The sequence below is a fragment of the Bombyx mori genome, chromosome 1, assembly GCF_030269925.1.
Source record: "Bombyx mori chromosome 1, ASM3026992v2".
Classification (NCBI taxonomy): Eukaryota; Metazoa; Arthropoda; class Insecta; order Lepidoptera; family Bombycidae; genus Bombyx; species Bombyx mori.
Window position 1 is genome coordinate 19,736,611 of NC_085107.1, and position 59,325 is coordinate 19,795,935.

The 59,325-nt window shown below is 36.9% G+C and overlaps 1 protein-coding gene and 2 long non-coding RNA genes across 4 annotated transcripts; 1 reads left to right on the top strand and 2 right to left on the bottom strand.

Moving 5' to 3' along the window:
* Window positions 1–2,940: 2,940 nt before the first annotated feature.
* LOC105841453 (proton-coupled amino acid transporter 1) lies at window positions 2,941–53,837 on the bottom strand. The gene is made up of 9 exons (XM_012689374.4): window positions 53,633–53,837; window positions 27,005–27,077; window positions 14,162–14,284; window positions 11,590–11,740; window positions 10,591–10,800; window positions 10,147–10,419; window positions 9,666–9,844; window positions 8,331–8,500; window positions 2,941–7,596 (listed from the first exon to the last, which is right to left on the bottom strand). The coding sequence occupies exons 2-9, from the start codon at window positions 27,073–27,075 to the stop codon at window positions 7,352–7,354; spliced, it is 1,422 nt and encodes a 473-aa protein (XP_012544828.1). The 5' UTR covers window positions 27,076–27,077; window positions 53,633–53,837; the 3' UTR covers window positions 2,941–7,351.
* Window positions 13,590–22,063, top strand: LOC134199625 (uncharacterized). Of its 2 annotated transcripts, XR_009974182.1 has the most exons (4): window positions 13,590–13,867; window positions 14,996–15,125; window positions 15,211–15,382; window positions 21,550–22,063. It is a non-coding gene; the product is annotated as an uncharacterized LOC134199625 (long non-coding RNA). The 2 variants fall into 2 exon arrangements; XR_009974181.1 differs by lacking the exon at window positions 21,550–22,063 and having other exon boundaries at window positions 15,211–15,785.
* Window positions 20,134–21,582, bottom strand: LOC119628449 (uncharacterized). Its single transcript, XR_009974183.1, has 2 exons — window positions 21,003–21,582; window positions 20,134–20,749 (listed from the first exon to the last, which is right to left on the bottom strand). It is a non-coding gene; the product is annotated as an uncharacterized LOC119628449 (long non-coding RNA).
* Window positions 53,838–59,325: the final 5,488 nt, after the last annotated feature.

Here is a 59,325-nt window from a genome sequence, read left to right on the forward strand (position 1 = left end):
ACCAATTATTGTCGTTGTTCATTGTTGCAGATAACACAGCGACATAACCAGAATCTGTGTTCTCATTAGACTTCTGTTCCTTTTTCTTATTTCGGCAATTTTTACTTATGTGCCCATATTTATTACACACATAGCACCTTGGACCTTTACCAGTTTTAGTTTTATCTTGAGTTTGTTTGACAAATTGATTCCCCTTGCTTCTGACATACAATGCACTGGACTCTGAGTTTCTCACATCTTGTAGAAGCTTAGTCTTCACTGAATCAGCCGTTATTGTCAGACCTGAACTTTCTAGTGCCATGATCATTGGTTGATATATATCTGGTAATCCAGCAAGTAATAAAGTCCCGAGCCATTCATCATCGACTTTAAAACCAATGTTCCTTAACTTATGGGCAGCGGTCATAATCTTGTTAACATAATCTTCTATGTTCAGACAATTTTCAAGCGTGGTATTGATAAGATCTCTCAACAGACCCACTCGGCGTGTCAAACCCGTGTCATCGAAAGCTTTGGCTAAATTATTCCAAACTTCCTTGGCTGTTTTGGCTTCTTGTATATGTACATAATTGATTGGATGTACTAATAAGATAATTTTTGACTTAGCTTTTGTATCAAGTTTGGGATCAATTGTTTCATTGTCTTTCGCGGTGACACAACTCCATAATTCTTCGTGTTCGAGATATGTTTGCACTGCAAATCTCCACGTAGGATAGTTTTCCCTTCCAGTCAGCTTTTCAATCAGTGCCATCGTATTATTTGACGACATTTTTGCTGATTAAGAAAACACGTGCAGAGTTTTGAGGTTATACTGAACTAGTGTTTTGTACTGATATTTGAAATTTTACACTTTTCACTATTACTACTTTACTTTTAATAAAAATAGGTGGCCTGGGCCCATAACCTGTTGAATTAAATGAAAGTAAAGCAGTTTTATAACACGTAGTTCTAATTGAGAGCGTTCTAACAATTACCCGGAAACGGAATCACAGATATAACATAGACTATCTTAATGTATAAACTAGAGATATACTCATCACACCAATAGACTATAAAGTAGGGTTCAACTTTCTAATTTCAACACCGGTCAGTAACTAACGTCCTGTCTGTTTCTGCTCCGAAGCAGTAATGCGTTCCGATTTGAAAGGCTCTGAGCAGCCTTTCTACTATACAATTGACGTCTAAGCTATTTGCTCTAGTAACCAGTTAAACAATGCCGTGAGATCCTTCACCAGGCTCTCCGATTAAAAAGAAATACAAAACGTTGACTTTTCGATCCTAGGACTCTGGAATTTATGAACTTATAAAACGAGATGCGTCTGTAAAAGACCCTTGTCCAATGTTCAAATGTATTTCACTAGATTTCGAACGTGAAGAAGTTTACAAGATTAATTTAGCACTCAATACATTACGCATTGCCTTACATTCCCGACTAAACAACTGATTGTAGTCGAAATAGAACCTTCGGAGAAGTTTAATTTTGTTGATAACAGAATTTTCTTGCCTACAAACCCGCAACCAAAAATGTTTTCATATGCAGAACAGCGGTCAAGACTATAACCCTTGATTTTCTGATTTTCTTTTATCTCAAAACCATATAACAATTACATAAATTACAGAATGCAGAAGATCCACTTTGTTAATATGTGTACATGGATTAAATGTAATCTGTCGACTTCACTCTTTGTTTAAGTACGAATTCATTTTATAATATTCATTCTGGAAAATAAATCTCAACTAAACTGTGCATTCTTTTGTTGCAGATAACTTTGATTTGTATATTGATGTACCATAACATAATGTATAATGTTACTCTAAACAAGAACAGACAGTTTAAATAAACCACTTTTATTGGTATCATACTATGGCTTGTACAATCAGAATTACGCGTGAGAATGCCCTAAACCAAATCTATAGGGCTAAACAATAGATACAAACCAATGTCCGGCGTAATAAATAAAAGCAATTGCTTGACTTCATTATGAGTGAATAAAGAATATAAAATAATGAAATGGACAGAGAATAGATACGAACTAAGACAACTTGGGAGGGAGAAAACAGACGGCGAAGAAGCACTAAGAAAAATTCAAATGATCATCGATCTATTGCTAAATGCTCATAATCGAAATGAGATTAACAATACACGTACCACAACCTACTAGTAATCAATTTACGAACTTGCAGTTATCGGAGGACGTGGAGATGTAACTACATTTTATCGGTAGGAACCTCTTTTATTCTAGATGATTTTCGTCTTGTCCAACAGCCAACTCAAAACACTATTTTCTTTATAGTTGAAATCGAATATCTTCTTCGCGCCTTAACTAGGCGTGGCTGAAGGCTGCCTGATACCGGAAATTTTGAAAATCTGGCCCAGGTCAGGAAAATAGACGATTTGGCCATTAAATAGTCACATCCTTGAAATCGGAAAATTTTAATAAGGTAACAATACAGTTTCAAATTCTTATTGTTAAGACGACTTTCTTAAAACTAAACTGCTTAAATATGAAATTTATCAATCTCAGGTATCTAGTGTACATTGGAAACCTGCCTCAATTGTTTCAACACCTGTTAAGGCGATGTTGACGCTTGCGAGATCTGCCGATCCGACCAAACTGCCGCCGGCGCAGTTCATCCAATAATTACCCGGTGTCACCATCATATGAAGTAAAATAATCAACTACCATCAACAAGATAATGTTTATTTAAAATAAACGATCATGAAAGTCGACGCATTTGACGTGCGACACAATTTAAGAATGTAACTATTGTACTTCGACGCATATTGTCTTGAAGAACAATTACGTTCTTTTCACATTTTTTCCAGACTACCATTACTACCTATTTCATATTTTTTTTAGTTTATTGAATATTCCAGAATAATTTGATTGATTGGCACATCAAATCACTGTAACTATAGGACGTTAATATTTACGCCCCGGGGTGTAAGTGGCTAAACTACCAACAATCTAGCCAAAGCCAACCTCACCTGCCCGCGGTGCACCCTGCCGACCAACGAACGAGGCTCTGGCAACCTTCCCCTCCCCCTTTCCCCTTTTCCTTCTGTTCTCTTTTATCCAAATTCAACTATTTCTTACACATTGTATTCTTGACGTCTCTAAAGTGACAGTATGCGCCGAATGATACTCAATAATATTGTCGTCTCAGCCACATCCTACATTGCTGCCACGTATAGTTGGTTACGATTAACAAAATGTACTAAGATCGTATCGTAGTCGTACTATCATCAAAACAATACAGTGCAAATGAGATTTTAGACGCGATCGAAACATGAAGCGACGTCCGGTGAGAAGAGTCATTTGCGCTAAGTACTGAATTAACTAAAGAATTCTGCGAACTAATGAAATTGTTAAGAATGTATACGATACACAGTTTATACTTTTGTTATGTTTTTCAATCTTTCCTTTCTTGTTTTCTCCCCTCGCCTTCTTCCTACCAGCTATCCCTGTCTCTACCAGCAGAGTCAAACTTGAAGTCCTACTCCTACCTAAACTTTTCAAAAACAAGGCAGCGATATGAGATTCGTCGCACATTTGTTTCTGAAAAAGCGAGGAGAACGGAACGTGTGTATTTACCACCTAAAACGCACTTGTTTAGATGTTACGAATGTAACTGGGAGAGTGAAGAACTCTGGTAATGTTATCTGGAATGTCACGAGTCTAAGCTATTGTTTGTCTGCGTAGACTGCGATTCACGTTTTAGATAACATTGATTGGCTTGTTTTGATCGACAACGGCGACACATCTCGTTTCCTGGTTGTTGTAGTTGTAAGGTGTTCTGTGAACGTGCTGTAAATTAGGTTTAAGAATAACCAAGTAACTGGACGTGCCGTAGTACGAACTCGTTTCGAAGATGTTATCACAATCATTCTAAACTTGTCCGCACGTCGTTGGTTTGTATCTCTAGAAGCCACTTTCGTCCTCGCGACGATTATTGTTATTATAAATTGTGATCGGTATACGTGCGTTCTTCTACTAAACACATATACCGATCATCCTATTTCGGCAATTTCAAAATTTGCTGATATGGCACACATAAAATGTATTTCTCTATAGCGTAATGCATCAAATGTAAGTAAAGCTTTTCCCCAGTTTGATGATTGATGCGATCAATCATTTTGCTCCGCGTGAGCTGCGCTAAATAAATAAATAAAAATTCAACTTGTTGTCTTTATTTAAAATACAATTTTTTTTAACCCGCCTTTTCGCTGGTTCGCTTTCACCTAAGGGGCTATTCTAGCTACGCCCGGATGAGTAGGTGAGCCCACGTGTTCAACCTGAGAGAATTTGATAACACCAGCCCTAGTAAGATCAGTGCTCCGCGGAATCTACCACCGGATCAGAATCATGACCCACTCAGGAGACCTGGTCAGGAACTCAGCGGGCTGTCTATGGGGCAATTACAACCTTTATGCAGTCGACAAGTTACGGCCAGCGATATCACAATAGGCGAATGAAAACTACATAAAATTACTATTATAAAATCTTTATTACAGCATAACAATCTGTATCACAGTTAATTGTTGTCCTTCGTATCGTTAAATTACAGAAAATAACCTATATTTCTTACAATATCAGTTTGATACCAAATAAAAAACTAACCTAAATTTGCGCTGGTTGCCGTATGGGTGGAAAATCTTGCATAGAACAGAACCTATTATGAACGACCCCTACTCCTCGATACGGGTGTTCGTGAATCAAGTCCGTCGAGGATGTCGAAGCAGTATTAGTAATACAATAAACTAAATTTTGCACAAAAACGGTGGGTCCTCATCATGCTAATCAAAGCAAACCCGAAATTCAAAGTTACTAATATACTAACAGGGTCTTAGGTCCCGATTAATGTGCATTTTTATCTAAAATTGGCATGTGTATAATAATTTTAGGAACACGTTTCCATTTAAACTTACCACCTTTATTCATGTACTATCATCGGCTCAAAAGCCGTGATACCACTAAAAACCATCGGTGATGAAAGAAATTACTCATCACTACACAATTAGTCGGAACAAGCCGACTTAAATGATACAAATTAAATTGGTCATGCCAATGACGAATTTTTTAATCACATCAGTTATAAATAGTTGCATAAAATTATAGAAATACCCATGTTAATCAATAAAATGCAATCAATGCATTGTTTACAATCACAAAGTTCTTTATTTTAAATTTACGTACATAAGTATAATCACAGAATTTTCTAGACTGTTTCTAGAAACATTAATATTCTTAAAATAAAAACACATAAATAGGTAACTTGCAACTTACGTAATCACCTATGTTAAAAATATATGATATGGATTATATTAAGACGCTATCTAATTACAATATGAAATGAGTTTTGCACATGCTTCTTATTCATGAAGGTATTTATTAATATAGAGGTTTATGCTCATACACCGAAATCGATTTAAAAGTTACTGACGCAAATATCTTTGGAGTACATAATAATATAATCTGGAAAAATGTGACAGTAGTTTTAAAAAAGGTTTTTTTAAGAAAGAGTTCATGAAACATTTAAATTCTATTCAGTTAATATTAGTTATTATTCATTTTTTTCACTTACAGTTAGTTACGCAATCTCCTCACATATACTACCTTTTCTTAATGAATTTCTTAATCATATCTCTACTATTACACACAGATAAACGAAAATAAAATAATAATTTGATGTTTGAAAATCTAAATTTCAGTTTAAATGTTTATTATAATAAAATTCAAATCATATAATAAAATATGGATCAAGTAGGTAAAAGAAGCACATACAGAAGACACAGAAGTCCCTCACTGTACCACGTGGCAATAGATATATGCAGACATAACCCGAGGTTTGACGTTAACCAGGCAGCCGGTCGTAAAACACATGTCAAATCCATATGCAACATCACAAAAGAGCATTCATCACTGATCCCACATAATGTAGGAAAAGGACAAGAAGATGACTACGTTTTGTTAAATTGTAATCAGACAGCACCTTAAAATAATTCGCTTAAAGTAATAAAAGCTTAAAATACACAGACTGGTTCAAAGTGTTGGCAGAAAAACATGGAAAGCTCACGCCTATCGGTGTTATGCGTCTTCCGGAGCCCATGGACACTATAATGTGAATATCTCCAGCCCCATCACTATACTATAATACATTTGAAATGATTGATGGTGATAGGATTTTTTTTACTCCAGATATAACCTCCGTCGAGTACTTAAGAGTACTTAACAGCGGCTTGACTCTGTCCCTAGCATTACTGAAGTCCATGGGCGACGGTAACCACTCCCCATCAGGTGGGCCTTATCTTCGTCTGCCTCTCCCGGACTTAAGGGGGCGCGTGATATATGTGGGATTCGTCGGTCGATGATGGTACGAGCCGAGCTGTAGACGCTAAAGACCAGCGTCAAAGATGGTAGATGCCCACACACTTAACGACAACCCTGTCCGGCCTCGCTCCCTCAGGTCCCCTCGTAATACCTTCATCGGGGGGAGGCCGCCGCCTGCAGGGGTCGGAGCCGGGCGATGGATGGTGATACCTACCCCATTCGACTGACAAAAAACTACTGGTGTTTTCTTAAATATATATAACCTACAAAATTAACAAATAATGCATCATCGAAAAAAATATAGCTTGAGAGCTATATTTTTATAACTATAAGAGGCGTTGTGTGATTATATAATACATAAAATATTTTTACGGATAAACCATATAAGCAAGTACAGAGTTTACTAAAATTCGTAATAATTATGTTGCCAGTCACTGAAGCTTAAATGTTCAGGACAAAACGCGATGACCGCGCTTATATACAGGGTGTATTGGAAACTTTCTCGAAAACATTTAGTCGAGCTGGTATTTCGTAAAGCGATTATACTTAAAGATCATTGATGAAATCATATTTAATTTTATAATATTTTACTAATGTTACAAACTCTGCACGCGATGCACTTAAGAATTAAAGATCAACAACAAAAATAAAGCGCAGTGCTTTTTTTCCTCATGTTACAGTTTGACAGAGCATAAACAACAATTATTTATGCTTAGCTCACTAACTGAATAGTGTTTTCCATCCAATTTGGCTTAGTGATTTATTAATTTCATTTCAAAACTTTCTCTTCACTTACACCTATAATATTATTTAGCTTATGTATAATAATTAATTATGTTAACTAGTAAATTGCTAAAAGTAATTGATCCAATACATTTCTGTGATTTCCAAAATATTAGATACTCATTATATATAATACATAGTTTGAAATTCGGTGCACTGAAAGTTACTTATAAATAAATCGATGAAATTTTAAATTATGAACAATCACTTCGTAGACTGCAATACGAGATTAATAATTAAATTCTAAATGCTCTTACAATACTTGCGATACTCTGAAATGTACCAGTGACGAACACGAATAATCCAAATAATATGATGATAGTGTCCTTTACGATAATGAAGACAGAAAGTCCTTCTTTCTTCTGAGAGGCCACGACCAACTCGACCAGCGGTGGGAACACGAGTGCCAGAGCTGTACTGCTTACAGCACCAACCAAGGAGATGAATAGGCCCAGTTCGGGTATGGATTCCGCCAGGATGACTGAAATACAAAAAACATAAAATATAAAAATAACTTTATATTGTGTTAAGGCTTTTCGCTATATTATATGAACAGGTCGTAGAATTTTCGCCCACAGATTAGGAAGAAACATAGCCTGATACTTTCGTATCGTTTTTTTTTTTTTTTTTTTTTTTTTTCTTAGATGAGTGGACGAGCTCACAGCCCACCTGGTGTTAAGTGGTTACTGGAGCCCATAGACATCTACAACGTAAATGCGCCATTATTTCGTATTTTCGTGGCGTATTTACTAAGGTTTCGTCTATTATTTGAAAAAAATCCGAAGGATACTTTCACTGAGCTGATTCATTTAATTTATGTGTTTGGAATTGAATTAAGATCCACTTAAACTATTTTTAATACGCTTTTATTAGCTTCAGACGTATGTATGTTTGTAACGGAATCTTTGTACATGATTTTGACCCTCTAAAAAACATCGGATTAACTCGAAATTTTGTATACTTATTAAGGACCGATGACAATTCGATATAAAACAAAAATTGAAATAAATGAAATTCAACTAAAAAATTAAAAAAAAAAACAATCCTGTTTAACCAATCCTCAATATCCTGCCTTCTTGTTATTCTTCTGTTACCATAAGAATATTAACCACTGAGTATGGGAATGCAAATATGAAAGAGAACCTCAAATATCTTCTGGACCACCTACGTCGGCCCTTCAAGCACTACCTACTTTTATTGAAATTAGATACTCACAAGTCAAAAGCACCAATAGAGCCCTATAGCCCAACTCCTTGGCAATGAGACATTTTTCACCGCATCTCTTCTTCAGCGCCGGCCAGGTGATGCCCACGGGCACGTAGAACTGAAGCGGATACGTGAACAGAACAGCACAGCCTATCAAGACTTGCACTACGTTGCTCAAACTAAATGAACAATTTACCTTTTATTAAGTACATAAAAATCACATTGTTTGAGATTCCGTCATCTCGTTTTTACCATCGCACTACCCGCCACCGGAGTAGAGTTCATCCATACTACCTGGAGCCACTGCGTTCCACAGTGCGTTTCCTGATATCTTTTTGCCACGTACCATTCGGCTTTTGAATGAGCTCCCCCTCCACGGTGTTTCCTGAGCGCTATGACATGTCCTTCTTCAAACGAGGCTTGTGGAGAGTACTTAACGGTAGGCAGCGGCTTGGCTGCACCAGGCATTGCTAAAGTCCATTGGCGACGGTAACCATTCACCATCAGGTGGGTCGTACGCTCGTATGCATGCATTTTCGACCACGTATATCAAGATAAGCGCCGGCAAACACCAAACACCAAGTGTACTGAAAGCAACGGAGTGAACTAATTATCTTTTTTATTTTTATTATTGCTTAGATGGGTGGACGAGCTCACAGCCCACCTGGTGTTAAGTGGTGGCCCATAGACATCCACAACGTAAATGCGCCACCCACCTTGAGATATAGGTTCTAAGGTCTCAGTATAGTTACAACGGCTGCCCCACCCTTCAAAACCAAAACGCATAACTGCTTCACGGCAGAAATAGGCAGGGCGGTGGTACCCACCCGCGCGGACTCACAAGAGGTCCTACCACCAGTAAAAAGAAAGAATTTAACAGAGGAGTATAATAAACTAATATATAAACAAGTAAACATCCACATTAAAGGTTCCTAGTTAGTAAGAATTGATACTTTCGAAATCAAGATCAAGCACACCCAGACCCCCATGCCGCATTGAGGGGATGGGAAGAGATATGCACTGAGTTAAACGATTTTCACCTCGATGTTTCAACATAGTTTGGTCTGCGACGCGGCTCGGGCGCGAGTAGTTCAATCAAAGGTGAATTAATTGGATCAATCCCACGATACTTCGCTTGTCACAGCCAAAGCTGAAGCGAAAATCTATTTAACAAGATATAATTTAACTTAAATCTAATTAAAAAATTTATGTCCCTCACCACTAGACGGATGAGGTAATTAACACTTACAGTTCTTCAAACAAATCAATATTCTATTTACCCTTGTACAAATCTAATTATTTACTAAACGAAAAGTGTTCAAATAAACATTTCAGTTGGCTTACACGTGACCGGGCTCCAAGTTCAAGGTAAGACTTCCCGCCACTCCTTCACCCCACTTCAGGTAACCAAGGAATCCAACGGTAATGAAGATGGAGCCCACTATGATCATTCCGATGTTGAGCACTCCGAACGGCTTTTGAAACTCTTCGGGATTCTTCATCTCGTTCTTCAAGGGGAGCACCTGTAAAGAAAAACACTGTCAACAGTCGCAAAAGAAATTTTAGTCACGTCATATTCTTTTTTTTCGAGAGCGCTGTAATCCGAACATAGCTTTGCTTAGGTATAAAGATCACTAAGTACTTTTAAACTTAAACGTAACATATTTTCCTAAACAGGCTGCCAAACGCGACTATAATCGCATTACCTCCTCACAGAACCGAATAAAATAACTAAAATATACAATTTCAACAAAATGACCGTCGCATGAGCGTAAAAACTACTTTGGACCGCATTCGCTAGCTTTTCACTATACTAATTACTAACCAAACCAATTCCTTCGAAAGCGTAGACAGCAGTTCCGAAGTACAAAGGCAGTTGTTGCCACGATGCTATGTAATTCCTCGTATGAACCGATGGTAAATCCAAGGTCGCCTGGTAAATAACGACGCTAACTCCGACTGCCATCATGATGTTCGCGATTGTAGAGAACGGAGTAAGGTACTTAAGGTTTCGCACCATGCAGGCCAGGAGGACAGGAATCACGACTATAATCATGTGAATCGACAGGTCGATGTGCACTTCATAATGGTCGCAGATCTGTGAAAAGAAACTTTGATGTAATTCAAGACTTGTGTTTAATTATATGTACAATAAAACTGATTTTAGTGGAGTTACGATATGAGCTTTGAATCCGTTGTGAATGAACAGATTGTCTGTTTGTTTTGCATTGAGTTATCTCTCTGTACACAACTAGGTGCAAAGTCTTACCAGTTTAATATTGTTAGCGATGAATACAATATAAACGCAGCAGAATCCGAGCTGTGTGATACACAGGAAGAAGTTGACGACGATTTTCATGGTGGTGGCAAGGGGCCGGAGCCTGAGGGGACCTTTCGCGAACGCCAAGTACACCGTTTCGGCAAACCCTGGTGGCCGATCCTGTTTAGTTTGTCTGTGCATTTCTTCTGAACCATTTAACTAAAATTAATACAATTTCAATTTATTTTATTATTTACTAAAGGCAATGTACAGAGTCTGTGAGTAGATAAAGATATTCTTAAGATTTAAACTAAGTTTAAATGAAGTAGCCTAGAATAGCTTTAACAACCACCGCAAACTTATGGTGCAACAATATAACTATTATTACCCGATCCTGTAGACCGAATGGTAAACAGTCGACGTCGCCCTAAACACGTCATTACGGATCCTCCCGATCCATTAACGGTGCTTTTAGGTACCACAAGCACCGGTTACCGTCCTCATCGAACCCGTCGCTCGTGACGAAGGGCTCGACGAGCGAATTAGCCCACAGACGCAGCCCACTGAGTTTCTCACCGGATCTTCTCAGTGGGCGCGTTTCTGATCTGGTGGTAGATTCTGCGAAGCACTGCTCTTACTAGGGCCAGTGTTAGCGACACTCCCGGCTAGAGCCCCGTGATCTCACCTACACGTCAAGGAGAAGCTGAAATAGCCTCAAGACTATCAGTATAGGTAGGGAAAAAACATGGTTGATAACTGGTTGCAGGACCTCTTGTGAGTCCGCGCGAGTAGGTACCACCACTCTGCCTATGTCTGCCGTGAAGCAGTGATGCATTTCGGTTTGAAGGGTGGGGCAGCCCTTCTAACTATACTGAGACCTTAGAACTTATATCTCAAGGTCGGTTGCGCATTTACGTTGTAGATGTCTATGGGCTCCAGTAACCACTTAACACCAGGTGGGCTGTGAGCCCGTCCACCCATCTCAGCAATAAAAATAAAAAAAATTACCAATAAATGTTGTGCGTGTACGCAGATGACTCCTAAAATAGCTGTCATTATAGGAGCGAATACAATGCCTCCGTTCTTGAAAGCGTCTCCCATCGCCAACAAACCACTACTAATGTTCCCTTTAAAGATGTGGAGTAGTGTGTCCCAATATCTGAAAATAATCAAACTAAATATCACACAAGAATAAAATGCTAGTAAGAAAAACAGCCATTACTTAATGTGGGTCATCCGGACGTTTGTGATCTATTTATATCATCATCATCATCAGCCTTTATCTGCCCACTGTTGGACATAAGCCTTCCCCAATGCCTTCCACAGAATGCGGTCCTCTGCCTTCCGCATCCAACGACTTCCCGCCGTGCGCACTATGTCGTCGGTCTACCATCATAATTCTATTATTTCCATTCAATTTGGGAAACATTGGGCTTAACTTCTGCAATTTAACAGTATATTCTTTTCCCCGGTGCCTTGCCTTTGGCTCGTTTCCCCTTCATCTGAACAAGAATGAGAAGCTTTTCCAGACTATGCCTTGGAGATCGCATGATATGACCGAAAAAGGTAAATATTCGATCTTGGCAAATGGTGGACAGCCGCTTTGTGATGTGGAGGTCTTGGATAATCGATTCATTGGACCTCATGGTAACCTACGGTATGCGTAGCTTTCTCCAGCATCACATCTCAGTATACTTATACATTTATACACCTAATAAATATATTAAAGTTCTTAATGCATCAAATAAAACCTTTCAACAAAGATCTCTTTGAGCCTAAATATCACTGCGAGATACAAAGGAAAAACCCCATTCTGGGCCTAAGCGTTACACGAATGGGATATGTACCAAAAAATTCGTCTATTTTGCTTGATTAACCTATTGAAATCTTAGCTTCATTGACAATGGCCAAGTGTAGAAAATAAGTTGAATTCTATTTTTTGTTTTAAGCAATCTTTGTAAACATCAGTAACACTTATTTCAATATACGTAACTAGCTCCACAAACGTGCGGATTAGAATTACAGCATCCCTAAAATCGGATCGATTTAGTGGAAATCGAGTGTAAAAAATAATTAATACTCTTTTGTTTTAGGATAAATGAATGTTTTTATAGGTATTTTAATCAATGCAAATAGAATATGGCCATGGAATCGTAACACAACTACTTACAATGGCGGCAATTCAAAATATCTACAACTGACATCATTAAATATAGCATGAAAGGGTAGTTTTGCATTTTTATATTAATGTGATGCCATAGAAAAACACAAATGTATCAAATCGTGTTATGTTATCCTTAATGTTGCCAACTGAAGATATTTTGGATTGCCGCTATTTAGTTGTGCCATGATTCGCTGGCCAGACTATAAACTTTATCTCATTGAATAACGTAACGTAAAGCACCAAAATCTACTAACAAAATCATTAAAATAAATAAATAACTGTGCCATTTAGTTATGATACGAAATCATGTCGGCAACTGCGGCAATTCAAAATATTTTCAACTGGCAATCTTAAATATAACATGAAAAACCCGATTTGGTACTTTTGAGTTTTTCTATGGTGTATTTACAATAATAATTTTATTGGTGGTAGGATCTCTTGTGAGTCCGCGCCTCCCGCCCGCCTATTTCTGCCGTGAAGCAGTAATGCGTTTCGGTTTGAAGGGCGGAGCAGCCGTTGTAACTATATTGAGACCTTAGAACTTATATCTCAAGGTGGGTGGCGCATTTACGTCGTAGATGTCTATGGGCTCCAGTAACCATTTAACACCAAATGGGCTGTGAACTCGCCCACCCATTTAAGAAATAAAAAAAGGCATGAAATAAAATAAAATGAAATGAGATAATATGGGAGCACGTAATAATTTATATTTTATATAAAAAGTTATCATATAAATATCGTTTTTCATATAAAAAAGTTTTCATTCAAATTACAATAAGACTGACCTAAAGGTCTTAGTTACCAGGTCATAAAATCCCTTTAAAAATTGTTTCGTGCGCAGCGCGTTTCGCATTACGTTGTTTTTAATTTTTGGCTTTCGTTCGTTTTCGTAATAAATAATCATTCTCGCGATTTCTCGTAACAGGTTCCATTTTTATTTTCAAGAAACCAACAGGTTTCGTAAAAAAATACTCATCTTTAGTAGGAAACAGCCTCAAAAATATCGTTTTTTATTAAAATATCTCGAACAATAAACATAACCTAAAATGTAGACATTGTCTGATTTTACCAATTTGGCCATTGCTGGGAGACCTGAAAATTGGGCTCATGAAACCTTCTTAGGTATTGTAATTTATGCCCAAATTCTAGCACTGTAACGCCAGGCCAAGTTTGTATGGATTTCGGGTTTCTCCTTTCAATATAATTACAAGAAACGTCTTAAAACTTTGTTTTCTATTCCTCAAAGATAATTTATGTACATAGCACTTATTGTGTTCGTTTTACTTATATGATATTCAAATAATAATAATTCCACTTCAGCACTCATCCTGAACTTGGTTTTCTGATACAGATCCTTAGTCATTTTATACATGAGATGACAACATATCGCCGTAATGCTATGCTTTATTTACTTACGAAGTTGGATGCCTGACTTTGTGTCCGTCGCGTGTCTTTCCGCTCTCCATATCCAGCTGACCCTTGGTGTGAGGCAGGATCTGCTCCCGAGATTGAAACATTCCGTAAGGCTCTGTGACGGTGCTAAAAAAAACAATACATTAGAAACATAATCATTCGACAAAACAATCCGAATTGATGACATTTTATGGAATCTCCCTTAACTTCCTAACAAAAGCGAACATCATGGTCTATTCCGAACGTTTAATAACAGAATCGATTATCTTATCGAATACCTTTTTAGTATTTTTAACGTGATTAACATGAATTAGCTTACGCACCTTAAAAACCACAAGATGTTATTATAACGATCGGTGCGTCTTATTAACATTTACTGGGGTTGGGTACATTTACTTTTTACAATAAAGTAGCACTAACATAACACAGTGTATGTTTTGATGTAACAAGTTTTTCTCTAATAAAACATCATTGATAACGTGCGATATTATGTATTAAGAAAGTTCAATGATCTTATAACTTCATTAAATCATTAGGTTCGATCGATCGAAACGAACGGGTTTATCTATAATCCTAACGATGCACTTTTAGGTTTAGTTAAATAAAAAAAATAAAAATTAACACTAGCTTCGCTAATAAATCATGGGGGTATTATTTTTCCTACCTATTCTAATAACTTCGAGCAGGATTTGCCACCGGGAACTTCTTCCCCCTCTCATTTCCGCAACTAGCGAGGGGCGCACCACACAGCGTACCACCACCTCACTAGACGGGGCTGAGGGGCTCTAATCTGATGAATATGCTAACACTAGCCCTAACAAGAGCAATGCTTCGCAGAATCTACTGCTGAATTAGAAACGCGACCCACTAAGAAGATCCGTCCAGAAACTCAGTGGATTGTGTGTCAGTGTCTGAGGGTTAATTTGCTTACTGAATCCTTCGAAAAGAATGGCAACTGGTTCTTGAGGTATATAAAAGCATCGATAGTTAATCAGGAGGATCTAAAATGACGTTTTTTGGCCGACGGCGACTGTTTTCCGTTCTGTCTGCAGGATCACGTACGGTCAGGGGTAGCAACACGGTGCTGTTTTCTGTACGATCGTAGAAGTGGTAGGAGGAGCCGAGGATATGCAGAAGTGGCACAGAAAAATCCAGGAGAAACTTATTCGAAGAGGCCACGACGCTCAGCGTTGAAGATTATCGACGCAAGGAAGAAGAGTAGTGGTAGGTGACGGTCCACTATATTTATTGATGAAGTTATCTCCAGGATCTTTGCTCGGTGGTAACCGGTTAACACACGGGGGGCTTAAAGCCCACCATGCCCAATAAATAAATAAACTGCGTGTTACTCTGCCTGTTCCGCAATTCAATCGTACCAGTACAAACAAATACTTTGACAACATTGTACTCAATCCTAATCTCGGCTACTTTTTTGTTTGTAATAAATACTACCTAGTCAGATAGATTATGATCTTCGCTCAAAACACAAGTCACGATTATTTGAGACGTTTTCTTTTGAACACGTTTGAGCACGTCTTAATATAGTTTACTATTTTGCACCGTTTTGTTTGACAACTAAATTGTTGTCGAATCTTATTAGTTATTTGTAATATATGAAGAACCTGGACTGTGTTTTATTGTTCTTTATGGAACGTATATTTAATTTTAGAAGAGCTTATTGCGAACTTGGCGTTCCTGAAAGCGAAGAGGTCAAAACATAACTTCAATTACTTCATCTATTTAATTTGAAATCGTAGGATCTAATCTACGAAATTCATGTCTGCGGTGTCTGATCAGCTGCTGACTACATGACAAATTATTATATGGTCCTACCATTCGACCAATTCAGTCCAATATGATACTAGTATCGATATGATAATAGTCATTATGAATAAAAGTAGAAACCAACACAATACTTGTGAACTCTGCCCGTTTATAGCATTTAGCAAATCACAGTCATACCAATAAATGGTATTTTTAGACTTCATTTGAAATACGGTTCATTTGGAATAGGTCTTAGCGCTGAGAGTGAAACATTTAGACATGTTCTTAATTTAAAACCACTATTAGGCCCAGTCTTCGAAATACACTGCAGATGACTTGAGAATCTACAATTCAATTCATTCAGTTCATTAAACTCACGGCTACAATCATGACAATTATTTATTTTAGTCAATTTAAATTTCCTCCATTACATAAATGAGATTTCCGACTTCACAGTTTCTGATAAATGTTTGTCAATCTGTTGAGATCGATATTTTAGCGTTGCGTAATTTTTGGGCGCAACAACTAGATTTATGTCAATGATTACGAATATTTCATAACAACAAAGATTAAAAGTAAATAATGTTTGCTCAGTGATGGAAATTCGACCATATTCAATCTAGATTTAGATTCGATTTCTCATTGTTTACTTTTCGACACTTAAAAAATTGACCGTTTCGATAAGGACTAGTAAAGAAAAGATAAAGAAAATAAGTCGACAAACAAAGGAGAAAATAGTTCTACCCTGTTTTGTCTTTGCCTTTATTTGTATATTTAGCGGTAGGCAATGATTTCGCGGGACCCCTGCTGTGATCGTTAGCTATGATGACTATTCATCATCAACTGAGACAAACAGGTAAAATAAGGAAATGTAAAAAATTATACAAATAAAGAGTCCCAATAGCCCTACTCCCCCTCCCCTCCTTTTATTAGCCGTAGCTAGGAATGCAAAGTATGAATGGAATGAATGAAAGTACGAGACGAATAAATACGAGAACTGGTATGATAAAGAGGCTCGGAATGAATGCGTGACCTAGTTTTTAAGCCCCTTATGGGCAGGAGTATCAACTTAATTAAAATTAAAACAAAAAATGTAAAAATGAATCTCTGGCTTTGTTGTTTGCTAGAGGTACGAAAAAAAAAAAAACTAAGACAAGAAACTACCGTCTTACATATAAAGTGTCCATTCACAAACCACCGATCTCTTGAATAAAAAGTTTGCCTCGCTGGTACACAAGCGACCAAGTTCACAATAATAGGTTTATGAATGAACAAGAAACTGCACTAAGTATATAAAAACCGCCAATCAAGATTCGCTAAGTTATTACATAAGGTACCTACATGTGCGATGATAAATTGAAGGCAATAGGGTGGTATGAAATAAAGTGTGAACAAGTTCAGTAGTATGCAAAATTAATTTTTAGTAGGTACACCAGAGCCGAGCTTGGCCATTCAATCATACCCGATCCTGTGAACCGAATGGTAAACAGTCGACGTCCCTAAGCACATCATTACGGATCCTCCCGAACCATTAACGACGCTCATAGGTACCACAAGCACCGGTCACCGTCCTCGTCGAACCCGTTGCTTGTGACGAAGGGCTCGACGAGTGAATTAACCCATAGACACAGCCCACTGAGTTTCTCGCCGAATCTTCTCAGTAGGTCGCGTTTCCGATCCGGTGGTAGAAGCAGTGCTCTTGCTAGGGCCCGGGTTCAGCAACACTGCCGGTTTGAGCCCCGTGAGCTCACCTACATGTCAAGGAGAAGCTGAAATAGCCTCTCAAGGCTATCAGCATAGGTAGGAAAACCAAAGATCATTCAAGCAAAACGCGCCTGTATTGTTGTAAGCGTCGGCGTGCGTCTTCAAATCATCACTGAATGGCATTGTTGAAGCCATCGACGAGTTCTAGACGTTAAATTTCGAAAGCTAAATTAAAATGATTACTACAAACTCCCAACATAATTTTGGGATTACTCAGAATAAACACGAACGATATCCGATTTATAAATAAGGTATGAGATTCGGATACGTTTTATGATTGGGACATTTACCTCCTTTGCAATACTGTTTTTGATATAACACAATAAAATTTTAACTAAGTAAGAGTAAGAGTGATTATCTCAATTCTTTGCCGCCTGCATTAATGAACATTAATTATGAAATAACTCAAATTAAATTTATACGAAAAAATTCGTCAGTTGAATCTAGCAAGGCAACCAGTGATGTAATATATTACATACGCAGCATTGCATTATAAATTATTGTAAATTTAAATTTGAACGCAACAACATATTTCGAATTGAACAGAGTATTTCAAAATGAAGGCCAACCTTTGGTAGCATTAAATACGGAAAACAATTTGTTATTTCCAATTTTTTTATTTGATTTCAAATAAAAATAGGATTACTGGACGCACAGCCTTGTATGTATTTACAAATTAAATACCTTCGCCGTGGTGCGTCTATGAAAAAAGCTCGGATAAGTTAATTAAAATGCGGAGTAAACGCATAAAGGGTTATAGACTCACATTAGACGTATATTCTGTAAAAAAATTAAATAAAAGACAATTTTTTAATATGTGTAATACTGATATTTAAAAAAATATTTAATCAACATCTGATTTCGGTGAACCGTAATTAAAGCTTAAATTGAGACCTTGAACTCAAACCCTAAACGAAACCAAAACTCATTTAGCGACCGACTTTTTAAAAATCACATCATACAACACATTATATGTACATACCTGCGAACCACTGACTGAATCAAATTCCATAGAAAAAATGTCGGGTGATATAGCGCTCCAGTTTTTGCTGTACCTAACTATGTTGACGAAGTCATGAACAACTTGAAAAAACTAAACAAAACTATTAACATTGCTGTCTTTCGTGCCTCCATATTACACCTTGCAATTGAATTTTGGAAACATACTATTCCGTTAAACCGCTAGTTAACATACAGTTACTCAAGTCAATTATACCATCAACTGTTATCAATTCGTATGACCTAGACCTAAGACGAGTAATGAGGGCACACTTCTTTTAAGATGTAAGATGTTAAGATACGTTTCGTGTTTATTAAAGTATTAGCTTTTCCTCAGCTAAGCCACCTGAAGCCCGTATAACCCAGTACCCCAGTGAAAATCGTGCAACTCACTTTTTTTATAAGTTATTGAATGTGCATAGTTATTCTTATCTTATTGTTCCAATCCAGCATAATTATTTATTTGCTGGAACTACATATTTTTCGTACAGTATATTTTGGTGGTAGACTTGTTTTAAAACTAAGTAAATATATTATCAACTTCGAGTCGGTTGTTTCACTTTAATTTTTTGCATCATAGCTATATCGTCAGCCGTGTTAATTTCAATTGAAGTTACTCAAGCGAGTTTGTATTTTTTTACTAAATGTGGTTTAGATCCGAGTCAGATCGTTCAAGCAAAACGTGTTCGTATTGTTGTAAACGTCTACTTGCCCCCTTCAAATCATCAACTGACAGACGTCCGTTGCTGAACATAGACTTCTCGCGAGCTTCTCCGTAACGACTGGCCCTGCGCTGCTCACATTGAACATATCCTCGCGACCTTCAACAGGTTGACGGTCCACTTTATGACTGGTCTACCCACGCTGCGTCTTCCAGTGCGCGGTCACTGTTCAATAACTTTTTGCTCGGCGACGGTCTTTGCTACGAGCAATGCGCCCTGCCCAATTCGATCTCGCAATCCTCCAGGCTATGTCAGTTATCGGTCTGGCCCTTTGTAATACAAGATACAATTTGCGTTAAAATGTCGTACCTATAGATAACGATGATGGTACGAACGCACTTCTACGATGACAAATGAGCTCATAAATACAACTGACACATATACCATTAACAATATTAATGTTCCTCTAACACTGTGCTATCTGATCAACCGCAAACTCTCCATCTTCTCTGTACATAACTATCAGAACTGACTAACACCGTGTGTTAAGATTTAAATTCGATTTACTATTTCTTAGTTAAACGCATACATAACATGAACCGGTTTTTTTAATTATGAAAACCATCATAACTCGTACATTAATTTATAAATTAATAATGAAGAATTCGCGTGTTGATGTGCGTGTCAGTTTCTATTACAACAATATTATTATTATTTTGCAATGCTAAAAAAATTGTGGACGACCCCGTTTGAGACCCTTTCAAGTTTAAAATCGGTTCACCAATATCTTACTCACAATTCAATTTAATATAACGTTATCACATGGTCGGACAGACTAAAGATTTCTCATAATTAATGAGTAATCAAAATTAAACAGTATAAAACACACCACTTTCATGTTCAAATTCATGCAACACTAAAAACACTTTCAAAATAGCTTCGTGAATGGTCTGAAGAACTTGTTGATCTGCCGTTGCGTTTTGTAGGGATGTGACAAATATCCAGAAAGTAATGATCCGACTCCAGACACAGCTCCATTGAATGGTCCGACTGGTTGAACGAAGGGCTGGTGGAAACCTGGCGCGTAGCCCTGGTAACCTTGATATCCCTGGTGACCGTGATGACCATGATGTCCGTGATGCCCATGATGACCATGATGGCCCTGATTTCCATAGCCCGGAGCTCCTCCTCCACATCCGAAAATATAATTCATCACCGGAGCGTACACGTAAGTGTTTCCGAAAGACCTTCCATAGCCTCCGCAAGGGCCCATGTTTTGGTGCTTTTTCCTGTGTAATTTTCTTCCGAGATCTTCGTTGTCGTCATCGTTCAGGTCTCTGCTGTCCTCACCTGACGCCAAAAGGTAAAAGAATTGGCATAACAACAGGATCATTGTTGTCTTCTGAAATTTTCATTACGATCGTATAAGTACAAAATAATCGATTACAAAAAATCATGCTAACAGAACTTTAACTAACTAATGAACCAATTTTAAATTACAATAAAACAAACCGTATTAAAGTAAGACGACCGGTGTTGGACATAACATTACAGACCACAACGCCTCCTCACAGTTGGAGGTCTGCATACGAGATTTATTGTCAAACAATATCAAATTAATTAAAATAATTCGCCTTAGCAAATTATGTACTTACCATCTTATTTTCTTTTGGGCCCCCGAGCCAACTGTCGAGTTAAATGGTTAAACGTCGAATGATCTACGCCCTATTCGGTGGGATCCGATGTTGAAAAGTGAAAGTATGTTACTGAATCGCGAACAACAATAACTATAACGCAACTTCTTACGAATAAGTATGGTAATTCTAGCCGATCGGGGGACGTATTCGGTAATCCGGTTGTGGGCCACGGGGGCTATGACACTACAGGCGATAATTTACATCGTACTATGATATTTTATATTAACCAGCTAGTTTTTACGCTGGGGGGCCAGCCGTTACATTTAATTACATAAAATACAATTTATACTTCACGGCAAGCGGTGTTCCCGCTGTTATTTCAAAAAGCGCATGTAATTATGTTCCCTTTTTTTAATCAGATGTTCAACGATGTCCAGTGCTGCATGTTGTAAAGATGTACGAAGGCAATATCATGTTGTGCTTTGGAAAATACAACAATCATAGCAACTTAATCTTTCAAAAAGATCACAAAGCGTCCGTTTGATTTCATCGATTTATTTATCAGCCCACAGATATCCACCGCTGGACTGCCTCCCCCAAGCCTAGCCACAACGACCGGTCCTGCGCTGCCGACGTCCAGCGGATTCCCGCAACCTTCAACAGGTTGTCGGTTCACATTGTGGGAGGCCTACCCACGCTACGTCTTCCAGTACGTGGTCGCCGCTCGAGATTTCTCGGCCTCAGCAACAATCTGTTTACGCGCAACGTGTCCTCTGCCCACAGCTACGTCAACCTCGCAATTATTTGGACTATGTCGGTCACCATGGTTTGCCTACGGATATCCTCGAAACTCCGAGCATATGCCTCTCCATTGGTCTTCGGATGACCTTGAGTCTTCTATAAGGCCCATTATGAGCGATCAAATCTCAGTGCCATATCCCATCAATGACCCCACACATTGGTCAAAGACTGTCGTCTTGAAATACTAGTATTTGTGATGAGAACATTCTAGATAGCTTTCCGAACTCTCGCCATCCGTATTATTTCAAGATTAAAAAATAAAGTTGTACTTCTTAAAATTCATTAAGTAACAGTCTTCTTTAAAACCGCGTAACGCAACATCTTAATCAATCAGTACCGAAAACAAACAACATCTCGTTTTATCACAAGGAAGTTTAGCAATCCGTATCAATTTACATAATGCAAATAAGCATCCTTAAATATACGTCACGCTATATAATCGTAAAAGCAGCGTCATTCACAAAATTCATGAAATAATAGTTCTGATGGGGATTAATGATTCACAAATTCTTAGCTGCGAACAATAAATAACATGCATAACATATATTCATGATTCGTGCGATGTTCTCATGTTCGTTAGCGATGCTGGCCAGAGTGTGAAGAATCATTGTAGTACATATCAACTGAATTTATAGCATTATGTGCCATCAAAACACAGCTTACAAATTTATCTGAATGTGTATATTTAGTTTTTCTTTACTAGATAAATATGCAGCTTTCGGTTGTGGAATTTTACAGGCATGTAAATTATCCTTATCTTAGTGAAACCAGCGTTATTATTATATAATTACTTTGAGCAGGCTATGTTGTATGTCGGAGCATGAAGTAAAGTATTTATTTGTTCTGGTCGGATAAAAAGCATAACAAGAATCGTAAATCTATAACTGGTGCCATTCACGGGCTCTGGAGAGCCACACAAAGATGACGTCTAGTCTGTCACTTCACGTGAATTTTGACATTTCGCCGACCGAATAACAAGTATCAGGATTACAACACAAGCTATCGTGGCCGATAGGATGGTACTCCCTTTGTACTCGCATCGACCGGCGTGATTATGCCAGTGTTCAAATTGCCTAGGCAGCTATTTTTCTACGTACCAGCTCAATACGTGTTCTCGAATGACCTCCGTAATAGAAGAATAATATCCAAGACAGACGACAAAGAAGGAATTATTGGTAGGGTAGGCATTCGGCTCCTCAGCGCAGACGGGGTGGACGGGGCTGTCGAGTAGCGGGTGCGGGGGCGCCCGGCACTCGACTCTTGGTCCGGTGGTGAAACGGCGCGAAGTGGCTGGTCCTGTGCGGCGCTCACGGTGCGTCTCCCGAGACGACGTCCTTCGGGATTTTCCCGGGGATGAGATCCCGTCTTATCATCAGGACGGGTACTGCCGAAGGCGGGACTATCGGCGCGCACTGCGGTATCGTAAGTTTCGTGTAGTCGTTGTGGTGGAGCTCGATGAGGTTTATTCAGTAGTCGGTTCTGCGGAGCAAGTGCCTCGCGCGCCTATTTCAAAGCGTAGTCTCCTGTGAGAAATTGAGGGAGATGGAGGAGATTCTCTTCTCCTCTCTTCCTCCCAGGAGGCGCCGGAGTCCGCGACATAACCCGGCCCGTTACCCTCCTCGACCGGGTATCCGTAAATGAATTCCAAGCATGGAATGGTCTAACCAACCAGCCTAGTTCTGCTGCAAAACAGTCGTGCGTTCTAGTTTAAAGAGTAGTACAGCTGTTATACAATAAAATTTCACGTCCTTACGGATCCATCAGATCCAATAACCTTTGCACTAGACGCCTTCAGCTCTAGGAGCAGGCTTAGGGACCTCGGTAACCGTACTCGTCGAACTCGACAAAGAGTTCGCCGTGCAACCTAACCCATGAATCAGCTCGCTGAGTTTCTCGCCGGATCTTCTCAGCGGGTCGCGATTCCGATCCGGTAGTAGATTCATTCGCGATGCAGCTACTCTTGAGTTGTTAGGTCTCCTTCGGAGGCGCTCGGGTAGCTGTTAGCAAATCCCACCCCTCCTGGCTGAGCCTTTGCTCGCCCACCTGTCCTGGTGAAACTGGAAAGGCCTCCGGGCCACCAGTAATCCTTCAATCATAAAAAAAAAAAAAAAAAAAAAAAAAAAAAAAAAAAAAAAAAAAAAAAAAAAAAAAAAAAAAAAAAAACAATAAAATTTGCAACAACAAACCATTGAGGCATCGACCTTATGTCTAACATTCAGGTAGGTAGCTTTCACGTTGTCATATCTATGAATTCCGATAACCACTTAACACCAGGTGTCCCGTGAGCACGTTCTCCCATCTAGTACAATATAAAGTCGCCCTACCATTTGTTGGTACACAGAGCGCCTTATCTTTTACACCAAGGTCACTGACATTACAGTATAGAAGTTTACTTTATGCATATCACCAATAATTGACTGTTAATGATGTTGCTATTAGTGAGTCACGTGCACCTACAGCCGACACTGTTCATCTAGGGTCAGTGATATAAAAAAAATATAAAAAATAATTTAGCAATACTCCTGGAAAATCCGTTTCGTATAACGAATTGACGATTGCACAACTCGTAAAATGTGTGTTATATAACCTTCAGTACTGTCACTATTTGTACATTACCAACTGCGACTGTACGAAGCACGTAAATATTATCACTGTCTATTAATCGTAAGGCTCCGAGTTGTTTAGTATTTAAGCTGCCTCTTAACAGAGGATTATGATGGCTTTTTGGCGGAGAGGAAAATGCCGTTCGAAATAATTTTTATATTTTTCTTTTTGTGTAATACAGACTGTTGTGCTAATGATCCACCAGGTTTTATGTGATCAAATAACACCATATACGTATATTTACTAATGCTTCTTAGAAAGAGTATATACGTAATAGTAATAAGAGGAAAACTAACAAAAGGAATGTGAGGCGGTAGGCCATTCTGTCATTTAAAAACGACGATCTCAAGAGAGCAAAAAACCTCATGACTAAGGTACTAATGTATTCAATGCCCAATGAAAAATAAAGGAATTCAAATCAAACCGAACAACTTATTTAGTACATTTTCATCTACTCCTTCTTCCTCCTTTTCTCAATATCAAATAACGTATAATAATTTTTTTTAGCTTCTTATGGAAAGATACATCTTATGTATTCATATCGTGTGCGTCCGATAAACACACACGACGTGCCACAAATCGGTTACTTTACGCGTTACATTTATTAATTATTTTAGAACAACCCTTCTTCTAGAGCTAGATCAAGGATAACATTAGTTACGCAGGCGGCTACTGCAAACTGATCGTGATTATAATAGCATCTGTGGTTTTTTAATAAATACAGAAATCCTAAATTTTCAATATCATAAAAGCGTTGCAAAACATATTGAATAATAATCGGCACATGATAAAAAAACTAAAGTCATTCATATTCTATTTCAAAAATTGAATTCGCAAAGCAAATTAGAAATTTTCAAGTCATTGCACTTGCTCGACTATTACTGCATCTTTTTTTTCATTTTATCGCACGTTCAAATAAAACTTCATAGTACATAATAAAAAAGTTACAAAATTAAGAAAGATAAATAAATATGTACATACAGACAAAAAATAATACAGTTTATGTAAATGAAATATATTTCTTTACAAAGCAATACAATATTTAAATTTGTTTTTGAAATTATTATTCTGTGCAAATAAAGGAAAATAATTTATTATTTGGAAATACAGGTTTTAGGATATATCAATGAAATGGGAGATCATGATGCAAATGAAAACTTGATCTTCGACCTCTGCCTGCTTCAACTGTTCGCATCAATACAAATACAAAATGTCTATATATAATAGCCGGCAAACTTCTTGAGCATTTGTTGACGTAGTGGGGGTAAGTTTGCGCATGGTACACTCACGTGCAAAAACATTATTTACTCTGCGTCATAATGCAATTAAATTATTAAAATCAACATATGTATTTATTTACATATTTATGAGAACATCAACAAAAAATATAGGTTAATAATTGTAATAATTGAATCTTGAGGTAAAATAGATATTCCTTCTATTAAGTCAAAACTAGAGCTGTTGCCAGGTCTTGGTTCAGATGAAGCGAAGCTGGTATTTGTAATTTTTTTTTCGTTATCATAATCTTGACCATCATCATCACTGTTTTCATCACCCGAGTTGCTATCATCGTGATGAGTCGACATAGGAATCATCGGTGTGGTTTACAACTCGGTCGGTTCGGTCTACTTTTTTGTCTATTATTAATAATTTTTTGAAAATATTGGATCGTAGTAATCGAATGTAACTTTTTTCAATTATTTTCGATTATTTTCTGTTTTTTTTTTTCATCTGAAGCCTAGCTCTTTCATAATTCGTCGTAAACTTCATACCGAGCCATTAAAATTTATATCTTCTTTAAATTTTTCGAAGCCTTTCTACGGTACGGAGTTTCGCTGCTTGTTATGTAGTTATTATGATTATTATGATCTTTTTATTACAGATTGAACGAAACTATCCATTCCGGTAACTTTCTTCTTCCCTGATCTTTTCTTACCCGGAGTCCGAAACACGGCGAGCAGGCCAGAGCCTTTAGCTTCGTTAATAATGCACCTAACAGTACTGACTGATGTTTTTGTTGCTTCCGAAGTCTGTTTTACTTTTTCCATATCATTCTTCCCCTTTTTTATAATGAGTCAATATACGTCGTACACAAATTCTCTACCCTTTCTTTTGAATACTACACCAGTTTGTCGCGGCATAGTGTATTTTTTATAAAAAATCAACAAACACTCAACAAATAGCAATGGCAACAAAGTCAACAAGCAATTATAACAAATAACTTAACGATTAATAACGATAGACTTTTCACTGTACGCAAGCGTACTTTTGGGAGCAAGCGGAACGAGGGTGCGGTGCGGGACGTAAGGTTCGACTGATCTACCAATAACGCGCTCGATACGATTTCCCCTGCCGTCGCGCCTCACCCTCACCACCAAAGTGATCTAAAATTCGGTTCTGCGCAGTCAAGGTCATTTGCTCAAGAAGTTTGCCGGTTACTATAACTAATTTTTTATTTCCTAAAACACTCATTAATATTCAATCCTTCTGTTTTATATCCTGTACTTTAATCCAAAGGAATATTGCTAACTCGTTGATTTTATAAGTGCAGTATGTACGATAAGACACTAAGCTTTCCTTTTTTTTATTATCTTTTTATTATTATATTGATTTACCTTCCATTTTGACTGAGGCTGACAGCGCTGCCGCTGATGTGGCTAATGGCGATCTTTTCTTTGACAGTCATTTCTGAAAGAAAAAAACGGGTTGTGTTTTATTAAAGGACATATTTTCATGTTGACCAGTAAATTTATAATTTTAGATTGGAATAACGTTTTTTTTTTGTCAGGAGCAAATCGCCGGACTTCCGCCCTCCACTGGGGATGGCGGGCGGGGCATGTCGAAGTCAAACTGATTGAAACCTCCTTTCACTTAAAACCCCACGTCTGAACCTCGCATGAGACAGAACTCATGAAAAGCCAAAGGGGGAAAGTGAAGTGCTTATAACTATATACACCCAGAATTAGGTAAATAATATAAACTTTATTTACAAAATTAATCTGTCACACTGATCACAGGCGGACACAAATTAGATACGACTGTCGTTTTTAGTTTTACTTCCTGTGCTGTTTATCCAGCACGTGGATCATAAATACAACAATGAAATAGAATGAGACCATTGTGTTTCATTCATATAATTGTGATGTTTAATGCAATTGTGATGCATATTACTGCTTTGCACCGGGCCGGCACAGAATCTGGGCCCTCACAAGGTCGGCGACGCTTCAGCAATCATACTGAGGTCACTTACGGATAAATAAATTACAAAATAAAACCGTAAAACTACGACATTTATACCGCAGATATCACGTATGAGAATTGCATTTCCTTTAGTAAGGACTATATAAAAATTACATCGAAAAATCTTATAACTTTTTTTTTGCATGGTTGAATGGACGAACTCACAGCCCACCAGGTGTTAAGTGGTTGCTGGGGCCCACAGACATCTACAACGTAAATGCCGTCACCCACCTTGAGATATAAGTTCTAAGGTCTCAGTATAGTTACAACGGTTGCCGCACCCTTCAAACCGAAACGCATTACTGCTTCACGGCAGAAATAATAATAAACTATATTTTGCGTATTTGATTTTTACTACACGATGTTATTCCTTCACCGTGGAAGTCAATCGTGAACATTTGTTAAGTTCGTATTTCATTAGAAAAATTGGTACTTGTCAGCGGGATCGCAACACCATTGCATCGCTCGATACGAATGCACCGGACGTCTTATCCTTTAGGCCACGACGACTTCTAAATGGGTGCGTATGTGCAAACACCCAAACTGGTGAGCCGATATTGAAAATAATTGAGAATAAAATTTGGAAATAGTTCACACACTGAGAAAGAATAAAGGCAAACTTTCATCTTCGCAACATTGCTCACGCGGCATAACGTGTAGTCAGAAGAGGCAGCTGCGAGCGAAAATCTAGTTTATAATAAACATAAAGTCTACAAATATCAATAAAATCTGTGTTTCTGTTGGAAAATATCGTATCTGATGATATTTAAAGACTCGTCTCCGTTTACTCATACATTCATTTTGACTGCCTCGTCAGTCTAATGATTCGTGACCTTGGCCACTGTACAGAGTGATTCTAGTCGGGTTTCTGCATTAATTTGTCAAAGATATTTAGTATTCATGGTATCCAGAGGTGGTTTCGCCTATGGAGCTGGGTGCGGGCGCAGCGCGGCTAGGGGACGTCGACCTCGGCACTCTTAATCAATCTGTTAAAGGGGATTGCCCACTCTCCATAGTGTGCTAGGCCCAAGATGGACATCAAATATTACTATAAAAATGTACTGATTCAAATTCTTAAATGTATTGGATATCTAAAAAATATATTGAAATTGACGCCACTATTATAAAAAATATAATAAAAATAAAAACTCGTTTTGAGGTTAATTTTCTATATAAATAAGTGTCGGATTGTGAGATACTTCAAGAACTTTTCTTTTCTTAATGTTTAAGATGTTCCTAATGTATTTTTATCCAATAGGGTATAAAAACACACTTAATTCTTTAAATATCTATATTTTCTTCATCTTCATACACAATTAGTATCATCTAAAAATAGCAAAGGAGAGCATATACACGGTTTTAAATCTCAGTCAGGGTAAAACCACAATTCACACAATGTTTTTTAGTCGTAGTATGAAACGTTATTGATAAAAGTAAAATAAATCGAAGAAAAATCAAAACACATCCATTTTGTACGCAAGCACAACACCACAAGCAGCAAGCGAAGTGTCAGTCAGTCAGATTAAATTCAGTGTTGTCAGTATAAAGAAAAATAATTACATGAAATTCATATATCGATTATTTTTTTAAATAACCGATAATTGATTTATATATTAATTTTTTTTTACGAGTATACATTATTTTTTATGTTTTTGTTTTAGTTGTACATATTTAAATAACAATACTAGTAAAGTTTTTTTTATTGCTTAGATGGGTGGACGAGCTCACAGCCACCCTGGTGTTGCTAAGTGGTTACTCGAGCCCACATACATCTACAACGTAAATGCGCCACCCACCTTGAGATATAAGGTCTAAGGTCTCAAGTATAGTTACAAATTAAAGTCCAATGGGTATGTCTTCGATGTTATTTTATGTGCATAAAATTCATTAAAATCGATTGATTAATGATAATACTTAAAATGATTTATTTATATGTTTTATTTATATACTCAAAATATTTACTTTATACGTAAAAGGTTTTGAAGCTGGCAATATTTTTCCCGCAAAAATAAAAATCCTTGTTTTTTCAATAGAGTTACTTTTTTTAAACTACTTATTGTAAACTGTAGTGGCGCTTATTTGCAAGAAAGTAAATGCATATTTATTAATGACAAAATTAATGCACTAAGTATTTTTTCTATAATCTATTGTCCGCTTTGGGCCTAAAATGGGCCATCCCCTTTGTACCTATTACATTTTGACCGCGCGCTAACTAGAGGGCGCTAGATGGGCTAAGATACGCCTTTGTTATTATTAATTCTATCAAGGAGCCCTTTCCTGTTTTTTTTTTCACTCACAGATTTACTGACCGCGGCAAGGACTCAGACTACTTAATTAACCCCTCTACCAAGGCGGCATTCCAAGTATTTAAGCAGAGTCTGGCCTAGTGAGCGTCAGCCAACTGAGTTTCTCGCCGGATCTTCTCAGTGGGTCGCGTTTCCGATCCGATGGTAGGTTCTGCGAAGCACTGCTCTTGCTAGAGCCAGTGTTAGTAACACTCCCGGATTAAGCCCCTTGAGCTCACCTACACGTCAAGGAGAAACTGAAATAGCCTCTCAAGGCTATCAGCATACCCACAAGACATAGACACAACCCACTGAATGTCTCGCCGGATCTTCTCAGTGGCTCACGATTCCGATCCGGTGGTAGATTTTGCGAAGCACTGCTCTTGCTAAGGCTAGTGCTAGAAATTATCTCAGGCTGAGTCCCTTGAGCTCGCCTACCAAACTGGTGAGCCTGAAACAGCTCCTCAAGGCTATCAGTGATGAGATAGGGAAAAGAAATAGCTTTACTGAGTGGCAAAACACCTGACATTAGCTCTTAAATGATAACAGTCCAAAATTTTAGACGTAACTAAAACTAACTTTACAGCTTTAATCACGAGTTAGCTTATTGACGTACACGTGAATCTGAGCCGCCGTCCGTGACCACGATCATTTCAAAGTATTCAAAACGTCGAAAATAATTTAATGACAACAAAAAACGTGACATTATTATACCTTTAAAATCATTTTAGTTATGTAGACAGTTAATCCCGTTCAAAGGCAACCACGGGTACATATGTTACATACCTACATATTTTCGGATCCTCCTGATCCACTAACGGTGCTTTTAGGTACCTCAAGCACCGATCATCGTTCACGGCGAACCCGTCGCTTGCGACGAAGGGCTCCACAAGTAAATTAACCCACAGACACAACCTACTGAGTTTCTCGCTTCGGATCTTCTCAGTGGGTCGCGTTTCCGATCCGGTAGTAGATTCTGCGAAGCACGGCTCTTGCTAGGGTTCGTGTTAGCAACGTCATCAGGTTTGAGCCCCGTGAGCTTACCTACAAGCTCGGCGAATCTAGAATAACCCCTCGAGGTTACTAGAATAGGTAGGATAAAAAAAACCTACATATACTCGATAAATAAAAAAAAAACCTTCCAAATTAGTGCCTTTCAAAACAAGTTATTTGGTATTGCCGAATCATCTCTTCGATAGCATTGGCTGAACATAGTTCCAACTCAACCCATTATTCATTTTAAAGTAAAAAAAATTACGAGAAATTCGATTTTTCTTAGCCATTAACGATTGTACATGTAGCACTATAAAACGTATATCCATTAGTCTGCTTCAAATCTATACTAATATATAAATCTACAGTGTTTTTTACGGATGTTCCGTTATAACTACTGAACCATGCATCCGATTGACTTGAAACTTTGTATCCATGTAGAAAATACATGTACTTAATGGATAGGCTAGTATCTATATGAGTGTTAGACTCCCTACACCAGTTACGGGGGCCTTAATGATGAGAATCTTTGTGGGGGTGAGAAATGATAATGTCAATTTTAAATTCCCAGCGAAGCGGACGGGTACAGCTAGTCGATTCATATAGTCAGAGAAGGATTTTTTATCACGAAGCATTACCGCATATAGGTTTGAAAGTTGGGACAACATGTATATTTTATTAGGTGAAGTGTTAAGAACTACCCAAAGTCAAGGCCCTTGTGGTGGTAACCAGTTACCGTTTTACACAAACACTGCGAGAATATGACTTAAAATCAATTGCGTTCACGTTATTTAAGGACAATGATAATAACACTTAATATCAAATGGACGGTGAACCAGTATAGCCATTTACGGAACTAAAAGCGTACTCAAATCGAGGTCATCATTAACAATCCTCAAACGGTTTATTTTTATTGGATCAATTTCATTATTTTTGTGATATGATGATGTGATAATGTGATGACGCAACTATGTGCTCTACGTCACGGTGGACGAACGAATTTTAAATTAGGAACTAAGTAATTTTTTTTTAATTAACAAATTAATTAAAAGAGCGAATCATCAAAATATGTCGTGATTTTGTAGGAATAGTTTAATCTTTTGAATCGTGTTTGATGTTCACTGAAAAGATAAAACAAAGCAAATAGCAAACACGTTAATTCATATTTAAACATTTTAATTGCATAGGTTCGTTCATAGCGAAATATATGGATGGTGTTTTTATTCAGAGAATATTTCACATCAACACAAATTGAAACTCACGATTTCAATATCAAATAATTGATATTAGCTTTAATGTTCTATGAATACGATCTAGTTTCGCTTGATTACAGAATAAAACAATAGTGTGGGGCGAACTTAGAAAATAAATAAATCGTTATATTTTAAATTACATTTCAGTCTTCGATCAACAATAGTAATGTTGATCGAAGATTTCAGTGCTTAAAGAAATTTAAGTTAAACTCAAGTAGATATCAGGCAGACAGTTAGTCTTGAAGCTCATGCCGAACCCCCATGCAGCGTAATAAGCGGACATGCTACGCCGACTCAGAATAATGTGTTTTTTTTATAGCTTAGATGGGTGGACGAGCTCACAGCCCACCTGGTGTTACGTGGTTACTGGAGCCCATAGACATCTACAACGTAAATGCGCCACCCACCTTGAGATATAAGTTCTAAGATCTCAGTATAATTACAACGGCTGCCCCACCCTTCAAACCGAAACGCATTACTGCTTCACGGCAGAAATGGGCAGAGTGGTGGTACCTCCTCCACCCGCGTGGACTCACAAGAGGTCCTACCACCAATAACTCTGCTGAAGGAGAAATTGAATACGTCATGATGTACAGCATTAATACAGCGACCGCAGATAGCTGGGACAACATATTGGATGAACATTTTGGAGTCACATCTCAAGTGAAGTATCTTTCGGCTCTGTCAATCCTACCATACCACAATAGATTATAATTGAAGCGAAGCTCAAGGCTTAAGGATAAGAAACCGCAGAACAATCCAGAAGAAAGTAATTAAAGATGGCCGCGATACTCAGCATTCAGGATTATCGACGGAAGGAAGGAGGAGGAAGGGAAGCTACAAATAGCCTTTCATAATGACTAGTTCAACTACTTATTTACAAATGCGTATTCGATTGTATTATTTATCGATCCGACTGAAAATAATTCATAAGGCCATTCATATCAGCCAGGATTGCCGGGGAACTCACGTCCCACCTGGTGGAACGTAGTTACCGTAGTACATCACAACACGCATGCTCCCAACCACTATGAGATATGAGGTCGAGGCCTCAAGCGTACTGTACAGCTGCTACCCCGCCCCGCTTTGCAGTAGAAATAGGCAAGATGATGATACCCACCACCATATGTAAATGCCGGATGGCAATAATGAAAGCTGGTAGAAAACTCAGAGAACATTTTTCCGATACCCACGGAACCAAGAGAGGGGATGCTGTTACACTAGCCAAATTTTAATCAATTTTTAATTTGAAAACATAGGATAGAACTACCTCTACTATAGATTAATATAAATTTCGCCTCTGTCATATGACGTCATGGCCATTATGTTCACACAAGTATATTCTTAGCCGAAAGTAAGAGTGTAAACTCAAAGAATCAATGTTCCATATTGTTCAAGAACTTGTTTTTGATTCATGCGTGCTTCGCACATTATGATAATTAATCGCACATTGTAAATATTGAATTCGTAATGGAAAAAAAATATGTAAATTATACTAGAATTCACAATGTCACAATTTGTTCACACGAATTGAAGATTTTTAATCTAAATTCTTTATTACCTCAATAAAAGATCGTTTTCGGTAACGATGGATACTCATATGCCTTTAATTATTACTAGAGGTCCCGCAGTAGTCGAAATTCGACTATAATTAATTGGAATTGTAAGTTTGTACACTATTATAATTGTATTTTATACTTCTATAATCACAAATTTCGCCAAGACAAACAATATTTAATCTATTCTCAGTTTGACCACAGACGTCAAGAACAAAAGTTTGACAATAAATAGTAGGTATGCATGCGTGTGTGCGTCAAATACATGATATGTAGTGTGTGTAATGTTTTCTTTATTGATTTAATGTATCTTTTATGCATTATTTAAAAAAAATATTATCATTGTGCACTTCTTCTCTATATTCTCTATAAGTGTGGAAAATTTCATACTCCTCCGTCTGCGCAATGTTCGTAAAAAGGGATACAAAAATTTTTGCTTCACGTATTAATATATAGATAAAGGTTTATAAAGGTTATAAACATTATAAAGGTTTTTCGGGTTATTGGGTTATTCAGTCTAACTATTTCACCGACAACACTCACAGTATTCTATAGACATACCTAATAGTGCTAATTTCAGTCTCCGTCACGACGCGAATAATTATTATAATTATGAAAATAGCTATGACACATATGTATATACGTAATGTGAGGATTGTGATTTTATTTTTTTATTGCGTTAGATGTATAGATGAACTCACGGCCCATCTGGTGATAAATGGTTACCGCAACCAATAGACAACAACTGCTACTGTTCTCCGGCAGAAGATAGGCAAAGTACCAACCCGTGTTTTTTTTTATTGCTTAGATGGGTGGAAGAGCTCACAGCCCAACCTGGTGTTATGTGGTTACTGGAGCCCATAGACATCTACAACGTAAATGCGCCGCCCACCTTAAGATATAAGTTCTAAGATCTCAATATAGTTACAACGGCTACCCCATCCTTCAGACCGAAATGCATTACTGCGTCACGGCAGAAATAGGCGGAGTCCGTGCGGACTCACAAGAGGTCCTACCACCAGTAATTACATAAATTATTATTTTTGCGGGTTTGATTTTTATTACACGATGTTATTCCTTCACCGTAGAAGCCAATCGTGAACATTTGTTAAGTATGTACGTATTTCATTAGAAAAATTGGTACCGGACATCTTATCCTCTATGCCACGACTACTTCAGTTTGAATAAATGCCATAACGGCTGCTCAAGTCGTTAGATCGGAACGTACTACTGCTTGCCGGTAGTAGAAGATAACATTTTTATGCGAATAAAACACAATATGTTTTACCACTAATATATTATAATATTACCAAAGCAATATCCAACCGTTGTATAATTGTAAATACTAATGTACTTCTTATTGTTTAGTTTATTACACATAGCTGTTTTGTTTCTCGTTGATGGAGGACGATATAGCATTAAGTACCTCCAGCGAACACTAAACTTACATTGATTATTAGTGTTAAATGGTTTTCTAAGAACATAATCTGTATACAGAACTACCAAATAGCATATATTTTATCTACATGCTCAATAATCGGTTTGTTTAAAACCAAACAAAACGTTAGTAAATCATTTCGAATGAAGTCATAATGCGGGAAGTGAACAATTTTATAAAACTCGCAAACGACAACATCAGAATGAGAATATAATGAGGTGTGTGACATCAGAACGGAATCTACTCATTTTGTTCGTTTTAGGAGAAATACCGAAGGACCTAGTGGACATCCGCGATGTTAGTACCGACCGCGCAGACAACTGTTCATTTTAATTTAATAAAGAACTGGGAACGAATCACGTACGGTCATACGGCACCAAATTAGGATTCCCTGTGCTATCGGTATCAGAGACTGACATACATACTTATATACGTTTAAATATGTACCTACATATACACCTTCTTTTGACTGGCGGTAGGACCTCTTATGAGTCCGCACGACCGCGTGTGTTACGGAATGGTTAATTTCTTTGATAAAATAAATCGTCAAAAGATTTATCAATGCATGTATCTAATAGGAGTATAAATATATTGTGGCATTTAATTTTTTATTACATTAGATGTATAGACACGAGCTCACTGTCCATCTAGTTTTAAGTGGTCGAGACATAAATTCTAAGTCTCAGTTTTTTCAGTAAATCGGCTTCCCCACTTTTCAAGCCGAAACGCATTCCTGCTGCACGGCAAACATAGGCAGGATGGTGGTACCGACCTGTGCGGGCTCACAAGACTCCGTACTATCAGTAATTGAGCAAATTATATTTTGATTTCTATTACAAGATTCCTTCACTGTGGAAGTAGCTCGTGAACATTAAAATTTGTTAAGTACGAATTTATTTCATCAGAAAAATTTGTACCGGCCGGCGGGATTCGAACATCGGTACAATTGTATCGCTCGATACGAATGCACCGAGCGTCTTATCCCGCAGGCCACGACGACTTCATCTGTTAGTTAGAAATGTAGTCAAATTTTAACTTTACGGAATTATTTTACATTAAAATCGATAATATCATCTCAAAACCTTTCCAAGCCAGTTGAGTCAACTTAATATTGCGATATAAAATTAAAACATTTGGCATACACATTAAATTTGAATAATCTTTGATTGCCTGCTTATGCACGTACTGGAATAACACTTCCTATCTGTTTTGATCAACAAACAATCATAAAATGTTCTGATTTCAAGGGCAAGCTAATCCTTATTCTAGTGCTGGGTCTTTGAACTGATGTTGCAAAGAAAGCGGTGACATTCACGGGTAAATGTCAATAGACTGTCAAACTTTGACTCTTGCGTTTGACATTCACATAATTTGATATGATGTTTCGTTTTTTAAGGTATAAGCGCGTAGCGGGCATTTTCCAACGAACATTCGGATTAAATTAGCTATGCGTAACGCCCTTTTGTTTTTCCTGACATAAATAGAGCATAGAATGTGTTTATTAATACTCTCTAATAGGCTTCCTTTTGACTATAACTTTTTGGGGCTCACATGAACCACCACCACCGCCTTTGGAGATCAGAACATACAAATCTGAATCTCCCTCACGACCCACAGTTATACTATATTCAACGAACGTAGGAATTCTTCAGACCGGAAGACATAATAATTATTTTGCAGGAGAAAACGGTTAAAGCAAAGTGTACATGTTCATAAATATACGAACTATCGATTGAAAGGCGGCAAATTCCTGACTAAAGATACATGATTTTATAAAACTATATCTGAATATTTCATATTGTTTGTTCAAAAGTGCGAAATCGCTAACGTAACACAATAGATATCTTTTACTTTATCTAGGGCACACTTGACACAAAAGTAAGACAGCGTGATAGAAATATCTATCTCTAAGTCACATGCAGTTACAATTTGGACAGTCGCAAGTTCATATTAGCTTGTCTGTCATGAATTACATTTCTTCTAATATAATGATTAAAAATAGTTCACTAATGTACTCGTGATAAAACAATAAACGTGATAAACAAGATCACTTTGTCAGTACACAATGTTTGTCTGTAAATTAACACATAATTTGTATAAAATATTCGTGTCATTGTTATTCGATGTGTTTGATTTAAAGTACTTTAAACTTTTGTTTATGAGACATTTGATTAACATTGTATCAAGTCTTGTAAAGTCTATGTACTTATTTTTTTACCCAATTACCACTATCATATTTGTTCGTTATATGGAACGATCTCCGTACACACATTACATTGTTAATTCGGTAGTTCAGAACAACAAAGCATTTCGGCTTTCAACATAAACGAGCCTTCACAGTTTAAGATCTTTTCAAAATAACTTTTTTACAATGTGCATTGATTGTAAGGCGTAGACAAAAAGTACCGAATTAAAGCAGTAAATAACCAAAGCATGCTTCAGTGGTCATAATTATAATGAACAAAAGAAAAGCTGCTATTAAAGAACTTGACTGACGTTGCTATTGGCTGACTCTTTTTTTTGATATTACGAACGAACAGTCTTTTGTAGTTTTTAGAGACCCAACGTCAGTCAATCAGGAAATCCTCAGATATAGCATAAAACTGGGCGAGCTCTGACAACACATTTTCAACAGACACAATCCATTTTAGTTCCCGTTTCATAAACAGCCTCAAAACTTTGAAATCCATAGCACCATTAGTCTTATGAGTACACCTTAACTAGCAGACCACATTCCAAAATGTTGTTGATTTATTTGACGCAGAATGTCAAAGGCCAGTCGTCTTTCTGGCTCAACTCTCCACAGGCAACATAACATACCAAGGGCTGACAAAATTAAAAAAGAAATTAATGAGATAGTGACAGAAAATGGAATCGTATACCTGTACTGGTTAATCGCCACACTACCATCAAGTTATATTATTTGTACTGTTTTATTATTTATACCTACTAACAAAAACGTTTTTATTTTATTTTTTCATAGTTTACCTCTACGACTCGTTAAAACCTGACAAAATAAAAATAAAAACACAAAACTGTTTTAGCATAACATTTTCTGTGTACATCTTAAATACATAACAGATGAGTCCCACAAATACCTAAATTTTAGCAAAATGATGTCAATACACACATTTACGCACCTATTATTTATTTATGAGATTAACGAGGACATAACTATGTTAATATTTTTATTAGATTAATATTTTTGCAGATACATCCGTTGTGAAACAGTAAATAAATATATAACACATATGAGCTTAGGCATAGGTAAGCAATCAAGCGGGTGCCGAACAAGGCTCCCAAAACGTTATAAATGCAACTCAATCTTTATTTGAATGATTCCGTCGGCCGAGTTGGAAATACCAACGTAAATCCGACCCTATGAATCAGAACGTGTGATTGCTTTGCGATAGAAACTACCACTGTTACTTACTAATCAAAATTAACAAATGTGTTTTGGCCACGTTAAAAGACCAACAAGCCATTCTCAGTAAAATCAATTCCCATTGCATTAATAATAAAATTATTCCCAGATTACTGGACTTAGTAGGATCCCGTACAGGTACTATTTTTGTCGGGAAGCAGTATTCCGTTCGAGTTTGAAGTATGTGGCAACCGTTGTATTATAGAACTTAGACTTCAAAGTCATGTCTCAAGGTGGATGACGGTATTTACGTTGTGGATGTCCAAGGGGTCTGGTAACTACTTAACATCAGATGAGCCGTAAGAGCGTTCATTCGTCTAGGATATAAAAAAAAAACAATGAATCATATTATTTTTTAAACTGATGACTTAATGAGTTTTTATATGTATCGATCACAGGACACGTGATTGTTTCATATTTTAGAAATAAAATTATCAAATACTAGCGACCCGCCCTCGCTTCGCTTCGGAAACATTAAAACACACATGAAACCAAAAAAATAAAATATTTTTTTAAAAAAAAAAGTAGCCTATGTTCATCAGGGACAATGTCAGCTTCTAATGGAAAAATAATTTTTCAAATCGGTCCAGTAGTTTCGGAGCCTATTCGAAACAAACAAACAAACAAATCTTTCCTCTTTATAATATTAGTATAGATAAAGCTCCCTAGTGCCAACGTCTGCTATTTATTTCTATCCAAAAGTGTGCCGTTTGGAATTTCAATAATACCATTCTCTTGGATCGATTAGTATCTCTGAAACTATGGAGGGACTTAGGTTCTCTCTGTGTACCGTATGTTCCGCGAAGAGTGCTCTAAGGAATTAACTGATATGATTCCGTCTTCCTATTTTACCATCACCACCTACCGGACCACCTACCACCATTTACCACCTACCACCGGACAGTCTTGACCAGTTCTTCCGCTGTAGATTTCGTGCGAGTTTTAAAAGGACTGACTGACTGAAACCGTCACTCAGTAAATCGTCATCATCTATCTATCTATACTAATATATAAATCTACAGTGTTTTTTACGGATGTTCCGTTATAACTACTGAACCATGCATCCGATTGACTTGAAACTTGGTATCCATGTAGAATTCAGTAGAATTCAATTTCTTTATTTTCTCGATGATAGTTCTAATTTGATAGTTGTAGTAATGTGACCAAATAAGTAATGATAACGATCGCATATATTTATTATGTTTTGGACAAAGACAAATACAACAAAAAAACATTCAAATATATATTGGCATATACAATTACAGTGGACTGTATATTCATCTGTTTAGAAGGTAATTAAAAATTAAAACATTATAATTACTGGTGGTAGGACCACTTGTGAGTCCGCGCGGATAGGTACCACCGCCCTGCCTATTTCTGCCGTGAAGCAATAATGCGTTTCGGTTTGAAGGGTGGGGCAGCCGTTGTAACTATACTGAGACTTTAGAACTTGTATCTCAAGGTGGGTGGCGCGTCTACGTTGTAGATGTCTATGGGCTCCAGTGACCACTTAACACCAGGTGGGCTGTGAGCTCGTACACCCATGTAAGCAATAAAAAAAAAAAAAAAAAAAAACTGACTTTTCGGTACGTACTTACATCGGCCTTCTATGATAACAATAAACGTAATGACATCGCTAACCAGAATTAATGACAAAAACTCGCATCGAGTGCCCTTCACTTCTTACACTTTTTTTATTATTGCTTAAATGGGTCGACGAGCTCACAGCCCACCTGGTGTTAAGTGGTTACTGGAGCCCATAGACATCTACAACGTAAATGTGCCACTCACCTAGAGATATCAGTTCTAAGGTCTCAGTATAATTACAACGGCTGCCCCACCCTTCCAGCTGAAACCCATTACTGAAACACATTTCACGGCGTAGGAATAGGCGGGCTGGTGGTACCTAACCCGAGCAGACTCACATGAGGTCGTACCACCAGTAATTACGCAAATTATAATTCTGCGGGTTTTGATTTATATTACACGATGTCATTCCTTCACCGTGGAAATCAATCGTAAACATTTGCTAAGTACGTATTTCAACTCAAAAATTCTTCTCAGGTCCTCTGCCAAGAACTATACAAGAACAGTGACCTATCATCTGAAGGAATAAGGCCTGTGGTAAATTAGGGTCTCCAGGATGCTCACTCTTCATAGGTCGTGCAATTAGAATCTTTAAATGTACAATTATGAGCCGCATACTGAACATACCTGAACATACATAGCATAGTTAAAGAAACAATAATGTTTTAATTCTATTTAAATATATTTCATTTTATATATTATTTTATTTCGAAATGATTGTTCTCCGTTACGCGTGTCTTCTATATATAAGATAAGTAAATGTCTCTTTGTGTTGCCTTAGCCGTGCGATTAAAAAAAAGAATATGCCATAAATTATTCTTTAATTGAATTAATGTAAATAATAGACCTTCATATACGTATGCAAATGAATTCATTCAAGGAACTAACCAAAACTTACTGAGTGCTCATCTAGCTAATCTTGATTAAAAAAAATCTGAAATGCGTGCATTCATTTAATGTCGTATAAATGTAATGAGCATAAATGATATCAAAAACATCCTTTAAAAGAACAATAATGTGAAGAGAGATTGATTTCATTAAAATAAATTGGTCGAGTTCTCGTGAGTGACATTCGCAAGTGCAGCATCAATGGATAAAGGATGTTTTATGTATCATCACGAATGATTCACAATGCGGGCCCGTCTCGGTATCACTGATTAAATAATGCTGGGAATCCTCTCTGACTGGTAGACACACGGATAACTTTATATGAGCCGTCTCTGGCGGACGAATAGACAGTTCACACAAAACCGGAACTAAAGCCTTTTTCATTTCGTGTATGGGTGAATGTGCTAACAGACAGGGTACGTAGAAGTCGTCGTGGCCTAACGTCGCGTCTACACTATGAAATTAGTTGCATGACATTAATTTCACCAAAAAATCGCGCAGGGCACGAAACTAATTTCCATGCATGAAATTAATGCATGCATTACGAAAGTATTAAATTACACGTGAAATTGTTGGTAAAACTAATGTCACGAAATTAATTTCACGCCACTAATTTCGTAATGTAAATTCGCCTTAAAGGATAAGACGTCCGGTGCATTCGTATGCAGAGATGCAACGGTGTGCAAATCCCGCAAGCGGGTACCAATTTTTCTAATAAAATACATACTCAACAAATGTTCACGATTGACTTCCACGGTGAAGGAATAACATCGTGTAGTAAAAATCAAACTCCCAAAATTACAGTTTACATAATTACTGGTGGTGGGACCTGTTGTGAGTCCGCACGGGTAGGTACTACCACCCTGTCTATTTCTGCAGTGAAGCAGTAATGCGTTTCTGTTTGAAGGGTCGGGCAGCCATTGTAACTATACTGATACTTTAGAACTCATTTATGTGGTGGCATTTACGTGGTATATATCTTTGGGCTCCCGTAACCACTTAACACCAAAAGTGCGTCCTTCCTTCTAAGAAAAAAAAAGAAATCTCCGAATTAAGTGGATCCCAAAATTTCCTTGGGGTCGAAATTTCAAATTATATAACACGCATCACGCTCTACAAGATACTGCGCACATCTAGTTGTCAGAAGCAGGAACCATTGGGGAAAATTGCTAAAATGTCTTATCGTCTTGTTTGTTTTTTTACGGTAGAAATCAACAACTTTAGAGATTATATTTGAGATACAAGATAGGTCCTACTCCTCTAAGAAGTATCTAGTAATAAACAAAAACATGATTACAAAATACCTATTGTGATACGGTTGTTGAAATAAAACCTTCCTTAGTTAGTAATCAACTTGTATACAATAATTTGTTTTGTTATAACACATTCAGTGAAAAACCGATTCAGAATGTTTTGTTTGTATTTAACGTGATTAATAACTTTGTAATAAATGTAGACAGTCAACAGTTATTTTTTCCTGTTTTTTTTTTTAATTACCACACTCGATATACCAATAAAAACAGTACAAATTTCTCGTTCTTCTGTTCTTTTGGATTTCTGTCCCTTATTGTCCCTTCTTCTGTCTGTCCCTTATGAAATGAATTCATTATTTGAATCTGTTCTTACTACCCATTTTGTTAAATATATTATTTAACTCGTCATTACCCTGTCAGCGAGTATTTGTTGCTACGAGAATCGAAACACTCGTAATTAGCAACCAACCACTTGAAGATTTTTCGTCATTATATAACAATATAACATTTTAAACAAATAGTTTTATCAAATAGCCATCGCATACAAGGCCCTTTCGAAAAACATATAATAATCTTATCAATATATAGTTTTAACAAAATCAAGAACGTCCACGTCCGCCTTACCTTCAGATATACAGATGGAGGCTCGTGGATTAACGGTTATCCCACCTTCAAAACGTTAATACCCAATCGTCATCGGGTTTACGTCAACACATAAATAAACAACTGACATGGTAGGTACATGATAAATCCAATATGTTCCATTTAATTTTATGCTATTACCTTATTCCTATTACTATGTTTATTATTATGCCTATTACTTCTTCGCCACTCCACGCCACAGAAGGCACGAGTTTTATTTTCAACACAATTAATCTGTTTCATCTCTTGCGGGGTATCTTTTTTTGATGCCGCTAACCAAGGAATCTTATAACCATTACCGCCCCCTAAGTTCTTGAACCATATAAATCTTCTACATCATAATATTACCGTCCGTTTTTGACTAAACCCTTCTAGTAAATTAATTTAAGCGTATGTCTAAGGAGTATCCGACGCGCGTGCGATTATTTCATTATTAAAAATTACTAAGTTACTGGGTGAAACTAAACCAAACGAAAAGCAAAATATGCTATCCTGCGATTCCTTTATCTAACCCAACCATATATACAATCGTAACAAAAGATGCAACGTATTCTCGTGCCAGAAACATCGGTCAAAGACATTTGCATTGTGATCGTTGACCGGGTCTCTGATCTATTATTAACTTCAAAACTACGCCACAATAAATCTTGAGAGGTTTTGTGCTTAAATCTGAATAATGCATTCTATAACACGTTTTATTTGTTTCATGTTTCATTGAACTCAAAAAGACATCTTACTGGCGACCAGATTTACGACTAAGTCTTCGTTCAGGTACGCCAAGCTATTGTCCTGTTGCCTCAATTTTTTTTTGCAAGTAATTGTGTTAAAGTAAATAGATAAAAACTCGATTTAGAATTAGAAATGTATTTCAGACTTTATAATGTCAAATTGTTATTTCCAGTTCAATCTCAGTCGGCGGCCTGAATTCACACAACTCAACACAATCTTATAAAATGACAGATTCATTGTTTATCATCTATTTAAAAGAAGTTATACTGTCTAATCCTATCTAAACATCCCTTTCAACACTGATCAAAGCGTGTTACATTTAAATCAGTAAATAAAACTTATTTATCTCTTGATAAGAGTGTTATCATTGGCAATTCTTCCGCCACTTCAGATTTTATCGAGAACAACACGTACAAATAGTTCGTACACAAGTTTTTTATGTCAAACGCTAGAGGTGTACCACGAATAATTACTGACACGATGTTAGCTGGCTGTCAGTCATACTTACTTGTGATTCACTCGCAAAAACACCTCAAATTGCTGACACATACGTGCTAAGCTATAAGGTTTTGGTTCATTATTCGATTAAAAGCGACTCGACTAACAATCAATTGCTTGCAATGCAATGTAATTGTTATATAATTCCACTGAAACTTTGACTTGGTATCTTAAAGCAGGCGGCTGTTACGTTAAGATGTCTTTGAGCTCCGGTGAGCATTTAAAGTGAGATGGGGCGTCAGCACGTTTATCGACCACGATAATGTAAATCCTACGCGATAGCTCAATGAATATTTTGTTACGCGCTTCACAATGCACATGATATCATCTTCTTTTTTCACAAAATCTCCATATTTTTTTTCTTTTTTAACTAAAATATTTATAAACCCTATTTATCATTATTGATTGGCTCGTTTAACAATCTCCGACACGATTTCGGCCCCCACTTGTAATAATAAAATGCAAATCACCCTATGGCATATTACAATAGATATATAAGCAACCCAGGGAGGGTTCATGTCAGAACCTGACGGCAGCCTAAGATAAAACTCGCAACGCTTAATGTGACGGTAGGCAGCGGCTTGTTCGGTAGGCAGCGGCTTGGCTCTGCCCCTGGCTTTACTGAAGTCCATGGGCGACGGTAACCACTCACCATCAGGTGGGCCGTATGCTCGTCTGCCTACAAGGGCAATAAAAAAAAAAAGTGCGATAAAGACATGAAGAAAAAGGAGTCCTCCGAATAGAATAAAAATATTTAACTCAACAAAATTTCAACGACCTTAACCGTATTCAGGATTGTACTTACAGATCGAGGAAATGATATGTAGGTATATTGTATTTTTGTCGTGGAACATTTTGACATCGTATGAATACCATGTCTTCTTAATACTTAATAGTAGATAAAAGATAGGATTGACCGGCGTCGGTTGTGTTGATATCATATAAATGGTACACGATTTGTATTTACTTACCTGTAGATATTTTTAAATTGTACATACATTAGTTGCACAAAGCAAAACTTAGAGTAGTAAGCTTGTTGTTATAGTATGAACTAGAGGTCCCGCAGTAGTCGAAATTCGACTATAATTAATTGGAATTGTAAGTTTGTACACTATTATGATTGTATTTTATACTTCTATAATCACAAATTTCGCCAAGGCTACACTATAAAAAAATATTAATAAAACAAATAATATTTAAGAATTCTCAATTTGACCACAGACGTCAAGAACAAAAGTTTGACAATTAATAGTATGCATGCGTGTGTGCGTCAAATACATGGTATGTAGTGTGTGTAATGTTTTCTTTATTGATTTAATGTATCTTTTATGCATTATTTAAAAAAAATATTACCATTGTGCACTTCTTCTCTATATTCTCTATAAGTGTGGAAAATTTCATACTCCTCCGTCCGCGCAATTTTTGTAAAAAGGGGTACAAAGTTTTTGCTTCACGTATTAATATATAGATGTCGATGTCAATTGCCAATGCATATATATACCGGAATATATAACGTAAGCCGAAAACGATATTCCTTACATATAAAAAGAGTTATTCTGCTGTTTGCCACTTCTATTTTATGTCCTTGTTAGGTCACTAAATCGAATAAGCATTTAAATAAGATGTGGAGAGCACTTCATGATTATTATTATTATTTAATTAGTTCGCGAAACTAAACTTTGATGAATTAATATTTTGTGAGCCCATTATAGAGAAGCTTACGGTCGGATCCAGCGTCCCCAGAAGACTAGATACGACCTATCTGATGATGAGTTGTCATTGTCGCTAATGGACATCAACAAATGCGCAACCGGGCCGCTATCTACTGCAAGAAATCTACCTGAATCCGTTTTTGGAATCGATTCTAATGCACCGTATATATTAATTTCCGGTTTCATTATTCAAACATTTCATATATATGTATAGCATATTTAATTCAAACTTCATTAATTACGATTCTTAGTTTATTTATTATACGAGTATTGTAACATATTTATTTTTGAAAAAAGTTTTTGCGTTGAAAACTTGGCGAGCGCGTGAACGCACACACTTTTTATTTTATTGCTTCGATGGTTGGTCGTGCTCACAGCCCACCTGGTGTTAAGTGGTTATCGGAGCCCATATACATCTACAACGTAAATGCCGTCACCCACCTTGATACATGAGTTCTAAGGTCTCACACTTTTAACAGTACAACGGCTGCCTCACCCTTCAAACCGAAACGCATTACTGCTTCACGGCAGAAATAGGCAGGGCGGTGGTACCTATCCGTGCGGACTCACACGACGTCCTACCACTAGTAACACTTATGTACTTATTTATACTTATTTATTCTTACGTACTTATTTATACTTAGTACTTATTTATTCGTAGCACTTATGGCATTTAGAATAAGACAACGCAACGGTTACATATCAGTAACGTTTTTATTACGCTGAATACAATTGAAATTTATTTTGGCCCCGAAATTATTGATTTACGTTTTTCATAGATAAGGGCTGAACGAGCTCACTGGTGTTAAGTGGTTACTGGCAGCCCAAGATATCAAAACGTGAATGCCAACAGCCACTTTGAGACATGAGGTCCAAGTCTGATTCGTATTGTATAATGGTTGTCACATCTTTTTTTTTCCCTTCCTATTCTAGTAACCTCGACGGGTCCTACTAGATTCACAGAATTGAGGGTCATGTCCTTCGAACGGGAACGCATCACTTCGCCACCGCACACACGAGCTCGTCATACTAAATGGAAAGTCCTGAATATTCATACTGGAAATCTACATCGATGGATGGGACAGCTGTTGTACTAGAAAAACGGTAGGCAGCGGCTTGGCTCTGCCCCTGGCATTGCTGAAGTCCATGGGCGACGGCAACCACTCACCATCAGGTGGGCCGTATGTTCGTCTGCCTAAAAGGGCAATAAAAAAAAAAAAACACTCATACTTAGAATTCATGTCTCAACGTGGAGACATGAATTTTATAACCACTTAACACCATCTCTCTCTCTCTCTGTTTTGTATGTGTTTAAGTGGATCATTACCAGGTTTAATAATGGGGTCTGCTAGGTGACGCTCAAACCGGAGTCTAGGTCCTATAATGGCATGTTAACTGCAGACCGTCTGCTGTATCTAGATATTTTTATTGCCTTTCTAGGCAGACGAGTATACGAACCACCGTAGGTCATTGTTCTAAATGTTAGACCAATTCGATACAAAGTGATTAATCACTTTAATAACTATTTAAATAGTTTCACGGTTTCGACGAGATACAATTACCTAAATAGCAGTGTATGTCCGTGATTCGAAGTCGTAAAACAAATATTTTTAAAGTTTCAGTAGATCTTTCAGATCTTTTCTCCGATTTCAATAAGGTTTATCAACCTCAAAACATTCCAATAATCTACATTTCATATCGCATTCAAAAATTCCAATAATCTTCATTTTTTATTAAATGAGATATGAATTTGCATCATAATAAAGGCCGTGATCAATCGCTTTGCAAACATACTGAGTCATTGGCATTGTCTAACAGTGCGTTAAAAAGTACTTCCTTTTAAGGTTTTACATTAGTGTTCCGTTGACGAAATTTTTCAACTTTCGTTTATAATTTCTAAGTTCGGATTGTGCTGGAGCTGCGTGCGGGTGTATGTAAAAAATGTAATTTACAGAATATTAATACGCTAGATACACAAAGTTAGTGGCAATTTGAGGACTGAACTCGAGAAGAGAACCTGTCTAGACAGCCATTATTGCAGAAAACTAGGGTGGACCTTTGCGCATCAACTCTGAATTTAATACGAAAATATGTGCATAAATCTTAGGGATCATCTTAGTGATGGCAAAAATTTAAGAAATTGGCCTGTAGTCAGATGTTTATTGCCGTTCTTACAAACTGGCACAACGAATGATCGCTTCCAAATACGGGGCATAACACCAGTTGATAATGAAAGATTAAAGCCCATTGAGTGGTAGGTTCTGCGAAGCACTGCTCTTGCTAGGGCCAGTGTTAGCAATACCTCTGGTTTGAGCCGCAAGAGTTCCCCTACATCTAGCGTAACGCTGATATAGCCTCTCTAGGCTATCAGCATAGGTAAGAGAAAAAAAAAAGATTAAAAAGAAGATGCAGTGGGTAACACAAGTGAGCGTAACGTTGTCAGAAAAAACAGGCGGAAAAAAAATTATACCATTATGTATAATAATAAAAAGCATTCCAAATTTATCCTTTTCTTTCTTCAAAAATGACCCCTAATCCCCTAATCAAACTGCCATACATGATTACTTTCAGCATAAACAGACTGTTTTGTTACCATCAGTATTAGTAGTTGGAATCAGTAATGAGGCTACGTTCGTTGAATCAGTTCCAGAAGCCAAATCCAAGGAAAGCATGTACCTATAAGGAAGCAGTTCATACAGTAGAAACCGAGGACAAGGACAATCCGAACATCCGAGGTCATTAGTTCAGTCATTAGTTTTCAATGTTTTACCTGTTACATTATAAAACTAAGGTTTCTGATTCTGACCATTAAACTATGACAAACCTTAAAGAAGTGCTGTAATAGTTATCTAGAAAATTATATTCTTTTTTGAATGTTCACCTATTCATAACTATTTAATACCTCTGCATTTAAAATTAAACAGTGTGTTAGTTTTAAAAGATGCATATTTCATAAAGGGTTACACCACAATGCCCATGTGTACCAATGTCAAGCCTATTTATGATGTTAAAGGATGTGCCTACTTATAATCGTCGCAACATTCTGCAAATAGTAAGACATTTAACTATAGGCTAGAATAAACTAGATTAGTAAGTAGTATAAGCTTTTTAATAGCTTAAGTTACTACTGAAATTCTATTTTATGTCCAATTAAATTCGCAACATCGTTTGTTCGTAAAAATATATGTGTAAACAAAGGTAATCTCTCCGCAACAAAGTCTTGCTTGGTTGGAATAGCCCCTTAGGTTACTAATATACTGTAACTATACTGAGATCTTAGAACTTAGGTATATCTCAAGGTGGGTGGCGCACTTACGTTTTAGATGTCTATGGGCTCCAGAAATCACTTAACACCAAGTGGGCTGTGAGCTCGTCCACCCATTAAAGCAATAAATATAAAAAAGATTTGGTATGGGAAAAATAGTAATACAGTTTTTATGCTTAGGAAAGTGTCCACGCCTTTTTAGTGTTGCCAAAAATTATAATGAACGCTGCGTTATCTTGAAATTGAGGAAGTTCACATGCTAAGAACCATTTATTAATCTTTTGACAGTATTTGTATCGTGTATGATATGTTTGTTGAAATAAAAGAACGCATAAAACCTAATCAAATATTATCGACTAATAATATCCTTCTTTATTTATGCATTAAATTTTGTACAAAATAAAAAACCTACGTCAAAGACGAATAAAATAGGCAAAGGCCAGCTTAATTTTAACATGAGTTTTTTTCATCAAACCCTTTTCTTCAAAACTTTTTATGAAATCTCTATATATAAAAATTAATTGCTGTTCGTTAGTCTCTAAAACTCGAGAACGGCTGGACCGATTTGGCTAATTTTGATCTTGAATTATTTGTGGAAGTCCAGAGAAGGTTTAAAAGGTAGATAAATATGAAAATGCTCAGAATGAAATAAAAATAACAATTTTGTTTTTCATTTCATGTGTCCTCCGTTGGACGGATTCCTTTTGTTTGTTTTAAGTTTATTTTATACAAAAGCTTAGGTCTTTTATTTATCCATTGAGGCCTACGAAGTCTGCCGGGTCAGCTAGTAATATATAAAAGTATCTGTAGTGTACAACATAACAGACATAAGATTTTTTATACATTAAGTATATAATTATGATCTGTTGATGTCGCGTTTATCATTCTGTCATGAAAACGTAACGTGTAACAATAGTTAAAAGATTAATTCTATACGCATTATGTTTGTTTACACGTTAACATTCCTTGAAGTTCCTCAAGACGATATGAGAATAAGATTGTGGTATATATTTCCAATCCTCGCTGTGTTATCACCCAGATCAAACTAGACTAGATCTTTTATTAAAACACCTCGAGGAAACATTAAATATACGTCAGCAACTGAAAACCCACTCGTTTTTATCGTTTCAATACTTTGTTATTAAGTTCGTAGATTGTTTAAAATTAGTTTGAAGACATAATTCAATGGAACAATTAATTCGATATGCCATGTACGTGAACAGAATAGCAATTGCTACACTAAATAAATTCTAATTATTATGTTATTGTCTTTCTCTATGTAGTTTCGATTTACTTAACGCGTCTCAACCCTCGACCGTTGGACCATAGCTCATTAACAATAATGTACGTTTGCGAGTATTTCTTAAAATTCTAAACGTATTACTATTTCAATGAATAATTAAATTACGGTATTCATACACGTGGATGGCGTTTTTCGTCCAGATTACCTGCCAACCATCACCGATCCATTTCTGTCGCTTGGCAATCTTGTTTTGCTTTTTTTTACCTCTTTTTTCCCTACCTATTCTGAAAGCTATATCAGCGTTACCCTAGCGTGTAGGTGAACTCTCGGGGCTCAAACCAGGAGGCGTTGCTAACACTGGCCCTAGCAAGAGCAGTGCTTCGCAGAATCTACTACCGGATCGGAAACACGACCCACTAAGAAGATTCGGCGAGAACTCAGTGGGCTCTGTCTGTGGGGTCATTTACTCGTCGAGCCCTTCGTCGCAAGCGACGGGTTCGGCGAGAACGGTGACTGGTGCTTGAGGTACCTTAAAGCAGCGTTATTGGATCGGGAGTTTCGCTTTACAGTAAGTAGTCCACGACGACGGAAATGTAACGTACTCGAAACTAATATAATCTATATATTATTATATATAAAAATGAATTGCTGTTCGTTAGCCTAGTTAAAACTCGAGAACGGCTTGGCCGATTTGGCTAATTTTGGTATTGAATTATTCGTGGAGGTCCAGAGAAGGTTTAAAAGATAGATAAATATGAAAATGCTCGGAATTAAATAAAAAAAACAATTTTGTTTTTCCTTTGATGTGTCCCCGTCGGACCAATTCCTTTTGTTTGTTTTAAGTTTATTTTATACAAACGTTTAGGTATTTTATTTATCGATTGAGACACTACGAAGTCTGCCGGGTCAGCTAGTAACGAATAAAAAAATGCATTACTAAAAACCTACAATTAATTTTAAGTATGTACACGACTCTCAAAAATTGAAGTAGATACTAAATCTCATTTCCGGAAGAGTGACAAACGGACGAGCAATGCACGCACATGCGAGCGATTCATACGATTACGTACGAAATATCCACTTAACAAATGTTCACGATTATAATATCGTGTAGTAAAAATCAAACCCGCAAAACTGTAGTTTGCGTAATAACTGATGGTACGACGTCTCGTAAGTCTCGACGGCACGACACCCTGCCTATTTCTGCCATTGTAACTCAACTCACTTAATGAGTTGTGAACACTTAACACCAGGTGGGCTGTGAGCTTGTCCACTCATATATGCAATCAATAAATAAAATATTATTTTGAAATATTGTATTTATTTTTCAAACAATTTTTTTATATTGCTTATGTGGGTGGATGAGTTTACGGCCCACCCGGTTAAGTGGTTACCGGAGCCCAAGACGTAAATGCCGCCACCTACCTTGAGACATAAGTTCTAGGGTCTCAATGTAGTTATAACGGCCGCCCCACCCTTCAAACCGAAACGCGTTACTGCGTCGCGGCAGAAATAGGCAGAACCTACCCGTGCGGACTCACAAGAGGTCACCAGTAAGCTAAATTATTGGCTGATATTTTCCGTAGCAAGCTCGGACCGTGGCTATCGCTAGGTCTAAAATTTTATGTTTAATCATCAATTTTGTTGTCTAACTTAGTATTTTCGTGTTTAGTTATTTTTTTCCTAATGTGAATTGCGAATGATTAGGTATTGCTTCTGCTGTGCATGGCATTGTTTCTGGGTGCTTCATGGGTATTTTGCAATCTCGGCGACAAACCTCAGCTACGGAAATAATTTAAATAGTGAAGTTCAAATAATGAACTATAATGAACATCTTAATTGTAGTGGATAAATTACATCCATAGCAGCCAGTAATATCGCTTAGCATCGGCTGGACGACAATTTCAGTAAGCTCACTGCTTATCGGACCACTGTGTGGATATTACTGCCTACCTTGAGACAGCATTTAAATATTAATTACGACATTACAACGGTAGTTTCATCCTTTAGACAGGGCCGTGTGGACCTGTGACATTTCGAAGCACAAGTATTTGATTTGGGAACAAGGAAATTCTGGGTCAGGGAGTTCCCAGAGAGATTTCTATTGGACACGTACGGACAAACTTACAACCAATATCGATATGCAATACAACTGGGACTACAATGCTATGTCAGGACAGACCGTCTAACAAACCAGCGTATTAAAATTGAAAAAAAAAACTTGTCTTTAAGACACGCTTGTTACAATTACACTGCCACTACCGTCTTTAGGGCAGTCTCGACCTTGGATTCCATTCAATCAGATAAACGCCGCTTATTTTTGACAGTTAAGTACTTGAATCCTTAAGTACGCAATGCATCGTGGCAGTAATAAAAAAAAAGTAATTCAGTTTACAGTGAGAATTTTCCGTGTTTAGTACGGAGTACTGTTTTTAATAGTATTTCACGTGGTTTCCATTGTTTTTCGTGTTTGAGTATTTGAATGACACGTGAAATCTTTTAGAGAAAAAAAAAAAACGTGTCCCTCGTAGTTTTGGATTCGCGACACGCGACCATTCACACGCGTTTCACACTGATTTACTTATTTATTCTGAATAAATAAGAAGTAATCTTCTTCACAAAGTTACTTAGAAAAAAAAAATCAAAAGTACTTTAAATTATACACCGAAGAAAAATATATATATTTAAAAGTTAAATATAAGGTTAAATAAAAGTTAAAAGTTAAATATTTCTATATTTAAAAGTTAAATATAATATAAGGTTTTTTTTATTTCGTCCACTTTCAACAATCACATTATCGGGGTCGCAAATTTAAAAAAAGTAAAGACAATTTATGTCGCTTAATTAACTTACCGACTTAGAATTTAATCGTAAAGGACAATTATTATTATCATTAATTATATTTTTATTATACACAACAAAATTAACAAATATTTAAAAAGTAGTAAATTTAGGTAGGTAGGTTTGATGAGCCCTCTGCAATAATATTGATTAAACTACATAATATGTATTTAAAATATATAATATAGTTATTCTTAAAATAGTAGCATTATCCTGATAACCATTAAAAAATCGCTTGGTATAAATAGTAAAATAATAAAGTAGGTATTTTTTAATTATAAAACAGCTTAAAAATAAAAAATTCGCAGAGAAAATTAATTAGGTAATCATTAAATACAAATATATATATAAATACAAATATATTCAATAAAGCATCATATAAATTAAATCACTTACCGTGTTTTATTGCGATCCTAATATTTTAATCGAACCACGTAACGCACAGATCGCTTTCAATAGATACCGTTGAGCAGGAGTCCGCGCTACTCATCCGCGCGTTCTTAAACGACTGACAGGTGCGCCGACGCAATACGCATGCAAACTGTCTCTCAAACACTAAGTACGGTAGGTACCGACGTCGCTGCGGCAAACGAAGACGATATCTATATATTAATACGTGAAACAAAAACTTTGTACCCCTTTGTACAAAAATTGCGCGGACGGAGGAGTATGAAATTTCCCACACTTATAAGAGAATAAAGAGAAGGAGCGCAGAAGGTTAATATATATTTTTTTAATTAACCATAAAAAATACATTAAATCAATAATAAAAATATTACACACACTACCATGTATTTTACACACACACACATGCATACCATTTGTTTACAGTAAAACTTTTCTTATTGCTAATAATCTGTGGTCAAATTCAGAATAATATTGTTTGTCTTTATCAATATTTGTCTAAACTGTAGTCTTGGCGAAATCTGTGATTATAGAAGTATCATAATGGTCTTTGAAAATAGTATCATAACAGTGTATGTACAAACTTATAATTTCAATTAATTATAGTCGAATTTCGACTACCGGGGGACCACTAGTTATTTTTATTTCTTTATTCGATGGCAGTTCCGCTGTTCCGTCAATTATTGTCGCGTATAGACATTGCCATATCCCAGTCACACATCCCAAGGCCCTGCCCCCCGAAAAACACAACACTGCCAAACTTGTGTACTTGTAATTTTTGTTAATCGTCGCTATGTTAATCGCCGCTATATCGCGTACTGGTGAATTAAGTGGTTACAGGATCTCATGGAGATCACAATGAATAATGCCGTCTCCCATCTTGAGACATGAGGTCGAAATCTCAGTTGGATTTCAAGTACAGTCAAACCTGGGTAAGTGAGAATTGGATAAGTAAGAAAACTCTATAAGTGAGAGTAATAGCCAGGACCCGTCACTTTAAGCTCCCAAAATCTCTATTAGCGAGAAACAGAAACCTCTGTAAGAGAGAGTCATTTTTCCCTCATGGACTGCGTGTGAGACTGCTACTTATCTATACCTCTATAAGCGACAGTCGACCTTTATTTTAGGAGGAACAAATGAAAAAACAAATTACAAATTTAACATCTGCTATTTTATGACTCATTCTTAACTTTCGTGGAACTTCCTATCATTGTTTTTGTATTGTTTTCTCGTCAATATTGAACCTATTCTATTTCGTGGAACTAAATATGTAACGTTGTTATTTTATCGCATTCTTTTATCGCATTCTTTTCGAATGGACACGTGTGCCTGTGTACTGTCCTGTTTGTCGGACTTACTCAGTTTATCGTTAATCAATTGCGAAGGAAAGTTCTGTTCTGCATCATGTAAAAACGGATAATTAAAGTTCTGTCATTAAAGTCATAAACTTAAAATAGTGAATGCATTTGAATCCGGAAAATCGCGAAACGAAATTCAGAGGGAGCACTAGCGAGAAACTCGGGTTAGTGAGAAACCTCTATAAGCGAGAATGAGATTGTGCTCCCTTGAACTCTCGCTTATCCAGGTTTGACTGTTTATCTGTCGTCCCGCTCGTCTAACCGGAAAACAGGATTGCTTCGTTACTGTAATAGATAAAATAATCCAACCACCACTGCTAAATGCTCCATAATGAACACTTATTAATTACACAAAACCGATTTTTGTTATATATTTTTTTTACTTAGATGGATGGACGAGCTCACGGCCCACCTGATGTTAAGTGGTTACCGGAGCCCATAGACATCTACAACGTAAATGCGCCACCCACCTTGAAATATAAGTTTTAAGGTCTCAAGTTTAGTTACAACAATTGCCCCACCCTTCAAACCGAAACGCATTACTGCTTCACGGCAGAATTAAGCGGAGTGATGGTACCTATCCGTGCGGACTCACAAGAGGTCCTACCACCAGTAAAAAGTTATTATTAAGTAATTTATGAAGTTAGCAATTATTTAGTAAAACATCAATAAAGATTTATTATTTATTATTCGGCGTTACGATTACACCCAGCCTTCTTACCATTAAGCCGATGACGTTTCGATCGCAATGTACTACAAAAGGCTACAAATACATACGTAGTGTACGATTGCTTTACAGCCAAAATAGGCTAGACAGTGATTTCAACCATCGTTTGCGACTACTAACCGCGCCCTGTCGTAGCTTTATTTATACATTTATATACGAGTACACAACTATATAGATATTTATTTATTTATTTAAGGATTACCAACATGGTTTACAGTAAGACATAAAATAACATTGCAATTGATAAATGCAACTAACTCTAATTAGAGGCAATCACAGCATGCATTACATTAATAGAATGACAACAAGGACAGTAATACCCGAGTACTCAGACCAAGGCTGAGGCTGAGGTACAACAAAAACTTTTTATAATTTTGTTCCTGAATATTGGAAGGGAATCGCCAAATATGTCAAGGTTTTCTGCTTTACTGACTAGATTATTATAAAAAGGTTAATTAGACAAGGAGCAGGTGAGTGCTTGCCTAAATTGGTTCTGCTAAAGCGGGTGCTGAAAAGAGCAACGGGGCGACGAGGTAACCTGGATGGCACCTTTAAAGAGAGTTTATTGAGGATGAATTGGGAGTCAACAGCACCGCTCATAGCTTGAGATAAAAACACAAGCCTAACATATCGCAGCGATCACTTAATGCTTGCATTTTAAAATGTTTAACCCTGTCAACATAAGATTCAACATAATTAGGCGGCCTAAAACGATACATGTGGCGAAGTAACTTTTTTTGAATTCTCTCAATCCTGTTAATATTAAAATATATTAATTAATAATAATAATAATAAAATTAAAATAATAATATTAAAATTACTTAGCTGTAAAAGATCACACAAAACCATGAGACATAACTATTAATAATAAATATTACTTATATTTGTTCAATGATCATAATAACTATCAGTCAAAGATTTACATTCATTTTATTTACATATTTTTGTAATGGCCATATTCTCTTGTGAAGCTCGGAAAAAAATCCCTTTTTTATTGTTATAATGATAAGTTCGTCAAGAAATCGTTAAACAAGAAAATGGAATTGACCAACAGAGTAATAAATAGTATTTACTTTGTCTATAGATTTTGTAAGTGCAATTTTAGCCGATAAGTTAAGCGGTGTAATGCCTAGAAAATAGACATAATATTATACGCCCAGAGACAGCCAATAATATTAAAAGACATTATCGACACGAAGATTTAGTTTAAATTCCAGTCTTACAAAATTTTTTCAGATTATTATGCCAGTTTATAAAATTGTTTCATTAGCACAATTTGGCTATTCATTTTTAGGAGTTAGGGTTTAGAAATTATTTATCGACACAAACAGAATAGTATTCACTAATCGTTCTTAATGTCGAAATTTATGGTCCAACTAAAGATATGTAATTTTGCAATGCCGTTTTAAATTATTTTCTTTAAAAGTGATCGGACTAGTTTATTGAAAGTTATGATAACTAACGGCCCAAATGTGCTGAGATAAAGTTTATTTATATGAAAAGAAAACTTCGCTAAACAATAAGCAATGTTTGAAAATGTTAATTTTGTTTGTAAATACTTACTTGCTCGGAAATTTATAACAAAGAATAGATAGTAAAGTGACTAAGCGTCGTCAGGTTTATGCAGTGTTGAAGAACATCAGAGACCTCGTATGAAAGTAAATCACGAATACCTTACAAAAGTAGGTGCTTTGTTGGTTTTAAGTTTTATTTTTCCTAATCCGTAGGTCACTAAGTGTCATGTGTCGGTCATCTTGACACAAAGAGCGTTCTACGTCGCCGTACGTACCGGTCGCTTTTTTTTTTTGGTGAGTGATATTATCAGTTTATAACGGCCTATTAAACTGCCGATATTTAATAAAAACTCTCTTAATAAATACTGGTATGGCGTATTGTGAATCTGTAAGAGTAATTTAATATTTAAATATATTTTTTTTATTGCCCTTGTAGGCAGACGAGCACACGGCCCACCTGATGGTGAGTGGTTACCGTCACCCATGGACTTCAGCAATGCCAGGGGCAGAGCCGAGCCGCTGCCTACCGCTTAATACTCTCCACAAGCCTCGTTTGAAGAAGGACATGTCATAGCGCTTGGGAAACACCGTGGAGGGGAGCTCATTCTATAGCCGGATTCCTTCCTAATTCTGCCACATAGACATAATGGATTTAATGGAAAGAGGATCTTTGTTACAACAACCACTGGAGCCTCGAATTTACATCCCAAGGTGAACGTGGCGTCTGGCGAATTTAGTTTATTTTGAAGATTACCGAAGGCCCGAAGGCTTTTGTAGAGTCACCATGACGGGGCGAATCTAATAACGAACTCGTAGCTGCTCAACCGCGACTTCTCCATCTACATTAATTAAACATAAAATGTGAAATTATTATGTTAGTTATTCTAATGCGTAGGCAACAATATCGTTTTCGTAATGACGCACTGCCGTGTGAAGGTTAGTTGCATGTTAATTTATTTATCTGTCTAGGCTTGCTATTCCCAGAGGTCATAGAATATGGTTCACTAAAAAAAAAACAAAATAAAGACAAACATATATAGTCGTACATGCTATGACGTATTTTTTTAAAGGAAATTCAAGAGCCTCCACATTGGACAGCAGCTTGGCAGTGACCCTGACATTAGCCGATCGCCAACTAGGGTCCTTTTTTTTACTTTGCGCGCATCGATTCCCACTTATAGTTCGTCTATCGTGGGGATTCAACGGCTTAGATAAGGCGTGTGCTGCAACTCCCTTCACGTTACAAAGCGTGTTCAAAACCTAGCAAATTAAATCTGACCTCACTTTACCATAAAATGGTAATTTAATGTTATTACGGAAGCTCCACGTCGCGCCTATGCAGGAGGGAGTAATTATTATTATTTCTGCGGAGAATTTGACGCTCACTAAGCGGAGAGTCAAGTTAAAACCCCCGTACGTGGTTCACAAGACAATAGTACATTGTGCATCAAGGGAGAACAGTTGGACATTTCCTCCCGCGTGTAAAATTGATTCATAAAAACAACAATTTAACTGTTTTTTTTTATTTTTAAATAAACTACTACTAATTGAATAACAGATGTCTGATGATCTCATATTTGTTTAATACTTCACTATTAAATTTTATTGCCTTTTGTTTATTTCACTTTTACACTAAGCACAATATTGCAAATTACCCGAGCACAACAAGTGTGGAGAATTTTAGGTGCGTGAGAGCAGACGTAGACACTAACGCGCACTCTTTAAAAAAAGTCAACATTGATGATTGATGGTGGCTCATGAACGTCAGCAAAGCCCGGAGCTCATCCCAACGGCTTCCTATCGCAAACTACAAACTATGTCAAGATTAGGCAGAATGGCGGGTAAGGTAAATAAGAGCTTCACAGTATGCAAGCTAGTTTCGCAAAGCTTTTCACACAAACTAATCAATAGAGGGCGACCTTCAGTACGAACTATTGAAAATTACTTAAAATTTTCACTAATCTATTATTCTCCAGAGCGAACATTAAATCCTAAAATGAGGTTAATAATTTAAAGTCATAGTTAAATAGAATAGTAATACAAATTTAAACAATTTTCATTAACTCATGTACTTTATTATTATTT

What these genes read in the sequence shown, in the direction of transcription:
- LOC105841453 (XM_012689374.4), bottom strand. Translation starts at nt 27,075, where the DNA reads ATGACTGTCAAAGAAAAGATCGCCATTAGCCACATCAGCGGCAGCGCT. An exon ending in TCGCTAACAATATTAAACTG is followed by an intron (nt 10,420 to 10,590) that starts GTAAGACTTTGC and finishes TTCTTTTCACAG; the next exon opens with ATCTGCGACCATTATGAAGT. An exon ending in CTTTCGAAGGAATTGGTTTG is followed by an intron (nt 9,845 to 10,146) that starts GTTAGTAATTAG and finishes TTTTCTTTACAG; the next exon opens with GTGCTCCCCTTGAAGAACGA.